This window comes from Clupea harengus, chromosome 23, assembly GCF_900700415.2.
Source record: "Clupea harengus chromosome 23, Ch_v2.0.2, whole genome shotgun sequence".
Lineage (NCBI taxonomy): Eukaryota > Metazoa > Chordata > Actinopteri > Clupeiformes > Clupeidae > Clupea > Clupea harengus.
In genome coordinates, this window is record NC_045174.1 from 7,547,107 (window position 1) to 7,615,965 (window position 68,859).

A 68,859-nucleotide genomic window follows, 5' to 3' on the forward strand; every position below is an offset into this window, starting at 1 on the left:
TCTCAAGAACATTTATTTATTTATGAATGTGTTTATTTATTTGTTTCCTATCTAACTAAAGCAGAAGCAAAAGACTAACAACTACCTGGCAACTATGCTAACATTTTCTTTGGTGTGTCAGAGTGGCTCTATAGGGTATTTGTGGTAAACTCAATGACACGGAACAGCAGAGACCATACATAGCGTTTAAGTGTTTTGGTGAATTCAGAAGCTGTTGCCGCAGGTATGGTGACCTTCAGCTAGGACTCAAAGGGTCCATCCGTAAGAGGAATGGAATCAGCGTGCTCTATTGATTTCATTCCCGTGATTGCTGTCATAATGTCCTTTTGTTTGGGAGGCCTTGGCTGTGTGTACGTGTGTCCTCTCTGCCTACTGCTCGCCCGTCTCACAACAGGAGACTTTCAGGCGGGGTTGATGAGGTCGTTGTCTGTGCCCGTGCTTTATCGCTTTTGGCCCACCTTCAGGAACCCTTCCCTCTAAGTCGTCCCCTCGAAAGATCACACGTGCGGGTGTTGTGAAAGCTTTCACAACACCCGCGGAGCCTGAAGGAGAAAGAGAGGGAGGAGATAAAGAGAAAGAAATAAGAATAAAGAGAGAGAGAGAGAGGGAGAGAGGAGGATGGAAGGGAGGGAAGAAGAAGGCTATAAGTCGTCCACTCCGAAGATCACGCGTGCGGGTGTGCTTTCACAACGCCCGGGGACTCTTAAAGAGAAAGAGAGGCGATGAGGAGAAAGAGAGAAGACAAAAGTGCTGAGAAAGAGAGCGAGGGAGAGAGGAGAAGGGGGTGGAGGGAGGGACAGTGAAGCCTCATTTAAGAAGCCAGGACATGATTCCCTTTGTGTTGGGATTTCCACTGTCTTTTTGTCTTCTTCTTTTGACAGCTCCTTAAAGCTGGGTGTTTTTTTTTTTTTAACCGGTGCGTGTGTGAACCTCCCCTCGCCCCGAGGGCCTTGCTTTAAAGTGTTCCTTCCCTCTGGATTTCCAACAAAGAAAGAAAGTCTTCACAACAGCCTCTGTACATAGTTGAATATTTTGGGACTTTCAGACAAAAACAAGCAAAAAATGAGTGGGGGAACCTCGTCTGAAACATATCTGCATCTTCATCCCTCATCATATGCTGGCATGATCTGAAACATGAAAAAAATTGAATTCACAGGTATTCCACTCATACATGCTGGGGAAAAGACATACAAAACTGTATGCATTTATTGCATTGTGTGGGCGTGATGTGTGTGCGTGTGTGTATTTGTGTGCACACACCTCCCATAATGCACACACACAATTAAAAAGACACGTACAAAAACGCATCTGACAAAAATGGTAGAAAAAGCAAATGCCCGAGTCCCCAGTGTGACACTGCCAGCGAGAGAGATCATTAGAGCTTCCAAATGAAGTCAAACACACTGAGTTAAGAAACTTTGCCACGGGGGCGTCTTGTGTCAACCTCGGCTCAATGCGAATGTGTTTGTGTCTCAACTTATGATTGACAACAACGAGACAAACAAAGGAGATCACTTTGCAGGTGAAATTTAATGAGGTGCCAATAATAGCTATTCTTTTACTGCTGGCTTAAAACAAGTGTTCACCTTTGTCTCAATTTGAATTTGCATAGTGATCTACCTTAGTCCTTGGAAATGAAACATGAGTCCACATTCTTTTATTAATCAGATGAGAGACTAATCTATTCAAACAGTATTGCAAGTCTCTATGGCATGTAGGAATAGACTAGATGTCTCCCTCTGGCTACGCACTGGTGGGAGGCGCTTTCCAAGACCATAAGGCCTCTCAGCATGCTCTGTATCTCTGCATGTCTTCTTTCGCTGGGTAGCAATTTAAAAATGGCAGAACTGTTGTCAATCACTCACTGCGGTCTCTGATGTAGCACTGCTCACCTGTAAGATCCTCCTTTTCGTATCTCATGTGTGCAACCAGAGACAAGGTTCCTGTTTGCAAATGTTAGATCCGATCTATATAAAGCAAGGAGTTTGTCGCTGTCAATACCTGTCTGTTCCTATCTGAGGAAACAGCCCCTGTAGTACAGACACGTTCATATTGATGCCTACTTTCATTCTGTAAGTTAGAGCTGGATGTCACTGTGGCGCTTCAAGATGCTCCATACCATGTCGTGATGCCAGGGCACACTGAAATAAACTGTTCAAAGGAAGCCTGTTGATTCCCTGATGCTACGAGTTATCAAACAGAATATGTTTTGCTCCGCATAGCTGCACGAAGTCTCACATTCATTTGGTGAGTCAAGAAGCAGCTAGAGTCTTCCTTCGAGGGTGATTAATTATTCAGGAGACAAAGGGCTGGTATGTGATGTCGATGTTGTCACAAGGTGCCGACTTAAAGGTGATCATTTGCCATTTTGAATCAATTAGAATTCTCCCTCAAATGTCACCTGTCGCCCCTGGCTGAGGTGTGATTCAGATGAGGCCATCCCTTCCATACTGAAATTACATGCCTACCTGAGGAAGGAGTTATCGCTGTCTTGCTGTAACCCTCTCCCCACACATACACATACAGACAGACACACACACACACACACACACACACACACACACACACTCCAACCTCTCCAGCATAGGTGACATTTAAATGTTCATTGTAATTCAAAGGCGGACGAGCCAGAGAGCCTGACTCGGAAGGTGCTCCAGGTTGGATTAAGGGCTGAACAAAACGGAGCATGCTCCGGTGTGTAGCCCACTTCCTTTGATTTATTTACGTACTTGTCATTCGGCATGCACAGCGTCTGCTGTCTGGACTGCTGCATCAGAATAAAGGAGGTAGTGTGTGTGTGTGTGTGTGTGTGTGTGTGTGTGTGTGTGTGTGTGTGTGTGTGTGTGTGTGTGTGTGTGTGTGTGTTTATGGGAGGTGGGGTGGGGGGTGGGGGGATGCATCATAGTTGCAACAAGCATCAGATGACCAGTGTCATGAGGCGCTTTGACAAAAAAAAACGCTGTTTGATTGATGGTTTGCCGTTAAGTCTGGTGGTGAGATCTATACCAGATACAGGACATACAAGGGTTTTTCATGATCCCAGACTGAGTGGACATGTTTATTCTCATGCAAGAAATTAGGCTCCACAGGAGTGAGTGTTTTTGCTTAGAAAAGTCCTTGAACAAGAACCACGTAACACACGCTCCAATTACACTGTTATTAACAAGGCAGCAGCATTTTAAAGTCTGTCCTCAAGCAAACCTCCACAGGAGCCTGTGCCCTAATTCACAATGTGAAGGTACAAGAAGGCAAATATTACTGTGTATAACATAGTTACAGACTATGGACTTTGTTGAGACACAATAGAGAATTAGATAATTAAATAAAGTTTTAAAAATATAATATAATATATAAAATCTATAATAATGATTGGCTGTGAGGGGAGGTTTGCATTCCTGCCTTGTAGCAGAATCCTCAAGATCAGTGGTAGACTGGAGATCTGTTTGTGTAGATTTTTCAAGGCATCTCATACGATATGCGCATAAATAAAAATAATGTGCCGGAATACCCCCTCTCTTGCAATAATGTGCCGGAATATACCCCCTGCCCCCCCCCCCCCCCCCCCAAAAAAAAATTCGGCTTCCTATCTCCTTAAAAAAAAAGGCAACATTATGTAAGAGACACTCCACTCACATAACCAAGCAATATGCGTTTCCATTGGAATTGGAACAATTCATCCCTGTATGACATGATCTTCCCCCAATAAAGGACCTCAACTCAGAACTATCAATCACAGGTGGACATTGTATTTATTTATTTATTTATTTATTGTCATTTTCCTGTCACAGAGGATATAGGGGTGAGGGAGTCATAGAGGTAATTGTTTTCAAATGTGTGCATCTCTGGTGATGTCAGCATGTTTGGGGATTGCTTAGGGCTTGGCTCCACGATGTTTTGTCAGCGGAAGCACTTCCCAAGGAGTCATGTCAGCACGTCACCATGTCAGCCATTTCTTACTCTCACTAGTCATCTGAAGAAAAAGAAATATGCCAGTTTGGTTTTGGTGTTTGAAAATGCGATTATTTGCGATTAAAAGTTTTTTTTCTTCTTAAGACTAAATCACTTCAGTAATCACTTCAGACAGCGTGTATTTTAGACACTGTTGTTTAATTGTATTTTTTTAAACACAATGGTGCCCTTCAACGGTAAATCGTAAGAATTTTCCCCTGAAGCAATTCGAATCACCTCAATCAGCCCACTGTCCTCAACTATGTTGATGGGCCGACAGTCACCGGCAACCCAAATGGCAACCTTTTCACGGACTGGTCTAGTTTTTTCCTAGAGAAGTGGTGGAGTGTGGGTTGGCGATCATCTAACCTGGGACTGCTTTCTGTCGGGTGCTTTGCATTAAGGTGATAACTTAAAGACGAGCTGCTTCTGTGATAGCTAAATTCAGTTTGACAAATGCTACATACAACTTTAGTTTTGTCGATTGTTCCGTCATTTTGGCTCTTAAACAGAGACTTTCCGCCCAACAATCCCTCAGCTCTCTCCATCTTCAACTACTGCAGTGGTTCTCAAACTTTTTCTGTCATTCCCCACTTTGAACAAGGGGGGCTCTATAAGCCCCACCTGTCCCTCATCGCTCCCATAAAATGGCAGGCCAAGCTTAAAATGGTCAATTATTGGAATAATCTCAAGTCATAACAAATAGCATCTTATTTAGGTCAGCAAATGTATATTGCTTGGAGTGATTTAATGTTTCATGTCGTAGTGTATTGTTGCTATGGACCGCACACATGGACAGATTATGAAACCATTGGTCAGGACGTGTAACAAAATACACCGCTTCCAACCACAAATAAGAGATACATTTAAGCCACTTCTGATATTAACAAATACAAAGTCTAAAAACAATTGACAGCAAGCAAAGTTAATAACAGCGACTTCACGCAGAGGCTCTGGTTTAGGGCCCACCTGAGCTCAGGGGCCCTTGGGCCTGGGCCCGTTCAGCCCGTTCGGTAATCCATCCCTGCACGCACACAGTATTGTATTTCTTTCTGTTGACGGACTTTTACTTTGACAACTGTGACAGTTAGTAACGCACATGTCTAGTAAGCCTCTATTAAATGATGCTTTCCCTCGCAATGACTAAGTTATTTAGCTGTCTCACACTGTGATAAATATGTTTAAGTGACCTATGTTTAAATTCTATGAACTGTGTTAGTTCGTTGTAACGTAAAATGTAATTATTATTAATTTAGATACATTCTAATATGTGACCGTTAGCACACCATCCATTCATAACTCAGTTGGTGGCAGACGTTAGCACTTATTAGCCAGCTGTGTTGTAATCTGTTGTTGCTCTGATTCTTGGTGTAATGAATCTAATAGTTACTCGCTGTGTTTCGTTAGGTATTTTCCGTTTCTTGTGTATTATTGTTTCACTCATAAGTTTTCACCTGACATCAATAAAGGAGCAAGGTGAGTTAACCGTAGCCTACACAGCCCTAACTAAACTAAACTAAAGTGTAAAAAAAAAAAAATCGCGCCCGCATTAATCGCATAGATTAACGCGTTAACGCTGACAGCCCTAATAAAAACACACTCCTTTTTTTCTTATCCTATTAATTATTGGTTATTAACATGTATTCTCCTCAGTATGCAAGCACCTGTATTCTGACTACCGGTAGTGGAAATTCAGGAATGAAACAACAATCCATTATGAATTTCTCTACAGCCATTTTGATGGGTTAGACTTCACTTGGGCACAAAAAACACACCTTTTGAACATTCTTCAAGGAGAACACAGGAGACATGTGGACTGCACTGTAAAACGCTATTGATCTGCCATTAGAATCCCATGGTGTAGAGACCATGACAGAAACAGCTCTGATTCATCTCCATACAGCATATTGCCTTTGTAGATATTGTAATTCAAATCTGACTTAAAGGGACAGGGAAATTGTCCTCACAAATCTTTGAACTGTACTAAATTGCACGTAATATCCAATCAGCTGCACTCCCAATGTCCTTACCTCCTTCTGGGTCATTCTTCCACAAATGCGCCTAATGGAATCATGAATAGGCTCTCTGTCATACAAATTGCCCATTTTGTGCATAATCCACACTCTTTCTTCCCAGGCTCAGAGCCACTCATGTGTACCTGAAATGAGCCGTAAAAAGGCTTGATGCATCACCGCTTACAGTACAGTACGTCAGTGGGACTCATTATAAATATCTGTATTTGTAATTTTATGAATGTTTCAGTTTTTCCACTACAGCACTCCTACCTGTCACCATTGTTACCAATGTGTGTGAGGATAGAGAGAGAGAGAGAGAGAGAGAGAAACGTGTGGAATTGTGGTGACAATAAGCACACACAGTTGTACTCCAAGAGAGCCTGCAGTCGTGACAGGCAATATCTCTGTATATTAATCTGCCAGGCAGGTGCTATGCACCGGTTTATATCGCCCCTGTGACATTCATTCCAACTATGGTAGTCTTTTCACCCCCTTTATCAATATTTCATAAGACAATCTAATTCTGTTCTACGCCGTCATCCTCTCGGACGGACACACCAGCAATTGGACACAGGAAATTGGGGCGGGGGGGATTCTGGGGGGGGGGGGGGCTATTTTCATGCCTCCTGGACATGTGGAATGGAGGCGCTGGTCTCATTGTGGAATGGAATACGCTTGGTAGTCTCCTGTATGTGCATGTGTGTGTGTGCGAGGGTGTGTGTGTGTGTGTGTATGTGTGTGTGTGTGCAAGGGTGTGTGCGAGGGTGTGTGTGTGTGTTTGTGTGTGTGTGTGCGAGGGTGTGTATGTGTGTGTGTGTGTGTGTGTGTGTGTGTGTGTGTGTGCGTGTGTGCGAGGGTGTGTGCGAGGGTGTGTGCCGTGTGGTTCTTCAAATGGTGGTGGAGGCAATATCAAGGCTGGTGCATGGAGGCTTCGGCACCATGGTGAGGCAGTGAATTATTGATGCTCCTGAGTTTGGGGGGGGGGGGGGGGTGTTAAGCTGAAGTTACAAGGAAAAATAATCAAAGGCAAGATTGAACGCAGATCCCACCACCACAGCCCACCCCCCACCAACCCCTAAATGTCCTTTCTTCTAGATGAAGGTGGAAGAGATAAGCATAAAGGCCAGGCTGCCCATCAGTGCTCTGGGTAGTGGCATTAGCACACAAACAAGGATCAGGCAACGATTGATCAACGATTGATCAACGATTGATCCATGTCTCACTCACCTGTGTTAGAAATATGTGTCTGTTTGTGTTTCCACTGGGGTCTATGGTTTCACTTCAATGTTTCTCATGAGAAACAACACACAGTTGGTGGACGTGGCTCTGTTTCCACACTGGGGATTGGATGACGCAGGTTCTCCTAAAATAAAATAAAATAAAAATCACATCTGATCTTTTGATCCCTAAATGACTCACATTACCTTTTTCACTAGGGTCAGCCATTCTATCAGATCTCACCACTACTGAAATATGGGTATCGCTGCTCAACAGCGGTGGGTGGGGGAGGGGGGCACTGTGCGTGTCGCTTTAGAAGCGAGCTCAGCCTCTTTCAATTAATCAATAGCAGCGCAAATTGATGGAGGGGGGATTGAGTCATGCTGGATTCGTCTGTGCCTCCCTCATGAGGGCTGCAATTTACTGCTTGGATATGCTGCATGATTACAGATTACGGCACTGGCCCCAGGTGCAGAGATACAAGCATCCCAGCTGTAAGACTATTACCCTTTTTCTCCCTTCAGAAAATGACTCTGTTTTCTGGGGTACGTGTTCTGTGTGCTCTTGGTGTAGCAGTCTATAATGCAGCGGCTCCTCAGTTAAGAAGTTTCACTTTAGAGGAGTGTTAAGAATGATAATGGGTCCCGGGGAGTTAATGAGATTTTTTTCTTTCTCCCAAATTTGAACCTGCCTTTGCGTGGGATAGCGTACCTTTTTTAAATGTATTAGAGATATCATGACCTATTGTGGACCACATTCAGGGTTGACTGACAATGAGTTTTCCACCTGACTGCATAGGGTAGGCTTTCAAAACAAAGCAACAGGTTGGTTCTTTTATTACATTAAAGCATATCTGCTTTGTACTGGATTGGTCTGAAAGACGCCATGCTCTGGCTGCTATAGTTAGTTCTGTGTTACGTTACTGGGAAAGATTGCATACCCAGGCTGGCACAGCCAATATGTCTGCTTCAACCCCCAGCTTGTATAGTGTTATTTGTTATCTAGGGTCAAGTAAATCATTCCAGAAAATCGCTCCTACTGTCTCTGTGATGTCTGTAACTGCCACCTGAGATAATTGTCTCACTTAGGTGTGCTGTAACCTATAGCCCCTTGTTTTTTAAGGCAGTTTCACAATCCACCTCACAAACAAATCTTATGAATGACAAGTTAGGCAATTTTCTCTGTGCATTGCATTGTTATGTATGCTATGTTATGCATTGCACGTTGGACACACATAGCATTTTAAAAGACACAGAAGCTTTTTTTTTCACATTGCAACACCATCCTGTGAGGACCAGGTAACAGTCTGCCGTCAAAGATATTTTCAGTCTCAGTGACATGTCATCCTTTCAGGTTCATAGAAGTGGCACTGTATTGATTCCACTGAGGTGAGATTTTTACATCATGATGAGTCTGGACATGAACAGTGGAGAAACAACAAAAATCCTGGCGTTATCCGACTGACGAAAACCAGTCATGTCTGTGTGTCTGTGGTTGACGGCCTCAGTGACATGTCAGCCCTTCAGGTTCATAGAAGTGGCACTGTATTGATTCCACTGAGGTGAGATTTTTACATCATGATGAGTCTGGACATGAAGTGTGTATCATGGATCTGCCCTTGTTGAGATGTTTTCATAGATAGCTAGCAGTCCCAACAAACTTCAAGCTGAAATCTTTCACTTTTGTACTGATAATAAATACTATGCTAAGACTGCAATCAACGATGCATAGCAAGTATCAAGTTTTTGGAAGCAGACACAAACATGAATGTTGGTATCTCTGTCATGCTCTGTAAAGAGGTATGTACACCTCAGGACTTTCACAATATGCTAATAACATCATTAGTACATACCAAGAGGTGACAGTCGGTCAAGGACTGAGCGTGTGGATGCAACAGTGCCAAGTCTGCCAGCGAGAAATCATCACACGGCTCATTGGGCCGGACTAGCCTTTGGCTACACTCTGATCAAGAGGTTAATGCTAATAGCTAACAGGATTGATTTCCTCCCATCACTGTCCACCGTTTCATCATTAGTCTGAGTGTGAAGGGGGGCCTCGCCACCGAAGAACCCCTGGCTCATGCGACATCATCCCTGGGGGGTAATACGTGTGAACACATCCATCTTGGGTTGGAAGTGTGAAGTGGAAACAGGGTCAGTGGCTGAGTGAGCTCTGCCAAGACTATTGACTTGGACACAGGTGATGATGACCAAATAATTGAGGAAACAGGGCAGGGGGTTGAAACAGGAAAAAAATCACATTGCTTCAGCACTCCAAAATCTTTAACATCTACACCCATGAAGACACAAAAATGATTAAACAAAAGTAATTCCAGGTTTATGTAGGAAGAGGAACTGTGTTGGAATATATTGGAAATCAGGCGCACTTATTAATGTAACCCCTAGCAATCGGGTAGGTGCAAGTGTTTCCCAAACTGGTGAGTTTGAGGGGGATGGAGTGGGCTTTACAGGTTAGTGGGGTGGGTGTTTGGGACGTGACATGAAACAGACATGAAGGTTTAACTTGTGGAGGACAGGGCAGACAGACAGCGGTTGGTTTGATCTGTTGCACTTGAGGGCTTGGTGGAGTGCAGGGTAGATAATGGGCTCTGGGACGGCAGACTGCTGAAGCCCCCTGGCTAGGAGCAGGGCATTATTAGCTTCCTGGAACGGAGTGCTCAGGCGGGAGCTCCTTCTCACCCGCCAGTGGGCAGATGGGCAGACGAGCTCCACAGCGCACAAATTCTGACCTCCATCTTTTCATCCCATTAGCACCCTCAGCGTGAGAGGCAATCACACACACACACACACACACACGCAGACAAACACACACTCACACAAACACACACACACACACACAGACAAACACACACTCACAGAAACATACACACACACACACACACATGTACACATACAAGCACACACACATGCAGATAGACACACACTCACTCACACAAATATACACACACACACATTAACACACACATACACTTGCATACACCAGAGACGAGGCTTGAGGCGACCCAGGCTGCTCCCCGGTTAACATGCGCCCTGCATCTATGGTGACGGCAGACAGTCGGGTGATCGATGGGGAATAGAGACTGGCGTAATAAAGGCTTGATTAAGGATGCGGCACTTTAATGTGCCACTGTGTTCCACTTCACTCTCTCTCTCTCTTTCTCTCTCTCTCTCTTGCATTCTCTTATTCACCAACCTCTTCCCTCTCTCTGTCTTTCCATCTTATTCCTTTTCTCCTGCTCTGTTTGACTTTCTATCTCTTTTTCTTTTGTTTTCTGTCCCATTTCTTTGCCTCGCTTTCCTCTGGCAAACACAGTGCAGCCCTTGATTGATGTTTCGGGTGGATATGATAATGACCTTCGCGTAATAGAATTCTATTAAACCTTGATGAGTTTGATAAACCCGCTCTGCACCTCTCTCTCCTCACTCGGCCTCACACTCTCTCTCTCTCTATCCCTCACTCTTTGTTCACTCCCATTCTCTGTTGTTGACATTCTCTTTCTCTTCCCTTCCCCATTCACTACATCTTTCACTATTTGTCCTCATCACAAAAGGACATGGTGCTTTTGACAGATGCATCTTCAATGTCACAACATTGATGCCTGCTATTTGGAACCCCATTAGAAATCTATACACTTCAGATAAAATGGCGGAGAGTCAAAAGTCCCTCTCTGAGGGGGACCGTAAGAGCACAGTACCATTCTCTCAGAGCTGCTCCTCCATATGAAGAGTCTCAGAGCTGTTAGCTCTCCTCCACTTGGAAATGAGTCCAGGTGCTCTGATGAATTATTAACCTCGTTTTTCTGGGTGGACCTGCCAGGTTCCCTTCAGCGAGGCTGTCAAGTGCAGAGAAAACAGAGGAGCCGTGGTTGGAGGACTTCACACACACACTGGAGGAGAGCCTTTCCCGTGGCAGGGAGTAATTCTGGCTGTGCCGCGGTTTGCCAAGCACATTCTGACAGCAGTTGTGCTGTGTGCCTGGCAGAAGCTGTTCATTAACAGAGGCAGGATGTCAGGCGCATCTCCATGCATGGATACTCGCATTATTATATTTTTCCCCCTTCATGCACATTGAAGGTGTGAAACTCATACTCTACCACATCCCCCACAAGCTATTGAACATGCCCTGTTGATGCAGCTATGTTGCATGGACTTCGAAGTGTGTGTGTGTGTGTGTGTGTGTGTGTGTGTATTGACTATAGTACATGTATATGTGTTCCGTGGGTCCCTTGCTTCATGGTGGTAAACATGGGCAATTATTGCAGTCAGTTAAGCATCTCCCCTGTGATCTTTTCCCCTCCTCTGATCTGGCTGAAGCAGCCAGAATCCAGAAACACCAGAAGACCTCGTTTATGTTCCTTCTCTTTTTAATCTTCACTCCTCTCCATCCATGTCAGTTGTTTTTAGGGGAGGTGAGGGGGGGGGGGGTGTTATAGATGAGCCTCGTTCTCCTTCCGCATAAAAAATGCCCCCTCGTCTGGTGGAGGAAACGCGCCAGCTGCTTCCACAGCCAACCGCCATTAGGTTTGTTTACTAGCCGACGGGAGTTAATTGCTGGTGTGTCGCCGTCTTGTTTTAATGGGCTGAGGTGGTACTGGCTGGAGGCTGAGATGAAAAGAGCGGGACATCAAGAGGCAAATAGTGGCGAGCGGTTAACAAGTAGAAAGAGCAAATTAGAGCGCATTGCCGGATTGCTGTATCAACACATCGCACACACACACATAACACAACACGTACACACAACACAACATACACAAACACACACACAGAAACACTTAGAAGCCAGACAGACTTAAGTTTTCAGACATGGATAGAGGCCAACCAAGGAGGTTATCAGTATAAGAAGAAACTCTGGGGTTCAGATTGTGCTAAATGCTAATTCAGTTCCCTCAGTGAGTCACTTGATTTCAGAGGTTGTTGGGTTGAGTTAAACTGAGCTAAATTGATCATTCAAAAGGAACAGTCATTTTGACGCAATCAGAGATCATTGAGTTCAATTTTGTGTCACTGTGAACTCTTGCTCATTTTAGCCCCAATTTATAGCAGATTATCATCATTTGTTATCAGAATTGTGTCCATGGAACGATGACGGCTTTACTGGCAACTGTCAATTATTCTGGAGGATGGCATCAACCGCACCCTGGAACACCACCCAACCAGTCACTCTTGTGACACTATATAGACCCCCTGGCCCCTTCGTTGACTTTCTATCCACCCTGGTTGTTAACTCCTATAAAGTTCTTATAGTGGGAGATTCTAACATTCACATGGACAATGAAAACAGTTCTTACAATCTCATTCCAACCCCTGATAGACTCTGTCAGGTTTTCCCAACATGTCAACACTCCCATACATTACTTCAACCATATAATTGATCTTGTATTAGTACATGCCTTAGACCAGGGGTGGCGGGATGTCCAGCCTCCAGGCCACGTGCAGCCCGCAAGACAGTTTGATCCGACTAACAAGGCAATTCATCTATACAAAAAGAAACTCAGAAATAAAATAAAAAAACAGACCCAAACCCAGTGTCCGGATGATCCTGATAACCTGGCTAGAAGACTTCCAACCTGGCTTTAGAGCACATCGTAGCACTGAGACAACACTAGCCAAAGTTCTGAATGATCCACTCATTGCATCTGATGCATGGATGCATTTCAATACTGGTTAGCGCATAGCACTAGCGCAGACCTTAGCGCTGCTTTTAACACTATAGATCAGGGATGGGCAACTGGCTGCCCTCCTCACTCAGTGCACTTTACTGCACCGAATCAGTTCTAAATTGTAATGAAACAGTTCACCGATAGATGGCGCTTGCCATGCTAGTGCCGCTGTCGTAGCCGACCTCAAATCAAAAGTACACCAACAACAGCGACTTTTTACCAGAGCCACAACCACACAGGAGTGTTTACTCAATGCATCTTATGCTGTTGCACTTGAGCTTGCCAGATGGCGAAACTGTGAAGAGGTGTGCCGTAGAAATGGCCAAAGCTTTTGGTGACGATAACCTAGTTAAAAACTTTTAAACGGTCTACTTGTCCCGTCGCACGGTGACTCGCAGAATTTTTGACATTCACAATCATGTCGAGAGGAAGCTAAAACAATTCATGCATGACTGCAAGTACTTCTCCTTGGCCTTGGATGAGAGATCAACGCCGCTAATAGTTTTGCAAGTGCGTATTGTGGCTTTTTGGATGGCGCACCCACGATGCAGGGAGACACCGGTTTCACAGGGCTCCTCCACAGAGCGGAGTGAACTACCAGCGAGGCCACAAGTATCTCATTAAGAGAGAACCAGGTTCTACTGATTTATGCGTGAGGTAGAGCAGGTATGTGGGGGAAATGAGAATAAAATCTTAAAAGTGGAGTGGAAGTAAAAAAAAACAATGCACTACAAACATGATTATAAGTTGTTGCACTTAATGTTGGGTTGCTGTTTTGTGCCATCATTGAATGGTGATTTTGATTTATGAGAGCCCTTTGCACTGAAAAAAAAAATCACTAAGAAATTTGGTTATTTTTGTTTCCTTAAAACAATCGTTTTGTATTTGTCATTAAAGAAGAGTAGAAATGTTACAAATGCATTTGAGTATGAAACATATGAGTGTTACTGTACTGTATGTTAGTTAAATAAACATACAGAGATGTGTATACACGTATTTACTCTGGACAGCCAGTGGCATGCCATAGTATAATGAGATTTATGTTTAGATAATTGGGCAGTGGATCGTTTAGACACTGAGATGCGTGTGAAATCTTTTCTTGTGTGACTGATATTCTGTTTTCTAACCTGTGTTTGTTCTGTTTACTAGCCTGAGGACATCCACCTGCAAATGCTGATGGCTGTGATAACGTAGCTCCTCATCACCAGAACCTATAATTATATATATATATATATATATATATATATATATACGCAGATAAGGCAACCTAGTTCTGTCCACTCACTTTGTCTCTTTTTCCCCTTCCTGCTCTAGACTTCTCAGTGGGACGCTGCTGCAGTTTTTCCACCTGATCCACTTTCAGAAACCCTCTGCTTCCAGCTGCCCATTCCCACCAAACTGCTCTGCACAATTTCTACTCTGTTTATGATACATCTTATATACATATAATGTATATAATGTGCCAGCCTATTTACCCATGATGTAAACAAATATCGTCACTGACAGTTTTCTGCTTCATTGTTCTGCTTATCCTTATACAGTAACTGTAACTTTAATAGCCCACCAAACTCTTCTGTTCTACAACCAATACTTTAAATACTGGCTCTTTCCATGTATATGCATCAGTCATAGAGGTATACAGGGATGTCATTATCTGTATCTGTATCTGTATCTGTTCAACCAAAAACAAAATGATCTGTCTCTACATCTGTCTATACACAATTGGTGTGCCTTCAAAGCATCAAACTTATTTATTTGATTGATTTATTTGGCATATACTGTAGCGTGGCGCAGTGACAGTTAGAAGCTTACAGAAAAAAAATGGTGGTGTTTTATCAAAATTACACATACAAACAATACATATATTGAAGGAGACCTGTTGCTATTTCCAAGAAACAAATTCCCTAGTAAATATGCCGCAAGTATGATAATATATTTTATCCTGATGTATGTCTGAATTTATTTGCTGACCTCTCACTCTCTCTTCTCCTCCCCCTTTCCCTTCTGCCCGCCCCCTATCTCTCCACTCGGCCAGCCCCAAGCAGATGGGTCCCCCTTTATGAGCTGGGTTCTGCTTGAGACAATTATTATTGGCCATATATGAATAAAGAAAATGGGGTGGGGTAATTCACCAAACTATGTATTTGTTTGCAAATCATAAGATATCAAAAGGTCAAAAGTTGTTTTGCCCCCAGACACACACCAGTGTAACCCTAAAGACAGTGGGAAAATGGCAGATTTCTTCCACCTGCTGCCAAACATTTAAGTCAATAAGCATATGAAATACTTCATGGGCTTCCAGATATGTGCCATTTCAGATTGAACTGTCAATTATATAAGACACAAGGATAGAAACTGGCTATAAAGACAATAAGCAGGGATTCGGCAATCGGTTTTGAGTGTTTATATGAGTGCAGTTTTCATATTAGACAGTTGGCAGATTCTACCGAAGGTCATAAAAATGCTAATATGTAGTGTTCTATTTGCCTACTCAGTATATATCTGTATTACGCTACAATCTATTGGAGTGGAGTATTAAGCTAAAAATCCATACCTCCCCCACTCACCCTCACACACACACACACACATACACACAAACACGTACACAGACACACACACACACACACACACACACACACACACACAGAGAATACTCCCACCCATACATGGGTATCTGCAATCACTCTGGCTGTGCATGCATAAGTAAAAGTAAAAACTACAAAAGTACTCCATGACTAAACAAGATGTGCAGATGAAGTAGACCCTCTTGGCGATTCCTGTGTTCCGTGTATTTCTCCAACACTTAAACACTTAAAACCTTAATTTCCATTAACGAAATAAATAGTCAATATGGAAAACAACCACCCCCCTCCATAAAAACCCTTAAAAGTCTCTCAACCTGAAAAAAACCCAAATGAAAAGCTGTTTAAAAAGACAACTTTTTAATGAGCCCCTAACTTGGAAAAACAATTTGCGTTGTTTGCCACTTTCCATTTTTAATTAACAATGCGGGATATATTGCGGGGGAACAAAATGTAAGCATTTCAGCGGAACGGGTTCTTCCGGAATGATGAATGAGCTGTCAAATCCAATTGTGCATGGGCCTCTCTCTCCTTGACATCCAGCTACATCTCCAGAGTGGGGTGGCACATGGTCACAACAAAGGTCATTTGAATGTATTAATCAGTAGGACTGGGGAAGACCCTCCTCTTCAAGGCAAAGTGCTGTGTTTCTTTTAATTACTCCTTTTTGGGGGGGGGGGGGATTTCTGTCTATTTCATCACATTTTTTATTTCAATGTTCCTCTTAAAGTGATAATCTGTTTCCACCCGCAGGGCTTTTGTGACTCCCGGATTTAATGTACTTAAATATTCACAGCACGGGTCAGTGTGTCAGTTCAGCTCAAAACCTGCATCAGGATTCAATGCGCTCTTCAATGTGCTTTTCTGTAAATTAGCATTTATGGATAAATGTATGTATTAGCAGGGTACCCTCCACCTCACTATGTCAGTATAGCCTGAATGTATGCATTACAGAAATTGGAGACTAATCCTGTTTCGTTACATTTTATTGTATCTCTTTTAAGGTCAGGTGCTTACTCAACGACTAGGAATAGTGAAGCATCAAACCACACAAACAATGTTGTCATACCGCTTTACACAATCCGTGGTATTTGGCTTGGAACCAATTACAACACAGTGACAAATTGATTTGTCCTAAACAAACTACATTGTAAATTTGATTGCACATATTTGCATGAGGCCATCCAATCCAATCTCCCTGTTTATATAAAAACTTAACTTAAATTGCTTTTTCCTGGTAAATGATGGCACAGCCTTTGGGTTGGTGAAATTCATCGCCCAAGCCGAACATAAGCGTTTGAAGGGAACCTGAGAGTTGTTACTGGATAGCCCTTTTCGCTGTTTGTTGTTCAACTCCACTTCACGAGCCTCTCACCCAAATGAACGCTTCACTGAAACGTCCCCAGCGTCCCCTCTGGGTCCCCAGTGGTCCCCCTCAGGCGGAGCGGGAACAGCCTCTGGGGACAGGGTCAGGCACTTGGAGAATCTCAGTGGGGAGCAATTTTCACCCTGACTTTCAACTAGGCAGCCATGAGAATGAAATAGGCCAGAATTGAATGTGAGCCAACAGCACACCAGGGACTTAACCGTAAAGAGATTTATTAAAATACCATAGAGTACAGTGGGACCGTGTTAAGGTGAGGGGGAAAGGTTTAATGTAAACATGCTGACGTAAACAAACTTTAAGATGCCATTACTTCTACTAGCCATATGTGCATTTCGCAGAATACCTGAGGCGAATACACCTGTCCTTTACACCATTGTGCACCCTGTATCCTGGGAGGGCCATCAGGCTTTAACTTCCTTTCAGTGTGGCTTTATTGCAGCACAAGGGCTAGCCATAAAGGGAGTTATTTTCCGTCTTCAACTCTCAGTATGTGGGGAACAGGAGCTGGCCTATCAGCTGTGCAGTAGGGAAAGTGTTCCAATCATTGCAGTGAATTCACTAACAATGAATCAGTCAACACCAAGAGAGTTATTCAAGGCTTTGATACTAATGATGGGTGTCCTAATAAAATAGTGTAAATCATTCATCACTGTGTATTATTCATTTGCGGTTTCTCCTCCCTAATCTAGGATTCTTTTGTTGTTTTTATGTGTGCCTTGCTTGCTGAGACTTACATCTAGCTATTTTTTTGTACAAATATATTCTTCATTATTTTCTCTGAGTAATCAAAATGTAAATGTTAAAATGTTAATGTCAAAGCCATTGAACTTCATGAGCATTGTACATCTGTTTCCAGCACAGCAAAAAGCATTCAGTTCCATACATATATGTATGTGTGTGTGTGCGGTCAAAGAAAAATGCTAGGTTCATTAATAAAAATGAATAATGATCGAAACCTGATTGCATGTATTATTCTCTGTGGAACCCAGCTATTATTTCTCTCATATGGTTTAAAATCCTACCCCCTGGCTATACATTATTCCTCCAGGACATCCTCTATTCTACACAACTACAAACAAAACTCTGAGCATGGCGCGCCTGCATACATACAAACTCACATGTAATTACACAGTCACTGCTCCTCATAGGGATTTCTCATTATGATGCATGATCCACCATCATGAAGGCAACGTAGAGCAGGCAAAGCATTTTTATTGATGAGTCCATTTAAGATGGATTGTGAGAAGATTGCAAGAGTTCTATGAGTGTGAGTTCCAAGTGGCAAGTTCCACAGTTGCCGTCCAATCTATCGCCATGGCAGCAGAGGCGATGGCAAGCTGAACAAAAGCCAATGAATATTTAGCACAGCCTACAGTGACCTGCTTACTGAAGGGTCTGTGACTGACCGAAAGGGGATGACAGCACTGACAGATATGGCCACCTAAGAGAATGACAGGGAGACAGTTAAGGGCATCCTAAAGTGGGTTAGGAAAGGTGCTTATTTCACTGATAAAGAACACAGTGGGATGGCACCTCCCACTGTGACAGGTGTCTGAGGGGATTCTCTGATAGATGTTTTGGATTTTCAGTTTATTTATTTATTCATTTATTTATTTACTAAGTACCTCGCTGTTTGATTTGCATTTGTGTCTGTTTGGTGATAAGGAAACTAAACTTTTCAGGTCCTAAGACTCATCTTCACAATCCTCTTTCTTCAATCTGAGCAGCTTTTGACTCAAACCTCAATTTTCATTTTTGGGCATTCATTCATTCAAAGAGTTTAGCCTACCCCGATCTGTCGAATATGAATCGCTTTCACATGGGGAATGAGCATTTGGCTGTTTGAAATAGGCATGAAATGACTCCATATGCAGCGGTACCCAAAACATAACTCAAGTTTATGAAGACAGTTGTTTGTGTCCTTGTGGCAGAGACTTAATTAGAATTCAAATGATGATTCAATGATTCGCAGGGAAATGGATTTCTATAAGAACAAGTCAGACAGTTATGATGTGTTATGTGGAAGTTCATTTAAAAAAATGTCATGCAAACTGACACACAGATTCAGGTCCAGATAAAGTATGATCTAGCCATTTGCCCTAAGAGTTTGAGTTTGACACCTGGTAGATTAACACAGATAAGGTGCTCTTCAAGTATCCTTTGTCTTCAGCCACTTGACACAATACACATTCACCTCACATCTCGCCGAAGACCACAGCCACTGAAGTCTGACCCATTTTCCAGGCAGCCGCTCCCAAAGACACAGCAGACCTACATGAGTGTACAGATTAGTCTGCAGCTGGAAGCTTCTGGAAGGATTTATAATCAAATAACAGGCCGGTTCTTGTGCCGACAAATTTCACTGGTCTCGTGCAGAATGATAATGAGGGGTTAAGAAGGGTTTTAAAAATCTTCCTGTTGAGAGGACCGTCAGAAGGTGAAACGGAGACGTCTGTGTTTTCCCCTTGTCCTCGGTGAAACCTGCGCAGTGACAGGCAAGTCACGTATGCTATAAGGCCCAAGCTCCATCAAAGAATGTGGAACTCTGACAGAATAGCCAAAATATATCGAACTATATGGTAATCCGTAGAAAATATATTCTTGGAAGCTTCCTCATGTAACTTTTAGATTTTAAAGGATAATTGCACTCAGTATACCTTGAGGTGGTCACGGTAGTTTTAACTAACTCCTCTCCCCACTCTAGTTCTGTACTTTAAGAAGTCTGCTAAATTCAAAAGGTGATCTTTGATCTTTAATTAGCTTCTCACTAATACCCTGTCTACGTCTGACAGACATACCATTCGTTTATACCACAGGGAGAGAGAGAGAGTTTGGGGGAGCTGGACAAGATAGAAGAGCATACGATCTCCGCTGCCAGGCTGGCGCGTGACGGCTGAAATGACGCCAGCAGCGTTTGGCTCCCCAGGACCCCGAGCACTCCCTGTGGTATGGCCCTCCGGCCCCGGTGCCAGAAAGCGGCAAATTAAAGGTCCCAGGCAATCACCTCGCCTCTACACATGACCGCCGGCATGGGATTCCATTCCATTCTGGTGATTTAGAGCACAGGAGCGTTGGGCCCCATTCCCCCACTCACTGCTCACCAGTTCGGCGGCAGAACGGGGATGGACTGCGTTCCGGACGGAGGCAGTCTGATGGGGGGGTCTGTCTCCCTCTCTCCCGTCCAGAGTTCAAGCAACTCTGTCCAAACCCCTTGAGGAGACAACACACGATGAGGCAAAGTAAGGTGATGGCTGACACTTGACCGCCACCAGGCACTCTCTGGTGTAGATAGCTTTCTTTTTTTAAGGGTCCATTGATGTGTTGTCTCTCATTCTGGTCCCTTTCTTTTTTGTGTCTGATGTCCCTGACATTTTGAGTGTCTTTCTGTTCAGTTTCAAGTCCTCTGACATTTAGAGCTTTAGATCTTGACCCACATAAATTCCACCCTTTTGATTTTGTTTCTTGCCAACTCATGCCTGGCTTGGCTGCAGATGTGTACTAAAGGACAAAAGTGCTATCCCTCACATTAATATTCAAATGTCATTCTCACGCAAGGGCAGCAGTTCAGAGACTAGCAGTCTAGCCAGACGGTGCTCAACTTTAGTTCTGCCAAAGTAATTTCTGTCATTAATAAAGAACACTGTGGCATGCATCCTTCAACTGAGTCAGATGCCTAAGGTATCTCATGGAATAAAATGTCATCAATAAATGCGCTCCCCAGACTCCCACGGCTTTGCCTGGCAATCCTTTACGATTTGCCATAAATGGCAACTACACATGAGTGCTGCATTCATTGACACCATGAAAACAAGATGTGTGTGTGGCTGTTATGTTTTCATTTCTTCATGGTAGTTATGCAACTCTGTGTATCACTGTGCTGCTTGTGTTTTGGGGGGCTATACTGTTGGGTAGATTAATAGTGGAATGTCAATTAAATGAATTGGCTTTGTAAAACAATTTTGGAAGAATACTATTAAAAGATTATTTAAGTGCTTTGTCAAGTGTGTCTGTGTATGTTACATGCATAACTAAAATTCTAAGCTAAATATGTTCATTCAAAATGAAGCATTTACAAAACTGCCCACAATTCCATATTGGTATGCTGTCCATTTGGTGATCTACAAAATTGCTGTTCCGTTTTTGTTTTTCACCTATCTTGCTGTCAGCCTATCTCCTCTACAAGTGTCTCCAAAGCCTCACACCGACACGTTATCTCATCCACAATTGAATCTTGACTCATGCAGACAAAAATCAAATCTGTATTACCATCAGACTCCCCAGACAGAAGAAACAAGAAACAGAAGATTGGCGAGGAGGGTGGGGGGGGGGGGAGAAAATCAATCTCACACCCCCTTGCTTAAACAATCTGCGCGGGTGTGGGTTGTGTACAGGGTCTTAAGCAAGGTTTGCTTTTGATAATTTGCCCTGTTTAATCCCACCCTCCCCTGAGCCCCCCATTGCTCCGTACCCCTTACTCTGGCGAATGCTGAGCTTATCTCATCCCTGAGCGCTGTCACTCAATCTGCAGGTGGCTCTCGCTGCTGAGTCTGTGCCATCCACCCAATCCCCCTCTCTCTCAGCACGGCCGGTGCGATGCATTATTTATTCGCTTAGCCGAGGCACTAATCCGAGGCGACTTGCATAGCATAGCTTACACATCGGCCGACTCAGGCTGTGGCTTTCTCCTTCAGCCCTGGGTGGCCAAAGTCAAGTGGAACCGAATCACTCCCCGGCCCATGGTGAGGATATCTAGCATCGGCTTGAAACAAAGAAAGCCCTGGGCTGGTGTTGATGTGGCAAAACAGGTGTCTGTGGGATTTGAGCAAATGAGGAATGAAAATTCCTCCGTTTTGCAAATTCCTGGAGATGTTCTAGTTTTTACCTGTGCCACAACTGTTTTGACAGTTAGTCATAAGGTTGAAATGGTGAATGTAAAAACATATGGGTTCTTCTGAAATGCTGCAAAAAACATAATCACTTGCTGTTGGGTAGATAGAAATAACAGACACAGACTTGAGCCTGACTAAAGGAATGGTAAAGATGTTAGGGAAGTTGAGCAAGTATGGCCTATTTTTCCATCCAGTTCCACTGTTTGAATGATGCTCACGTCCTTTCAATATAACTTCTCAAAGGACCTAATTACAACTGGATTTCCCAGGAGACCAAGATTAAAGCAAGATGTCCTGGGTCTATACACTGGCACAACAGAGATTAGCACTAACATAGACAATAACTCTTTACCCCTTAAGGATTGCACATTTAAATATGATATAATGAAGGTCTATTTAGTATCTCCTGCTACTGCATACATGCTTGTCAAAAAGACTATACTAACAAGCTAGTCAAGCGGCCTATATATCAGCCTGATTATGAGACCATATAATTACTTCAAAACACTCAACATGTATGGAAGAATTAGGACAAAACTCCAACATGTACTCATGACCCAGGAAACAAAAGGAGAGTTGACTCCCTCATCTCCGTTGCAGTTATGTTAGCAGCGCATGGTGGTATTGTGTTTTTAAACCCCCATCTCGCTTTGATTGATCTCATGATTGCCAGAGATGGCAGAGTTCAGGTACACGTTTACGTTTCCAGACTTGGTAGAGGCAGCAGACCACACATTATGAAGTATCTTTGAGGATTTCATGCCCCCACCAGATCCCAGGCCTGCCATATTGGAGATCCAACCATATAACCACAGTTCTCCACTTTACATCCCGTGGACTGTGACTGAGTGCTTATTGAACCTCCAGCTCCAGCAATATTGGGCAGTTTCTCATCAGCTGTATGAAAAAATGTAAATAGGTTACTCAGTTCTGTACACCTAACCAGCATATAGCCACCCCACCGAACCTCAAGGAGCTCCCACTACGTACTGCACTGACATTCTGGTTTGCTGTTTCCATGGTGTACCCCTCACAAATTCTGTGATTTTCTCTTATCAGACTAAGAAGGTCTCTCCTACTAAGCAGCTAAATCCATTTTGGTTGAAATATCCTAAAATAAAAAATGTAAATGCCTTTATCCACTTCAGAACTCAAGGGGCCTAAATGGAGAAAGATTAGATTAAATAAGATACATTTAAAATTTGTTTTGGACACCAGTGCACTTAAATACACCTTGTCTGTCACTCAGAACACACATAATATGCACCCAATACATTTACATCTAACTGTTATATATATAAACAGGCAACGTGCATGCTGTGTAATTTCTTCTGTCAAATGCATCAGTCAACCTCAGAATTACCCGTTGTTTATAACATGCAGGTAGAGAAAATAGACATATAACCATCATGTTTCCATCATGAAATGACCATTGGGAGAAAAAGACTATTTATAATTTCCACAATACAAATGTACCTTTTATCTAGTTCCTCTAAGACACCTATGAACCTTTTAAAGGTGGGCGCGATATTAGAGCATGGCAAAATCTGAATGGTTATTTCATGTTTGGCGTTCCTCTTTTCTGATTGTACGTCAGGATGGAGCTTGTGCGTGGAAGGGGGGCGAAGCACTCGGCTGGTGTCTGCTTGCCGTGGAGCGGAAAACACGTTAGGATGAAACCAAATAGGATTTTGGAAAAGTCCAACCAAGCTATTAGCGGGTGACAACCCGATTGCTATTTAAAATGAGATGTCCTAGATATAGTCGGTTGTCACATTGGGTTTGTATCGCCTACACACCCTCACAGTGTCTATGGGGTAAGGCAGAATAGAACTCTATTTGGCAAAATGTATTAGAATCCGGCTCGTATTCTTGGATGATTATATTCATGGGATTTTATAGCATAATGTCAAGTCGAAGTAAAAGTTAAATAAGGATAAACACATTTAGGGATATAAATAACTATTTAAATAAATACAGCCTGATGCAGACATTTGCTCTTTTTTTTTTTTGCAATTCATAGATGTGCTTTTTTGTGTAATTTCCTTTTCACTTTTCAAAGTATTGATTACATTGCTGTATCCTGATACTTATACTGAGTTTGCCCTGCACCCATTCGGAAGTGCTTCTCATTCCCACTTGTGCATCAGCGGCATGATTGGGTGGTCTGTCCAGCCACCTGCGGCCCACTCTGTAATCACACAAGGCAAAAACAAAAGTTCCTCCAAACTGATCCTGTAATGGGAAACCTTACAGAGGAAAATGGGATAAGTCTACTTTTCAAATAAACAACCAACAACGCTCATAACAAAACATTCATAAAGTTGTATTGTGTTATTGCAAATATTTTCAGCTTTTTTAGGCATGGCTTGATAAATGGCTATGGAGTCATGTGCTGTATACTGTATATTCCCAAAGTCAAAACAACCGGCAATGGTAGAGGTATTATTCAAACAAACAGCCATTGAAATTATTATGTACATGCAAATGCTTTTCTCATTATTCCCGTCTTTTTTTTGTGTGTGTGTGTGCGTGTGTGTGTGTGTGCGTGTGTGTGTGTGTGTGTGTGTGTGTGGGGAGCTTGCAATCGCAGTAAGTAACCTGCTCTGGGTGTGATGGATGAAAATGCTCACAGTAATGAGCTTCTGCAATAAAAGGACCCACAGAATAGAGTAATGAGTCCTACAGCTTGCCATGGCCGAAAAAATCTCCCCGATTATGCACTGAGTTAACGAGTAAATGATGCACCTTCTCTGTCATGGGATTCAGTTCATCAGACCCAACCCAGCCAGATAGAGAGGCTAGCTAATTACACAGGGAGGCATCCTTTATCAGACTTTGTGGTCAGAAAAAGAAATCCGATTTCAGCTTTCCGGGAACTTTCCCCCATCCTAGATGTTGCTGGGCTCGGAGTCTGACTTACAGTTGGTACACTATAACCTAGCATCTCATCCTATCACGAGAAAATATGCTGAAATTACCCTTGAGGTAAATTATAGGTTTCTATTGTGTGACTGGTGGTGTTGGTGCAGTGTGTGTTATTAACAGACTCTGTACTTATGTCACGCGGGGGTGCTGGTGTGTTTCCTTTAGCTTCTCGACAAGGAGGAGGCGGTGTGTGTGTGTCTGTGTGTGTGTTTGTGTGTGTGTGTATGTGTGTATGAATGTGTCTGTGTGTGTGTAATAAGGTGACAGGGTGAGGAATAAGAATACTCATTAGTGAAGCCATGAATTATCTACTGGAGCTGTTATTCAGATAAACATAGTCTAAGTTTCGGACCACGTATCAGCAAAGTCACTCTGTTCCTTTGATGCATACTGTTTACAAGACTAAGAATCTGTTTCCCTCTCACTGGCCTCAACAACAATTACAGATGTCTGTTAACAACATTGCAAGGTTGACCAACCACAGAGGCAGTTTTAACTGTAAGAAGGCTCCATCCTTTGAAAGTAGTTAGGGGTCATCTATCTTTAGTTACAATCTACAATAATTCCATTCAAAGGTCAAATATGTTCCAGACCCTGAAGTTGAAGGTAAGATTGTGAGACATCCCAAATAATGAGATAGATGAGAGGAGAGCTGAAAAGAAACAGAAGCCAAAAGCAACAGTTGCTAAAGTTGCATAGGTTCACCCTGTCTGTTCCTGCTCTTTGAGTACGAGCACGATCCCTGTAGCGGATTTGAAATGCAGAAAGGTGTGCAGACCGCTCAGTGCCTCAGTGTCTCAATCACGCCACCTTGGTTTAGTTCATTTATTTCTCATCTTTGCAAATTGCATTTTGGATCACTTTCTTGGAAGCATAGATGATTTATAGACACTCAGGGGATATTTACACAGCACGTTTCAGTCTGAAACCCATGTAGTACATGATGATTGGTCTGATACTGTCTGACAGCAGAACCTTTTAGCTGTGCTGGATGTTGTTGTGTGGACTAAGAGTAATTATGTAAATACATCCAGGGAAGAAGGACCTGTCATCTCTCAACATCTGCCGTCCTCAAAGCATATTTCTCATAGCTATTCAGCTTTTATCACACACACACACACACACACACACACACACACACACACACACACGCACACACACACACCAGAAACAGGGCAGAGAGCCTGGATAACCTTGTCACCAAGCAACAACATTTGCATATCCTTTCTGCATTCACAAGCACTCAGAGGTTCAGATCTTCATCTGATAATATGGTCACGACTTAGGCCAGGCAAATGTATTTCAACACATCACTTCTGCTTTAACTAACTGCAAATGATGTTTGGATGTAGGATGATTAGGATGTTGTGGGGGAAAGAATGCACAACAATTGACCTACTAATCTAAGAGTATAATTACTAAGTGATTAAAAACAAAAAAGGTTGTTGATTGATGACTTGTCACTCATGATTTATCTCCACTGTACCCATGCAACACATTGTATCCCATGTACAAACAACAACATAGGTTGTTTTGTTGCATTATGGGTACCAGTGGTGGGGGCATATGGCCCCCAATATGGCAGAATTGTTCACAAGATGGATAGTGTGTTGGTTATCACTGGTCGTATGTGTACAGCCCAATATACTTCTTGTCAAGCCAAACGACATGTAGCTGTAAGCATCCGCCATCCCCTCAACCATGTCCTTGGAATACACCCAAGGTGAAGGGATGAGTAATGCTCCAGACTCAGCCATTCTTCGCCATGATATTGAGCATGCCAGTCAAACTGTGTTGACCTTCCCAACCAGCCTCTGGCCACCAGATATATTGAATTCAAGGAGAAATATCTCGGAAGGGGTGATTATTTCTTGAAGCTTACTGCAATATTGGTTGGAGGGCAACTTTTGCCACACAAACCACAATATATTAGTTGCAAGGGAAAAATAGGAATTTAATCAATGGAGGTCACATACAGACAATATTGTAGCCTTCACAACATTGATTTTTTTTCCGCCCATTGGTGGTATGTCAAAACAACACACACACAGACCGAGCTGGGGATTATTGGTTACCCTAAGGAGGTCCGGCATAGCTTTGCGCTTTTATAAATCATGACCCTGAATATCATTACAGACATTAATTTTGTTAATGAAACCGTCTAATGCAGCCTAGCGTGTGCAGTCTTGTTGCCATTAGTAACACATCAATATTCTTGTAGGGCTTCATTTTAACCCCCTGGGTGTTATTGGTAGGAGGTCCAAAGAAGAGGGGCTCTGCTAAAATAATGCTTACTTTAGCGTCAAGGGATCCCTGGCCAAGCGATGAGACAGGAGTTTGTCGGCCCCTTGTCGTTTGGATTGATGTGGCCATCCTCATGCAGTTACAGGGTACGTTACAAGTCACGGGGGGGGGGGGGGGTTACGTAGGAGCTGATTTGCTTCAGCAGTAAAGCTCATCTGATTCCTTCCTAGCGCTGTAAAATGGACGATCTTCGGCTGGGTCCTAAATATTTTATTGTTCCCATAACGATGCAACACAAAAATGTACATCGCCGTTACATTTTTAATGGTCTGGTCCACACTCTTGCGCTGGAGAAGTTTTACAGAGGGGTTTCATATTGACATACTCTCACAGGACAAAATCGAAATATATTTATCCAGTATCCTTTTAATCAATGATACCAAGAACGTGATTAAAATAATCAGCCTGCGGATCACATGGTTACAATGTCACATGGTTCAGCACTGGTGTAACTATCAATGGTGCAACTGATGCCGGGCCCCATTGAGCTATCAGGAGCCGCCCATGAAGGAAGGGGATTATTGACTGTTTTACTATTGTGGGTGGGCCCTCTTGCGTATTGACTATTTCACACAGTCTTTAAAGTAACCATTTAACAATATCATTAAAGTTACTTGTAATTGAGGTAGCCATAATTAACACCTTCCCCCCACACATATGTACCACATACATTTCTGAGTTGTAGAAGCTGTGAGTCATATTCAAGGAGTAGCATGGGAAACGAACGACTCAGCGGATTGGCTTTACTATCAATAGAGAACAACAGAGCTGAGAATTTGGGCTTGAGCAGTGTTGTTAATGACTTTGGTGAGTGTAAGGCCCATTGGATGAACTTTTAATAGGTGACTAGAGGGATCAGGGATTTAAAACTGTGGCAATGTAATTGTCACCTCTCATATGTTGGAAAATGCGCACCTACTGTAATCTGTGCCTGGTGATAACATTTGGCCGCTGTGCCATTGATGATGAAGGGTGAATTCTATAAATTAAATTAAATTAAATTAAATTAAATAAATTCACACTGTGTAGGCCTGTAATGAGTTGCTGTGTTTTTCTTGATGGGTGTTTGTTCTACACTTATCGACATACTGTGTAAGCTACCTTTGTGTTGATTTGTTTGTGTAGGCTGGCTAAAGCTATTTCAGATGTTTGATATTTGGAGAAATTAGACTGTGGTGGTTTGAGTCCAGGGCAGGCTGTTAGATTAGCGTTGATCAATTTGGTCAGCCTTTAATCAGCACCACCAACAGCAGCCGCTGGTTTGCAAGATGGGAGACGCATAGTGAGCAGGCCAGCTCTATGGTGACATAGCAATTATCTGCTTTGCAACTGTGTTTGTGTGTGTGTGTGTGTGTGTGTGTGTGTCCATGTCCATGTACGCACTATAGGGGCATAACAGTTTTTTACACTTTTTATAAGAATCTTATTAAAACATTATTCAAAGTATTTGCCTACAATCATTTATATACGTATATACATGGTTTCAACAGTTATGTACATTGTATCAATAGCAGGCCACTGGTTTTGTATACTGTTGCTTAGCAACATAGCCTCGAGAAATAAGGTGGCGGAGACGAGCTGCAACATTATTTCTTCATTTAATGCTACAGTGATTTCCTTAATAACACTATAGCACAACTGTTGCATAAAAACATTGTCAAACCTAGAGTTGTGGCGACTGAAATGGTCCACTCACTGAACATCTGCAGCATGTAACATGCAACTACATCACATCAGATTTTCTAATAGCAATGGTAACCACACAACCATAAGACGCCGTTAAACCTAGACGGCTCTTTTCTGACAGCTGTCTGTTCATCTTTTCTCGAAGCTGCATGGAGTCAGAGACCCTGACTCAGAGAGCTTTCTTTTGACACCGTTGCAGTTTTAATTTAATCTCTAGCTAGTTAGCTTGCCGTGTTCTGTCACTGACTGTCAATTGAGTAGCACTTACTTTCATTTTCTTCAACAACATTCATTACAAGTGACAGGAAGTCTCTCCGTCCATTCGTCAATTTTTTCCTGTTTTGATAGTGTAAGAAATAATGGAACAAAGCATTAAAAGTTTATTTTTTTTGTATTTTCTTGTGCAGTCAATATATATATATATATTTGTATCTATGCTTGGTGCAGGAAATGGACCTTTAGGTTACTACTCGAAAATCTTTCTTCTGAGCATGGACCCCCTGACCCTATCCCTACCACATGACCACCGCTGTCTACACATCTACAAAGTGTATCTGTTCAAGCAAACCTTTTAAGTGCAGAATAAATACGAAAATCTATAATTATTTATTATTTGTAATCATTCAAAATGACTGCGTGTGGACAATTTATACAGACTAATTTAAGAGGATATTTTGGAAGGCAAGTCACTCATCTTCACATTGGGATAAACCGATCCTATCCTCTTTAGTAAGCCTATCTATGGAGACATTTATGAAATTCCTAAACCCACAGCATTGGCTACATCCTAGGATAAACTAAAGCTTTGTACACTGTCAGACCTGAACGACAATATTACACACAATATCTGCCGTTAACGCATTAATCTGCAGGGGCAAATTAAACTGTTGCTATACCTACTTCACTAGATGTACACAAGACTCTAACTAACCACCGTTTAGGTTTTTCTTCTTATCTTCGCCCGCGCGACTGTTTCGAATAGTATGACAGCTGGTTGGGTTTCACGGTGTTGCCTATAGCCTCATGGTAAGCTAATGTTGTGGGCACCCCGAAGGACAAGTAATTGTAGTCTCCTGCACGAAATCAGAGATTCCAAGGTGGTTCTCACGGAGTTGCCGTTGGAGTGGACCAACGTAATCAGCCGTCCTCTGGCCCATTTCCAGCTCGGGCCTGTCACGACGCCCCTGGCTGGGTGTGCCAGCTTTAGATTTAGGTGGCACAGACACCCGGGCACATCCGTGGCTGCGCTAGTGGTGTTTTGGGACAGGGGGCATGAAAACATATTTGCAACGGGACCAATCACAATTATATTATGCTACTGGGGTTCGGGCTTTGCACCCTTCGCAATGCACCTCATGATCGTCCTTCACTAAGAGGTCGTGCATTTGACAGTAAGCATAATTTAAATTAACAGTGCATTATACCGGGTCTAATTAATCTGTAATGAATTGCATTCATTCCATACATGAGCACTTGCATGATTGAAACCAATCCCTTTCTCTCTTTCAGTGACGGGAACACATTTATCCCGTTTTAAGTATCCTTTCTCCAAAGACAGCTCTAGTTGATATATGCCCCTTTGCGCGAGGTGTGGAGAGGTGAGTAGGGTGTTGTGCATGCGCTCAGCTGAATGACGGAGCTATCACCGGGAGTGAGCACGGGCGGGGGGGGGCGATGGGTGAGGGACAAAAATGAGAGTAGTGTATCAGTGGAGGCAGGGAGGGAACACATCTCCGCGCTGAGCGTGAAAACCAAGACGCACCGATACAAAAACACAGAGGATTTTAATGGCGCTGTATGATGTGGATTTGAAACGAGGTTTGACAGCATCACAATTTGGAATCTGAAATTTTGTTTGTGTTTGGTTCAGTAATATGGGGATGGACAGACGGAGGCGAGCTTCTCTTGCACTCACTTTGAACTTCATTGCGCTTCTGTTCGCCGTGTCCGCACTCACTTCCAGTTACTGGTGCGAAGGAACCCGGAAAGTTGTGAAGCCGTTTTGCACGGGGCCAGTAACTACGAAACAGACCTACTGCATCAGGTTTAACAGCTCGAACCTAAACGATACCCGTCTGGTCCAGTATATCTGGGAAACTGGAGAGGATAAGTTTGTCATGAGGAAATTTCATTCTGGAATCTGGTTCTCCTGCGAGCAAAATGTCAACATGATCGGTGAGAACTTAATTAACCTTGTATTGTTGACAACCTACCTCCGTCAATACTTGCGGACCCAAAGAATAGAAGACGATTAACATTGCACCACCCTATTGTAATTATCAACTTGACTTGTTCTTTACGCCTTAACTTGTCTTATTTTGGTAGCTAGGTGAACTATAGCTTGACATATAACAATAATACATTTAGTGTTCTATAGTCTCTATAGTTTTATAGTTTAACATTAATATTAACTTACTTAAAGCAGAAGACTATTGTGTTTGCTTGCTTTAGATAAACATTAATTGACACATTTGTGGGAAGGTCGTCTCCCTGTGCAGAGTGTCAGTAACACAAGCATCCAAGCTTATTGCTGATTTCTTTTTTTCTGATAGGAATAATTTTTCATTCACAAGAAATTATGTAATGCAACATTCCACCAGGCATTTATGATTGGGTCTTTTCAATTATAATTTCATTGGAACAGCAAAATTAACACATTTTAACCATATAAGTTATCTACATTGCACTGAAGCTATAATCAAGGAGCTACTCATGTACTGTATATGCGTCAGTAGGCTTGAAATTAATTAGTGACTTGATTGACTTGTTGACAATGAGTTTTTATGTTATTTCCAGGTGAAAAATGCCGAGTTTTTCTCAACATTGCACCGCCTCATGAAAGAGGTAGGTTTTAATTATGTTATTAAAAGGTCTGGTTATATTGATGCTGTAAATCTTTCCCTCTAGTGCTCACATAGGTATTCATCACCTCATAAAAATCGTACTGTAGGTTATATTCCATAGGATACCAACAAACCCAGGGACATTACAGGCTCACGCGGTGAATGCACAGTGTATTAAATATGGGTCATGCGGTCACATATCAGACAGCTGAGGATTATGATACGTCAACTCAAAGGGATTTGCAGATGAACATAGCAACACCACCAAAAGACGTTAATATGTACCGTCCTGAGAATGAACTTATAGCGGCATCAGAAATTGCTGTTGGTGTGTCATTTTGTTAAGTATTTTGCAATAGCGTGTCCTCAGTGCGAATGTAACTTTGAGGCAAAACTGCCCAATCTGCCCTTGTTGTCATTTTCGGTATTGCTTTGCAATGCTGGAAAATGCACGTTAGCAGTCTTTTTCTCACAATGTCTATTCATAGAACCAGAGATGACTGGGGGATAGTTTTTAAACATGACACAGCTGCATTCGGCAGAAATGCCATTACACTTCCAGGCGAAACCTCAATGACCCTCTAGTGTGCTAAAATGGGCTTGTGAAGTCTGGCTTCAAGACGAGTTACATTCTTCTACTGGGCCTCTGCACTGGGTTAATTAGAACTCACTCGCAGTGAGCAGAACTATGCTCTCATACAGCTCTGAGCCTAACACCTGTACAAATGGGCTTTGCCTCTGACTGTCAATGTTACTATAATGGCCTTGTCGTTTTGAACCCCCCCTTTTTAATCCACTTTAAATCCACTCAGAGTTCTTGCTATCTCTGGTCTCTGCTGTTGTAGCTACTCACTCATCTGCCCCTGTTATACTCTGTACCATACTCTCTTTCAGTCACCCACGACGACAGCAAAAACCTGCCTGAATTACATTGAAAAACTGTTTGGTCATTAAATGTTTTACCTGAGTGCATTCTGTCCTGCCTTCTATTTTAGGCCTACCTGTAATGTTTACCTGTAATTGCCAAATGCATTACTGGGGTTGTGGATTGACTCGATGGGGCACTACAGGTGATTGATCTACCCTGAGCACCCAAAGCATAACACTGAGAGTGCCATTGTACATCATATCATATATTAGATGGAGTGAAGAAGTGTGTGGTTGGGAGAGGATCTGTGTAGAGAATCTCCAAGTGAGGCTCCATCTTTGTATAATCACCAACCTGAGATTTGGTTGTGAACTGGATGGCCAGCAGAGCAGACAGCGGCTTCTGTTTGTACTTGTCCAGATCTTATATATATCGGTTTGTTTTTCCTCCGTCACACTCATCACTCCTTGGAGAGCATTAAGCTGCCAGAGGACCGGCCAGTGTCCTAATGGGCCCAGGATAAGGTTATCAGACCCTTGATCGGAACGTCTATAACTTTTTAGCATCTCTTGATAAAGCACACAGACTTCTAAAAAAAAAACATGGCAGATCGATACCCATTTTCCCACCCCTTTATCTCTCCATCTCCGCCTCTCCGTAGGTGTCCTGTGGTTGTGTATCGTGGCCGAGTGCCTTTACATTATTCTGCTGGCCACGGGAGGCATTCTCATGTCTATGGAGGTGTGTCGTTTTGGCAACGTCATCGATGGCCTCAAGCTGAACGCCTTCGCCGCCATATTCACCGTCCTATCAGGTAACATCGTCGTTTTCCTGCTTTTTTTTTTTTTGGTGCCCTTGGTGAAGTAGAATTAAAAGTTAACTTACTTTGAACACAGCAGCAGGTGAGTTCACCTCATGATGAGAACCAGAGCTTATTTATGGGTCATGTGTTTGTGCGTCTGCGCTCCTGAACATTTAAGTGTGCCACAGAAATGTGTTTTTCACCAGCAACAACCTCTCTTAACTTCTCTGTTCTTGCACATTTATATTCCATTGTATTGAACGAGAACAGAGGCTCAGACTCAGACACACAAGTAGATCAGGTTCTGTTTGTAGAGATAGTGGTGTTTGGGCTGTCAAGGGGAAAGTATGAAGCAGCTATCTACGAAGCTGCAGGCTTGACTTTGACATTCCATTTTTTTTCCTCCTTGAGCCACGGTGGCATCAATATTAGATCACACACTTTGAGACTCTGAGGATGATATCCCTGAAGAAACAAAAGGCAATGATCTTGGTGCCTTTAACATATAGGTCATCCTCATAAGTGTCTGCCTGCAGGTCAAGCAAGCCAGGCAGGAGAGGCAACAACAAAAGAGGTCTGGTTGGAACAAACACCAGAGCTCTCACACATAGCCTTAGCTCTGTTATGGAAGTATGCGGTATGTTTGAATTCACATGGTACAGAAATCATTATGTAATGTTATAGCCAGCATTGCTGATACCATGGGATGTTAAGACAACTGACAGTACATCCTCATAACCAGTACAAACAGACCATCAATACTGACTCCAAAAGGTCCTCATGCTTAATAATGAAGAGCGACCTGTGAGTGCACTTAAAGCAACCAAGCAGTGTTTTGTATGGAGGTAGGCCTACAGCATGCTACTAGATATATAGATGTATAGTTGGACAACTTTCATTTTAAAACCATAATTGATGTCATACGTTGTACCAGTACATTGCTGTGTTGGGAATAAATGCTGCAGTTTTTATAGTACAGTGTATTGTATACAGTATTAATTCTTTAGTACCATATTATGACGGCTTAGAAAAGCCAACCAATACATCTTCTTTCAACTCTCCAGCCACTGGCTATAATGGACCAGTAGCCTCTCAGCTTTATTAGACTAATGTTCCTGCAGCCTGAGCATATAGCCTCCAGTATTTCCCGTTACTACATATCGAGTGGAATTAAATTCGTGTTTCTTGCATGCAGTCAGCCATAGCAGGTGGATTAGGTTGTTTTGAAAAGGTTTAATATGGGTTTAGCTGAATGTAGTTGACTATGTCACATAGGAATATATTTAGAAAACAACTGGTTGTTGTACATTTCCAACAAGAGAGTGTCACTGAATCCAGTCTAGTTGCTCTTGTCTGGACGGTGCCTGTGCAATCCAGGGATTTTGACGGTTTATGAAGTAATTGGATTGTCATGGAGATTTGTCTCAATCTCTCTCTCTTTTTCTCCCCCCCTTCCCCCCTCCCCCTCTTTCTCTATCTCCCTCTCTCACTCTCTGTGACTCATTTTCCCTCTCATTCATGTTCTATTTTGTGATGAATTCTGCTAAAATGAGATCCCCCCTCAGCCTAGATGCAGATAGCTCTCAGCAGTAATGTACTACAAAGATAAGTGTAGGTAACTCTTTTTTTTGTACCAGTCCACAGCACAGTCTCTGATGCAGACGTTCTCCCCTCAAGGCTCCTTCTTCCCCTCGAGCATTTGATGGCACCCATTTTACAAAATATGGGTCATATTTTTCAGCCCTGCTAATATTCCTCTGCAGATCAATCTGAGTGTTTACTGAAGTGAGGCAGCACTTTGGTGTCATCGGGCCCAGTGACTCAGACACTGAGGGGAGAGTTTGACACATTGAATGGGACGGGCTGTAAATACCGGATCTTTAATCTGTCCAGAATTTCCTCTTCAACTTTTTTTCTTCTTCGCTTTTTTTTTTTTTTTTTCAATCCACTGTGGTGTGACATTGGCTCTCTTCCCCTCAAGGTCTGCCTGGTTGATGTTGTGTGATGAGAATAAGTTTGCCATCTGGACGGAAGGCAAAGGCACTCACTCATTCTCTTTCTCTCTCTCTCTCTCTCTTTCTCTCTCTCTCTCACACACATTCAAACACACACCCACTCTCATACACACACACACAATCACACTGACACGGCACAGTGACCCTGACACATATACTCCCTCTGTGTGTTTATGCCCTGCGGTCCTGACTGATATTAATTACTTCCACTCCTGGGACCTTTGCTAGCATGGGTTAATGTAGTTCACCTTGGCAGCGTTACCCTGTTCTACCACTGTGAATAGTCAGTGAAGTATTACATATTGTACACTTAAATCTAGATAAGTTGAGTTGTGATATCATGGGTGTGTTATCTGCTTGGTTTAAAAACATGAGAATCTCTTGTCTGATAATCTTATTGCCCGTGTCACTCTCTGCCTCGTCTGCTGGTGCAGGTCTCCCCCTTGTGGTGATAACTGGAAAAACACAGATTTCAGATGCTGTTAAATTCCTGAAATGACTTAAAAACACTCCAGATCGAACTACTCTTTACTTAATCCCCTTTATGAACTTCTAATGAATCTGTTAACCAATCTGATGTTTGAAGAGTATTTATAAATGTATTTCCTCTCGATATGTTTGACTCTGGGATGACTGTGCTTGTAGGCCTCCTTGGTATGGTAGCCCATATGATGTATACCACAGCATTCCAGTTAACAGTGAGTTTGGGTCCAGAAGACTGGAAACCACAGACCTGGGACTACAGCTGGTCATACATGTAAGATTACCATCAGTTTCTCAATGTCTGATTAGTATGTAGAAGAGTGATCTAAAACCCTCTCACTTTAAAATGATAAATTATGTTCACGTTATAAAATTGTTGCATTTCCATTATGGATACATTTTACATCTATTGAGAGTTTTTACCAGTAGTCAATAGCCAGACATACGGAAGCTTTTCATCAATATGTAAAATCCCATAATCCCACTCTTTGTTTTGGTGTACAGATTAGCGTGGAGCTCTTTCACTGCCTGTATGGCCTCGTCAGTGACCACCATCAACCGCTACACAAAGACTATCCTAGAGTTCAAGCACAAGCGCAAGAACATCGAGAAGAACCTGAAGATCAAGCAGAAGCTGCTGGACCTGGAGTCCCCGGACCAGGTGTGGGACATGTACATCAGCTCTGTCCCCAGCACCACGGCCGAGGAGCTCATGGACCTATCCAGCTCGGGCCGCAAGCTCTCCCACAACTCCGTCTTCTTGGACCTCAATGACCTGCCGGACCACCGCCAGGTGGAGGAGTACTGCTGAGGTTTCACACCGCGAGCAGGAGAGAGGGGCGTGAGCTGGCCGTCCAGGGCTGCCGTTTACCCCCGACCAACCTCCGCCCTCCTGATCTTACTACTGCTGCCTGCTAGCAGTGCCCTGCTCTCTCACAGTAAACAAATGTGGTCTCTCTCTCTCTCTCTCTGTCTCTCTCTTTCTCTCTCTCTCTCTGTCTCTCTCTCTCTCTCTCTCAACACTGGGCTATGTTGTGACCAAAAAAGACTAACTGTCTTGTTAGTGAGTTTCTATCATTTTTGTCTATTTGTTATTGTTTTTCAGCATGTGCATACATGCAAAGTGCACAGCTTGGAATTAGAGTATTTGATCTTGGTGAACATTAATGTGTTCGTTTGTTTGTTTTTCATATTACATCAGACCACAGATCAAATCAGATCAACATATGGATGGTTTCAAGAATATCTTGAGAATTGACTGCCTATCCATTAAAGAACACATTTCACATGCAGATAGATATGATCCCGTATTAAGTGTAAAAGGATGACTGGCTGCTCAGTCATTTGCTAACTGCTTATTGGGACTAAACCAGACATTCCGACATGGATGCCATTGTGTGTCCTGTTCAAAAGACATGGATTCCCTTCTAAGTAATCTTACAGCGTCCTCAGCTTCTGTCTGCAAGTGTCCTGCTGTGTGTACAATGTATTTAGTTACAGACCACATGCTGAGTGCCTTTGCGTGTTGTATCGATCTACTTTTCACAGTCGTTTTAAACTGCATGATGAATATTACCAATAGCTTTAGTTTGAGCATGTTTTGTAATATGTAAATGTAACGGTCATTCTAATTCCTCTTTTGAATTTTGTCTAATTTGAATTTAGAGAACATTTCTATCTCGGGTATAACTGACAAAATACATGCTAATCGGTTCTTGATAATCGTTTCTTCATACTGCGCGGTTTTGTTTCTCTTGTGTTATCTAATTGTGTCATTCATGACGTGAATGACTTGACAGCTTTTGGTCAGTATGATTATATTTGTCTAATGCTTTTAGACTTAAAACACAAATATGTAACCTAAGAGGGTATATTAAAGTGTATATTGAAATATGTATTAATAAGCTCTAATGGTAAGCCCTCACTTTTCATGATTAGCCTTCAAGGTATCATGTCATTTGAAATATTTTGCGAACTCAAACTCGTTTGCCCCTTGTGATTATATTGTTTGGTCACTTATTTGGATAAAAATAGGTCCACAATAGAAATACATTATTTTTGCTCACATGCTGTAATGTTTATTGTACCTCTACTTTAATTTCAGTGGTAGATGTTATGAAGCTATAGATGTTGCTATGGAAGCCAGACTTGCATGGACAGTTGAGTCTTTTGAGCATGTTGATTTGACATATTTGGGGACCATTTTTGACAAGAATTAAACTTGACCTTTATTATAAGCTATGTAGCCATTCAATAAAACACATAATTTGTTCACAAATGCATCTTTATGTGAACCATTACAAATAATGTGTGACTGACCGAGAATGCATCCTGCTCGTTCATCAAAGTGTGCACACACAATATGCTCAGTTATGTGTCTGTAATTCAGTATCTCTGTTTATTTTGGGTGTCATATTCTGGTTTACTCGTAATGAGTTGTACTGTGCACTAGTGCCCTCTAGTGCCTGCTATTGAAAATGACATCATATGAAATGATAATTAAATGCTTAACTGAGGATAGACTAGACATACTTTCAAAAGGGATGCTTTATTCCAGTTTCTTCAGTCAAACGAGTATGACTCATTTAGTTTGTATTAGTTGTTAATGCATATATCCTTTCATTTTATCTGTGTTTTTTTTTTTTTACATATAGGCCTACTGATTCAAAAGCTGGACTTTGACTTAGAAGAGTTTTGGAGCTGAAAACCCATTGTAAACTTGCTGGCCTAAATGTTACAATTATGTATTTGGTTTCAGGTGATATCATGTGACAAGTTCTGTATCTGTAACCTCATTTGAACACGTGTGCATTTGTGAATCTGAACGCGTTTAGCTTTGATCGCTGACTAGTATGACGTTTGTTTTTAGCCTACGTAATTGAGCTCAACTTATGTACATGGGTAATACTTTGAGATATGGACCCCATATGTTGGGTGGAGATGAAAAATATTGATTTTTGTATCGACTGTATGATTCTGTTAGAGAATCGGATCCCTTTCTTGTAGCTGACATGAGAACACATTCGCACCGCCATACCGCTGAATCATGGGGCTTAGTACAATTTTTAATGTTTTGTGTAGCCTACCAGAATATTTTCATTATTCATTTTATGGAAACTGGATTAATGAGGATTTACACCGTTTTGCCAAATGCATTGTTTACAGGGAGTTGTCCTGCTATGGCAGGTGAGGTGATACCATTTAAGATGTAGGAAATGTATAATTGTTAAAACTATGATAATATATAATGCTAATTTATTTGTAAACACTGTTCTGTAAAGCAGATAATAAACCTGCCGTTGCTTCAACTGTGTTTGCGTCTTTATCATTGTGGGACAGCAAATCCTTTATTCAAGGGAGTTCTAGAGAAATGGTATGGGAACATGAACACTATATTTCTCTAACGGGTTGCATTTACTTGATTACCTGCAAGGGTCACCCCCTCTTCCCTGTTTTTATGTCATATGACACAGTGATTATACCGGCTCCAGATCATTGATTTCATGCATACAGACAAATACGCCTACTTTAATTCACTTAATTAATGAATGAATCTTGTTTTGCCGTGTTTTTTTTTTTTTTTTTTTTTGTCTTATTCTAAACTGCTGCCAAATTAAAGCTAAATTGGCATTCCTATTTCCTGCATCAAACTATGTGATTCATCAAATTAACTGGTGTAATGATGACAACAGTTGTAGTGTATGGTTTGCTCACTGCCACCCCAGTTCTGACGATGGCTTAACAGTCCTCGACGTCAAACGGTCTTGTATGTCAATCTGTTAGACTTTTCAATGATTTATTAATTTACAAACTGCATACACTTCCTATTGCCAAACCGCTCCAACTGTGAACATTGTGATTACAGGGTAATTCCACAGGGTGGCGCACTTACACAAACTCCACATCATCAAGACCAAGCATGCATACACTATGGACTCTCATTCACACAGACAACGCACACAAACAGCTAAAACACAACTGATTGTTTCAAAATAATTTAATTGCTTCCTTGGAGGTTACATTTCAAAGCTAGTGCAAATATCATGCAGGCAAATGGCTCTAGAGCTTGTCAGGTTCATTTGTAGATCTATAGAAGTTTGTGAAGAAACATTATACTGGACAGTAATTACACCATCCATAGAGATTTAAGTTTCCACCCTCTTAGCTTCAAAGTATATGTAGGCTCTATTGTCTTCCATTGTCATTTTTTGATTGATTTACTTCCATTGGTTCATTGTTCTCTTTCCAAACAATAAACAGTCCAGAAAAAAATATTATCTGAACAGGACTTAAACTAAATTTTGAACTGTGGGTGCTGGGTGTATTTGGTGTGGTGCTTCCAGGAATTGGCTGATGACGATGAAGTCTTGGCTGGATGATTTTAGGACCAACGTATGACTTAAACATGACCTGATGATGTCATTGTACATTACTGTAGCATAGCCATAGCACGTGTGCAGACTGGTTTCACTTCCATGTTTATGCAGCTGTACATAAGGAACCTAAAAAAATACATCTGAATCTGAACCTACTACGACTGACAGAATGAAATGCTAAAGAGTTTGGAGGGGGAAAAAATGCTCTAAACTGTTAAGGTATGTTAAATGCAAACGTTTCACTCCCATTGCAGAACACTAGGCTACTGGCACATACTCTTAGTGGTCCGGATCACCACAACAAATTATGATATAGCTTAGTAGATCCTGGTCATTGTTTTATTTTATTTTTTTCTTCTTCTTCTTTTTTTGTTATCTTTTTTGCAGTCGTTTAGCTAGTGCCAAACAACAGGAAGTGGAGTGAGAACGCCATCCATCAGCAAACGAAAGTACCGCCGCTGATGAGTTTCTGTTAGTGACAGCTTTGGTGCCAGCACCGGTCTCTGGTGAAAAATAAAATGATAATCTTTCAGCCAACCGCTATTTGTCACCGCTCGGAAACAATGTGCTGTCTCAGGATATTACACTTGACTCACTTTAGCCCAGCATCCAAAACATATTAAAAATCATAAAATTCAGTTTTCATCTCGAGGCCCGGACTCAAGTGGCATTGAATTATCCATTATCCCCCCCGTCTAATAACAGTTTATAGTCACACAGTCGCTGCTGCCGGGGGCCACAAATGCAGCCGAGAAATTAGATGAATATTCCGGAGAAGCGGGTTCCATTCCAGGATATTAAAGAATCAGTCACTGCCAGCCGAAGTCCTGCCCCGCCATTTGGTAAAACCGCAGGTTGTGCGGCTGGTAGAACTCCCTCAGTTTCTGGATGACCGTCGGGTCGATCCTGGGGTGGATTCGGCCCTTGGTCTTGCCCAGGCAGTGGGGCTTGCTGCTTCCCTCCGGCTTCTTCAGGCAGGGGAAGCCCTTAGTCTTGTTGAAGTAAAAGTGCTTGTCGGTGACGATGCGCTGCAGGCCCAGGAAGTCCTGCACGCGGCCCAGCTCGCCGGCCGGGTCGCTGATGAGCCGCTCGCCGTGGACGAAGTGGATCTGCGAGGGCGGGAAGTAGGCCAGCCAGCGCTCCAGGTGCTTGGCATACAGGCCGATCCACAGCGGGCTCCACAGGGCGTCGATCGTGCCCACTGAGCCGTTCTTGAAGGTGAGCGCCTCGAAGCTGGGCACGTCGGGCGTCTTGGAGATGATCTGCGTGTAGTCGGAGATGGCGCGCGTGATGGGGTCCCGCACCACCACGATCAGCTTGATGTCGTGGGACATTGCATAGATGCGGGCCGGCGTCTCCTCGGTGACAAAGTAACGGGGAGTCTTCTCCATGACGATTTGCCCGTCCAGGGCCTTAGGCATCATACTCCTATAACAAAAGCAAAACAAAAGCTCACATAAGAAACACAGGCACATGTCACCATGATGGACCATCTAATATGATCACCAGGGTTCATATCCCCTAGTGAAGCCATCATTTATCCCATTAATGGATCACAAACTGAGAGAGAGCCTGTGGTCATAACTACCCCCTAAGGAGGCTCAAATCATAGACCCCTCTGCAGTACCAGTACCAGTGGAGGGGGAAGGGTGGTTAAAGACAGGATCAGGTCTGCTTAAGATGGACAGGTCAGATGGCGCCTCAGATCTGCTTAAGGTGGACAGGTCAGATGGCGCCTCAGATCTGCTTAAGGTGGACAGGTCAGATGGCGCCTCAGATCTGCTTAAGGTGGACTGGTCAGATGGCGCCTCAGATCTGCTTAAGGTGGACAGGTCAGATGGCGCCTCAGATCTGCTTAAGGTGGACAGGTCAGATGGCTCCAAGGGCCAACAGCATGGCATGTTTCCTGTGGCGTCTCACTTATTGGCCGCCCAAATGAGGCGGGGGATTCCTCCTCCTGCGCTCACTCTAAGTATGTCTCTAAATGTGCATCGGTAATGGAGAGGCCCGTGCAGATGCGCAGACCACATCAATCACAGCGGGTGACTGACACTCAAGTCACACAACCAAATGGTAAAGCCTTTATCTCTCTCGCTCTTTTGTTCCTCAATCTCTCTCTGTCTCTCACTGTCTCTCTCTCTATCTCTCATCCTCGTCCACTCACAACACAGGACACCAGATGGGACTCATTTATATCAGTGGTTAGTCTGCGGGGTCCAGCCTGCCTAATGGCCCACCTGCACCCCAACCTGCCTCACACACACACACACACACACTACACACACTACACACACACACTACACACACTACACACACTACACACACACACACACACACTACACACACGCGCTGTGTCCTCTGGCTGCCACGAACAGTGTGCTTAAAGGGGACATATTTTCAAAATACTACCCAGTCAGTTTGTTTTGGGCTGTCTAGGTCAGAAAAAGTGTGATTAAGCAAACCATGCAGATTTGGTTTCCGGCTAGAACGTCACAAGTAGCTCTCACTAGAATTATACCACCCCGTATCTGACTATCTCCACCCATGGCTTGAGAATTTACCTTTGAGAAGGTCCACAATTCACACAGTTGTTGTGCAGTACATCAAGTTCTGCTCAACCATCGAGAAACAGCTCAATCTACTCACTCAGATAATATAGGCACGAGTAATCATTAAAAATAGATAGTGGACTAGTGATAGTGTTGTTTAGTGCTACCATTGCTGACTATCACGGCGAAAAAATGCCTTTTTGATATTCACAAGAGTGCCTTTAAGTGAGGTGAAAGTCCCTGAAAAACATAACATTTCTACCTGAGCAGAGAGACAAACAACATATGTATTTGGCCAGCCCATCCCCGGGAACAGGAAATACAAAACAGACCATCATTGTCATTCCAGTGGTGTAGTGGTGAGAAATGCTGACTGGAGATTGTCTTGTTATGGGCTGGAGTTGTAAGGTTGAACCCTGGCCAGGCGGAGATTTTAGCTGTCGCGTCCATTAAAATTCATGTTGAGTTTTAGCAAGCAAAGACATCTTTCAGGAGCCGGTGGTCCGGTTTGTGGTGCTGTTTTAATCTTCTTCAGGTTTGGAAGTGGTGATAGCATTTAGCCGCTAACCTCAGAGAACCTCAGGATTTTCACATTAGGCTATATGAACACGTAAGCTGCCGCTTTGCCCTACAATTACACCACCAATGGAATGTGGTTCTATTTCATAAATACCTTCCTTCTTTTGAGAGGTAAGCCTGTCACAACCTTTGTAGTGCAAAGACATTACAGTTAACTGTTAATTGGTAGTGTAGGCAGCAGAGCTGAACTGCACTTTAATACTTGAGTTAGATATATTTGAATATAGCTGATAAAATACACCGATACAAAGCGCTTCCCAGCAGCAACTGGATCTTAGTGAAACATTAAAGGGCACCATTTTTACCAGTATCTGGAACCAGCAGCCATTGCCTTGTTCAAAATAAAGAACATGATAAGGAATATGAGATGCACACAAAACTAACATCTCCAGAGTCAAGTGGAGGATCCAAGTCTGAACAAAACCAGGGACAAAATGGTGAAACACTGGTCTAAGCTTACACACTGGGACCTTTAATAAGTCCTCTAAATGTTGCAGCGTGCTCATCCTCCATCTTGACATTTTACTTATCATCACACTGCTATTAGACACACCACTTCAAAGGCTATAGAAAGTGAAAGCTATTAACCACATCAGTTATTTTCACAGTCAATTTAGAAGTGCATAGCTAAACAGCATTAAAGGGCAATCTAATATTGTTTATGTCCTTTATATAGCCCAATAGTACTGATGTTAAGGACATTAGAGTGTCAAAGTGAACTTTATTTTGTTAAGTTTTCCATATAACTTCAGTGCTGATTCTGTTTTAATGACTAATGAATCACTAATGACTTAGACCGGTTGGTTAGTCGGTTTTAATAAATGTGAATTAATTTCACAACATGTACAATCTGTAATAATCTATAATGAATACACCTTACGTTGTTACGTTTGAGTTAAAACTCTTTAGGAAAGGAATCCAAAAGTCAGAACAGGTGCAGATTTATCTGGTTCCTGTATGCCTGAAATAACCTTTTGTCTCTTTACCGTAAATGTCAGTGCATGCAGAAGATTGAAAATTTAGAATGTTGAAAAATAGAAGAGTATCAGATTCAGCAATAACAAAAAGTACCAATGTAAGTCAAGCCGGAAGGACAAAAAAACGTAACGATAATCATTTCTGAAATTATATACTGCTCAATCTGAGTTCAGTAAGCAGTCTGACAAAACTGCTAAGAGGTCAGGAACAACAGGGGATAGACATGAGGCTCTTTGTGACCCCTATCTGGCAAAGATCTCCATTTCCAACACGGGCCCTGTAAACCTCACGTCAATAGTGCCGCAGAGAGGCTGCGTCAATTCCCCGACCACCGCTGCATTATCCATGACTTCATCTGAGAAAAGTACTTAGCCTAAAGACTTCCCTGTTTACCTATGGCCATAATGGGTCCAGCCAGTCTATTAGAAAAAGGCCATCAATTATTCACATTCGGCCATTTCTAAAGCAGTGACCTGAGTGTGTGTGTGTGTGTGTGTGTGTGTGTGTGTGTGTGTGTGTGTGTGTGTGTGTGTGTGTGTGTGTGTGTGTGTGGGTGTGTGAGTGTGTGTGTGTGTGTGTCTGTGTGTGTGTACAAATGTGTGTGTGTGTGTGTGTGTGTGTGTGTGTGTGTATTTGTGTGTGTGTGTGTGTTTGCACAGCCAACCAAAAACTCTTTCCAAATGACATCTGACCTAATGCACTGTACAGCGCTAACTCTCGCAGTCACTCTCGATTTGGGTAATCTCTATAGCTCACATTCATCTGATCCAAATAGGTGGAAAAGATGAAAGCCTGAAATCAAAGGAGAGGAGGGCAAGGCAGAGAACGGTGATCAAAAGAAAAGTCCATTAGCAATCTCCCCTCAGATTAACTCTCGAGACAGACTCGTTTAGGCAAGATCCATCAGGGCACTCGTCTAGCCGCTAACACATATAGCAGCGCTAATACCGAGACCGTCGAAGGCTTTTGCCATATTAGGCAGAAATCCTGTTTTATGATGGCCATTTACACAAGGTCTACAAGTAGGGTTGTGAATTGCCAAAGAGGCGACGATGCGATACTATCACAATATTGATGTATTGTTATTCGATTCTGCGATACTTTGCTATTGTAATTAGGGATGCACCGATACCGATACCAGTATCGGTATCGGTGCCGATACTTCGTTAAAATACTCGTACTCGTACTCGTTTTGAATTGCCGATACCAAGCACCGATACCACTCATCAGTATTTCACTGCATCAAACTGGCCGGGCTATGCTGACACAAAATGTGATTTATTGTCCTACCTGTCCTACCACTCTCTGCCAGACTAGTAAGTAGCTTATTTGCCGTCTTGTGTTGCATTTGCTTGATGTTTGACTGTGTTAGGAAAGTTTGTCATAGTGTCAAAGTATTTCAGTATACACGTTTCGCTAAATTTAGCTGCTAGCATCTCGTTAGCGATTAGCAATTCCGTTATGCTGCCTTAACGGCGATTTGGGCTCATTTTAAGATAAATGACGACGACAGGAGTAAGGCACAGTGTAAGATCTGCACTGCTACGGTGTCGAGGGGCGGAAAGGAAAGTACTTTGTTTAACACAAGCAATTTGATTAAACTCCTGAAGACACACCATAGTGCTAAGTACACAGAGTTCACTGATGCTAGTGGCGCAAGACCGAAGTAACCAATCTTAACTGACGTCTTGCAAAAGAAAAAAACGCGCACGCACACACAGAGAGAGAGAGGTAGAGAGAAAGACTGTGCCACATAGGTTAAGTGATTGTTTGTGTACTTGAGCAGGAGATTCTTCTGATACTTTTGTAACTGAAATGTGCTCTTGTGCTAATCCAGTAATAGTTCTGTTCACTTTTTGTTAAGCAGACTGTGTTGTTAACTATGCAGCAAATTGAATTGCCTTTATCTGGTTATATTTGCATTTTGTCTAATGTGATGATATTGTCTGTTTGAAGGCTTTTTTTGTGTGTTAAAACCAGAAAGCTCTGTTTATTTTTGGCTTGGGATAGCCTTCTGTTAATTTTGTACAATAGGCTTGACATAATCTGCAGAGGATAAAATCAAATCTGCCTCCAAATTAATTGCACTTTCATGGAGACCAAATCTAAGAAGTATCGGTATCGGTACTCGGTATCGGCAAGTACACAAATAAAAATACTCGTACTCGTATCGGTTTGTAAAAAAGTGGTATCGGTGCATCCCTAATTGTAATACTTCAATACTATTGAAATACATACAAGTCATAAGGAAAATAACACATGACTCAATTCATCTCACTAGAATCTTCCCATTTAATTCTGTGAAGAAATGCATTCACTACACTGTGAGTGTATGGACTACTGTACTTTTTGTAAATAGTACAAAATACACACACACATAGCAGCAGTGATTGTGGAGGATAACTTGAACACACACTGATCAGTAAGTGTGGCAGAACAGTACTGTAACTTTTATGAATAAAATAAAATGACTCCTGTCCTGCATTGAGCATTTTAAATTTGAACACAAAAAATATGTTGAGGACTACTTTAGGATACTTTGAATGTGGAGCAGGCGATTCAGACTCAATCCTTCATTAAATGTAACTTTGTTCCTGACTCTGACTTCCTGTCCAATTGCTGCTGTGACGCAAGAGAAGAACAAGATCACGCGCCATCCTGTGGACTTCAGAAGCAATATTATCAGAGCAGATGTATGTGCCAAAATTAAAATCATAATATTTTAATGTAACTTCACCCGCAGCTCTAAACCACTGCAATTTTGAAAAAAGAGAAGTGTGTGGGGGGAGGTGAAGTGGAGCTGAGGGTGGGGGGGAGTAAACTCTTGTGAATAATGAGTCTCGATTAGCAAATTACAAATGAGACACACTCACGGGGAGGTGGGCTGCACATTTCATGACATATATAACTCCCAAACGGTTGACTCTACATCGGAATCAGCCTTGCAAGGTTCAAGATGAGACATTTTCAACCCATAAAATGCTGATTTTTATAAAATTATATACCAGCATTGATGTGTTTCGTCACATTATGATATGATATGATATGATATGATATTATATTATATTATATTATTATATATTATATGTCTGCTCAGAATACTACACTGTATCGTTTTTTTCTCCCACCTCTATCTAAAAGGTAAGTCAGGCCTACAAGGAAACTCTTAATGATCAGTTCACAGTACCTCTAAAAGTCCTACATTTCATGCGAATGCATGACAAAATCAATTCACTTTTAATGGTTTAAGTACATCAACAGGATCACAAAATGTAAATATTCAACTAAGGTTGCGCCTAAACAGTTCTGCTAGATGACATCGCTTTCATTTGATGTGCAAACATTTCACTGGAGAGTAGTCTTAATTTATGCCTCCATCAAAACATGCTTTCACTCTTGTCCCTCTTACAACCTCCATTGTCTTCTCCCCCTTTTCATGGAGGTTCCACTTAGCTTCCTAAGAGGATAGCCTTGCAAGTTAGCCCCTAATTGAGCTCGCTTTTTTTTTTTTCTTTTTTTTTTTGGCTAGGCCCCTCCGAGCAAACCAAATGGTGCCCAGGGTATTGATTATGATGGGGGTATGGTAATGCAGGCCTCAGCTGGTCTGGGCGGTGGCAGGTGGAGGTTTTAGATAGGCTGCACTGGAGCCTCATCAGTGGCTTGCTGTGCACAAACAGATGTGAGGCAATTACCCTGTCTTCTGCTCGGGCCGGCCAACATTGAAGACTGATGAGATTTTACAGGGAAAGAGAGAGATACATATTTGCTTATATAAAGTCTATTTCTAGTTTATCATATGTAGAAATGTATGACATTGCTATGGCGTATTTTTATATCTGGATATTTACCTGGATATTTTTTAATGTAATTTTTTTTTTATTTTATTTTTTTTGTTTGTTAGAAAATTAATATATCTTTCTGATGAACCTATTTTGAACTGAAAATGCAATTAGATTAGATTACCATCTAATCGTAGAACTATTGATATGACAATATATTTGTATTGTTTTAGTTTGAAATTTGAGAGACACATGATCAAAAGACAGGGTAAGTGTTATATCTTATAGCATGCAGTTAAACAATGGTCAATGGACAATAGCACTGTACTGGTAAGTATATCTGTGTGTGTGTGTGTGTGTATGTGTGTGGGGGGGGGGTGTTGAACCCAGTCATCCATTTTTTGGCATGGCTGTCATTAATGGCCTAGTCAATTGTAACTGTGCCCTGTTCACTTCCTGGACACATCCATCACTGGGCAGCCCCAAAGACGCCACCTCCCCCCCGGCTCCCCAGGGCGTCTTAATGAGGACTGAATTACAAACAAACCGTCTAGGCCTTATGGTGATTTCACAGAATACAGTGCAGACAGCGCCACCACCATCGCATTACACACCTGGCCTGGGACGAAACCATCTTTAGAAAAACACCCTACAGGAAACAACGCTCTGAACCGTGACGGGGAGAGGGGGAAATAAGTTATTGGACACGTCACATCATGTTTAAACTTCCAGTTACAGCAGTCAGGCCTGTTTTAGTCAGCAACGAGCTCCAATTAAATTGAGTGCATTTCAGTCCAGACAATCACAACAACATATGGATTTGTTCATGTGATGGTATAATATAAACTGTGTATTTCTGTGGTACGTGTAAATGTTCATATCTCCATTAGAGATACAATCTAAAACTTCTGCATGGTAAGCTTTAGCCTACATCATGAAAAACACAGTATTAGGAAACTAGGAATTATCATTGGAATTCTACACTTCAGTCCTAATTCTAAAAACAGTGTACTCGAACAGCTAGTTGAATTGTCATCACTGTAGTACTGGCCTTAGAAACAATCATCACATTAAAGTTAATCAACTATTGAGTCCCATTCCTTTCCATTCTGCTCTGTATTTATTCATAGGTGAAGAGCACGTGTTTTTTGCAACCACAACTAATTCATTTGCATGCTAATTATAACATTGTGTTTATACATATACACACTCCATGTAAATGCCAACCCCCCAACCTCTGCAGCCTAGAAAAGAAGAACAGCTTCAATAAGCATGAATTTAAACACCAGGTTTTCTTTTTTTAAGACGTCCTCATGAATTGCAAATGCTGTGCTCGCTATGTTTTGACATCCGATGCAACATCGACTGACCACATTGCAGCTTCCTTCGAGAAGTGACCTTGAAGTATTTATAGGAAAGACGGCTGGCAGGGGGAGAAAAACGCTAAGGTACACTATCACATCACAAAGCAAAGGCTCAAAGAAACCTGAATCTCTTCTCTTTTTTCCTATGTTAGTCTCCTCAGCACCACCGGTAGTTCAGGATCAATATATTGACGCTTTTAATGTGCCATACCAATGGACAAAACGCACCTTAGGCTAGGAGACGCTATTTAGTCGCTATACCTCCCGCTGAAGGTGAAACAAATAATGGTTAAAGAAAAATGTTGTCAAGTATTTCTCCTCTAGTGTTCCACACAGCCCTTTCTTCATCTCCATGTCGCCGGCATAGCTGCGGAATCCCAGTGGGATATTGATGGAAAGGCACAATATCATGCTCTGCTAAGGGCGGATTTATGCCGAGCGGACGCCTCTCGAGAAAGTGACAGTAGTCGGAGCAGAAACATGACCTCAAAGCCTCGACGCGGATTATGCCACGGCAGGATAAAGCCTCTTGCTAATTGTAACTGAATCTGCACTGACCTAAGATAACTGGTTTAATGCTTGCATCAACTCAAGGTCAAGCTTAGGGCCAATCAATTGCAGAAACACTATCGGGATAAAACTTTCCATCGCACACACGCACACACACACACACACACACACACACACACACATGCACACACCCCTCCCTAACACACACAGACCAAACACATACTTACACACACACACACAGACCACCCCCTCCACTATCTTGTTTGCGGTGTAAAATCCCTTCTAAGCTTCCCTTCAAAGTTGACACTCTGAAATTAAACAGCATGGGGAGGAACATGCATTTGTCTTCATAGGGCCACACCGCAACATCGGCCTAAGCTACCACTGGCCATGACGTCCGTGACAGGCACCTGGACCTCCCTGTGCTTAGCATCTGGATGCTCTATCCGAGACGCTCATGATATGAAGTCCCCACAACACATCATTATCTCCCATGGAAGAGGAGGCCTGGGTTAAAGATCAATTGACAGGTCTCACAGCCATGTCAAGAGCCTGGGCTGTCATGCTGTGTCGTCCATCTGGCCCTGGAGTGTTAACAGTCTGCTCACACCCAACGCACCACAGAGAGGGACATCAGGGAGACTGGTGCTGGCCTGATATTGCAAAACATACCATTTGATTTTTTTTTGGGGGGGGGGGGGGGGGGGGGGGGTTGAAGCTGTGCAAAGATTGACATTCTCCTCAAACAGCATCCCATCAGGAGGAAAATGGCATTAAATAGATAGATGCACATTTTGCTGTTTCGATAGGGCAGACAAATAAACAATACATTAAACAGGAGTGTAGTGTGTGTCTGTGTGTGTCCCTCTCTCTCTCTCTCTCTCTCTCTCTCTCTCTCACTCTCTTCTTTGTATGTGTGTCTGTGTGTGTGTATGTGTGTCTGTGTCTGTGTGTCCCTCTCTCTCTCTCTCTCTCTCTCTCTCTCTCTCTCTCTGTGTATCTGTATCTGTGTCTGTGTGTGTGTGTGTGTGTGTGTGTGTGTGTCTCTGCATCTGTGTCTGTGTGTGTGTGTGTGTGTGTGTGTGTGTGTGTGTGTGTGTGTGTGTGTGTGTGTGTGTGTGTGTGTGTGTGTGTGTGTGTGTGTGTGTGTGTGTGTGTGTGTGTGTGTGTGTGTGTGTGTGTGTGTGTGTGCGTGTCTCTGTATCTGTGTCTAAGCATATGCTGTGATTTAGGATGTTCCTCTTTCATCTGGTTGGAATATAACTAAGTGTGAATTGACCAAACAATCAATCAAGCTTAAAAGGTAAATAATTGGATTCCGCCTATAGCCTCAGGATCGTTCTCCAGGCAGTACTGGCAAATGAGGCATAAAATCTATTGAAATGGCTTTATTTGAACAGCTGATGGCTTCTCAGATAATTTTGTGATTTATCTTGCCAATGAAAATATCAAAAATCCTTAGGATATGAGAATCATTTCTACTGACAGCACATTGTATAAATAGCTAAGGGGATCAGAGCAGCTTTGATAGTGCCATACCAATTTAGGAACGAGAGGAACTATTCAAAAAAATTGTTTAGTGAGCATGGCACAAATGCTTATTCAATTATTTTGCCTACAGTTGTGGTTTGTTGCCTTCATATGATGGAAAAGTATTCATCTAACTTCCAATCTGATATTGATACATCACTTGCCCCCCTTCCCTTGAAGCTTAAGACAAGCATTGTCGTGCTGTGACAATGTAACTAAAAGAGAGAGAGAGTGTAAAGAATGATAGTCTCTCTATCAATTAAATATGGTCGAAGCACAACCCAAGCTTTGTGAAACAGCAGTGGATGTCAAGAGTGTGGGCCGACTCCTCTAGTTGTCAAACATCTGGCGGCAGCTCCAAAGATGATTAACACGCCTTACACAGATTGTGGGGGCCAGATGGCTATCTCGCCCACAATGAAACGTAGCCTACTTGCGCTGTGCTTAAGACTACATAGCTACAGAAACGCATTTGGAATATTGAAGTTTTGATTAACACAGACAGTCACCCTAAGCCCCTTTTAATAATAATCCAGACGACACACAATGCAATACATTTAGTCATTTACATACATTTGTGTATAATGTTATAGTGATGTAATGTAATGTAATCAGTTAGACTGAGTTCTATGGTGACCTCGCGTGCAGTACATACAACTGTCATTACCTGTACCAGTCCAATCCGCGCGCGTAATGTCTGTCGAAGAAATGTGGCTCCGATCCAAGAGCGCGAATGTCCGGGTGCAGCCTCAGAAATTCCAAGAGAGCCCTTGTGCCTCCTTTCTTGACTCCTATGATGAGGGCATGTGGAAGTCTCCGGGTCGCTGTCCAGTCCTTCGCTGAGCTATTCGTTTCCAGCCCCGGCAAGCCTCTGGCGTCCTCCATCGTCCCATAGGAAGACGTTGTTACTTGAGGAAATGTTCCATTTCTCTCGTTGTACCATCCTGTCAGAAGCAATTTGTTCACACCGTTCAAGTCTGAATTTTCTACCAAGTCCGAATTACAGCAACCGTTAAGAAAGTAGAAGAGATAGACGCACACTACAGTGAAAGAGAACATGACTGCGAGTTTTTGTACAAGTCTCCGAATGTCTTGTTTGTGGTTATGAAAAGTTGCCATTCCTTTGATTGCTCGCCTGAGCTGGCCATAATATTCAGGAAAAACATCGCGGGGTATAATGTAGCAAATGACCGACAAATTCTGAGAGGGGTCCGTGCAGCAGAGGTGCTGCCAACTCCGCAGAAGTCGCCGGTGAGCGGTTTCCCCTCTCTGAGCGCATCATTACGAGTTTCTGAGGTCCGCCAGGCGCTCGGCAGTCTCATTCCATGGTCAGAAAATCCGTTTCCATCTGCGCGTTATACTCCCACACACTCGCTCTCGCACATCCTACAGATACCGGGTTTTTAATATCCCCTTGCATCCGTGAAGTGATGTTTCTCTCTGAGATTACCCGCTGTCGCCGCATGGGTCCCGGGAGAATTCCTGTCCTGGAACTGCTCCTGCTCATTCATGAAAGAGCGCTCAGCATCCATGCCTTCCAAACTGCCTATGATTGGAGGGTCATGGCCGAAGGCGGGTTTAATTTCACTGTACTTATTGGGATGGGAGATGGATTTGGTTTGGTACTCGGTGCACACTGCACACTCAAGCACTTTTCTGCGTTCAAGACAGACCCAGACCTGAGTGTGTTTATAATGTAATTGGATCCGTTTATTGTCTGTTTGTCGAGACATACATAAAAGACTGTCAGAGGCCACATAAGGTCTACCATTTAAAACATATAGCACCCATGGAATTTGCTCAAAAGGCCATACTTGACTGAATATCTTTATATATATATATATATATATATATATATATATATATATATATATATATAATTATTTGAATATTAACTTTTTTTTTTTTTTTCTATTCAGTTATATTCTAGTAGTAATAGAAAAGAGAAAACATAGGTAAGAGTTTAGAAAAGATACAATACGGTTATATGGTCAACAGAGCATAGCGGCAACCACTTTGACCATTTCAGAGTCCAGTTTCAGACTGGACACCATGAAACTCAAGCTTCCTTAACTCCAGCCAATGAGATTAAAGCAAAAGCCCCCTTATCACATAATTGGTTTATGGCAATGAATTAGCCCACATACCCTACTTTTGTCAAGAAAACAGCCATCACCCCCTTTGACATTACAGGGAGTGACTTCTATTCACCACCACCAAAGACTGTTCTAGATATATCCAGTAGCACATAATAGATGGAATATATAATTATGTCCTGTTCTCATAACAGTCAGCCATGATGTAAGAGGCATTGGGTTTCATTTTCATTCTTCAGATATGTTCAGGTGCTGCAGGTTGATGACAAATTGGAGAAAGTAAATAAGAACACAGAATGACAAGGTGTTTGAACTCAACGTCAAATCGCCCCATAAAAAGCAAAATGGATTCTTAAGTGTATACAGTTGCGTTGGAGTCTATTTTATTTATGGCAGCATTGAATGGTTTATAGGTACGCAGCAGAGAATCAGTTGCAATGATCTGTGCTGGCATTATGTTTCACTAGATTTATCCCTGCAGCTCTGCTGGACCAGATGTGACCGGTGTCAAAAGGTCAGATATGCCTTCTCCTCCGTAATAAGAATGACATTAACGGTGAGCAGCAGCTCCCTCAAACATCTCGACAGCAGTTCATCAATGGAAAAGGTTGAGGGTTGTGTCTGTGGCATTTCGGTTTAAATTGAATTGAAGAAATGATATTGATATTCAGTGGGAACTCTGATCTGCCAATAGTTTGTATCCCTTCCATTTTAATTGTTTCACCTTTTTTATTTTTTTTTTATTGTTGAGACAGTTACTCAGCAGACCTTCTCGCAGGCCTCCAATTATAACGTCAGTGAAGGAAGTACAAAGCACATTTCATCCATCTTAAACTTTATTTCCCCCATTTATACTTCAGTTCTCTGAATCTTTCCTCGGAGATTTCTCAGATTATTTAATGGATCATAGGCCTACATCATTTTTTAATAGAGTAATGTCAGCAGATTATTATAATTTTTTTATGTAACCGCACTCAGGCTCCATTCCAATAAAATGTAATGAGTAATCAGATTGCGGTTAATACCTGAACCACAATCGTGCCATTTGGTAATGACGTATTTATCTGAATGCAAAGAGGCCTTGCTGTGGAGCCGACTTCAAGATGTCTCCCCTAATCTCAGACAAAGCCAGGCTATCTTGTGATTAACAAAGCTGTGTTTTGTTTCTACACTGCACAGATTCATCCTTCTAATGTTGGTATAAAGAGGGCGCTACAGGATGGTTAACCATTTCCTGTTTATTTAATCAATTGCACTTGTTTCTAGGGATCAGGAAGCAAGGTCAGCCAAATCATCCCGAGTTATTGCATGCCTTTTGTGAACGGCCCAAGAGCAGATTGTTTGATGATGAAGTAGCCATCTATAAAAATGTGACCCTGAGGTCAGGGACTGCGAGAGGCACAAATGATTTATTATCCAACTGGGGCAAAAACAATGTTTTCATGAAACTGTAATGAGTGCTAAGGTAAAAATTAAGTGCCCACCAGCAATCCTGCAGTGGCATGCTCAGGAAATAGCGATGAACACTGTTGGTGGCAAGAGTAGCCTGGTCTTAATAACCTTTTCTTTTGGCATGGGCCACCAGTTTTATTTTTTTATTTTTTTTCCTTGTTAATGCTAATATGGTAACGTCAATAGTCATTAAGATCAGTGACTGAGTGGAAGTTAGTGGGATACTGAGGGTTAAGCTGTATTGTGTTCCTCTTAGGAATCCTGGGGCATAGTATTTCTGTTCCAATTATAATTGCAATGCCTTTATGTCATGCATTAAAATCAATACATTAAAAAAAGCATGATAATGAATTGTGTATCAAGAGATAATCAGCAACCGCCACAGATTAATTTCTTTGAGTTCTGTTTTATACAGATATCAGAACATACTGACAAAAGCCTAGTATCATTGCAGTGAAACCTGAAGAAATCCTTACAAGAATCAAAAGGGTGAGTTGATAATCAGATAAGCTTACTGTTAGACTCGCTCTCTCCCTCACGCGCACACACACACACACACACACACACACACACACACACACACACACACACACGCACACAAACCTCTTGTGTGACACCATAATGAGGCGGCTGAATAATCGGGGTTGCGGTCGGATCTAAATCATAGCAATCAGTCGACCTGCCATCAAATCAGGAGGAATGCAAAATGAGCAGGTCCAGGTATGCTAATCTATATAAAAAAAACTATTATGCTGCTAATATAATGGACAAAAAAAGTCTAACATTCTTTTCCCCAGACCGAAATATACAATATAAAGGCTTGATCATCATCAAGCATTATTATGACTTTGAATGCCAGAGAGAGAGAAAGAGTAGCCTTGTGAAATATCCTTTTGGGGTATGCAGTGAGGTACCAGATCGATAAAAGAGCACATTAGCGTATCCAGTCTTTCCCTAAGAGGGGATCAAATTCACAATTTCAGCATTTGGAGTCAGACACCTTAACAATTAATCTAAATGGTCTGGAAGCTTGCTTGACTGCCAGTTTGATCTTTTACGAGTGAATTTTACTGTGGAGCTGCTCTAAAGCACTCAAACATTGCTTTAACTACAATGCTGCTGTGATTTTTTATGTGATCCTCACTAAAGTGGAGTTTAAATAAAGTTATATGTCAAATTAGAGGTGGATATATATTCAGTCTACACACATATGCAAACCCCTACTAATCATAATGTTTACTGTACATGGAGCAAGGTCTTGAACATCCAATCAGCAATTACCGGGCTATGGTGGCAGCTGGACAAGTTCCAACCCAATCATCCCTTACCCTCTGCACTCAGATGCTCTCTCTCACACACGAACACCCCACACATACGCACACACGCACGCACACACGCATACACACACACACACACACACACACACACACACACACACACACACACACACACAAAAAAACATACAAATACGAACACACACACACACATACCTGCCCTGACACCTCCCTAGTGTGGAATAATCTGGTCAGGGTTAGACTGGGCAGACGGCTCGCCAGATGACCCCAGTATGAGGTTGGGTCAGAGGTGAGAGTCAGATCAGAGCAGACACTTAAAAGGATAAGCCACGCTTGCTCAACATGTTGTGTGTGTGGAACTAAGTGATGATACGCCAGGACCTCTGAAGAACAAGGAACACCCCTTCACTGACCAATTTTAACTGCGCTTCCTCTTTTCTGTGGTTTTCACTTGGTATTAGTTATGAGGGTCTCTTAAGCTGCATCATAAGTACTTACTTTCATCATTGCAAGAGAGAGCATTACTAAATGTAGCTCTACCTGTGGTGTGCCTGGAACTAAGTGAACATACATTCCTGGAGCTTTTGCAGAACATGAACAGAATTCTGCATAATCTCTCCATTGACCATTCTTTCTGTGCTCTGTGATTTTGTACGCAATGATTTCTGAAGCCTCTTCCTTTAAAGTTCTTTGTAGCAAGAGAGACCATAAAGAGAACTCTTAGAAAAGTTGAGATATTAAAGTGGGTTGCACCACATGCAGAAAAACCCTGTCCCAAACCCCAAAGTTCATCCGAGTGTCAAAACACGGGCTCCCAGAAAGTGTGCCTCTCGAGTTCCCTTCTCTTTCCTAAGCCTCTTTGGCCTGATATAAATACCTTGTGACATTCTAGTCCCGGCTTTTGGCTCCAGCCAGCCGGGAAGACAGACCGAGCGCTAATTGCTAATGCCGACTCTGATCACCCCTAATGCTGCTGTGGCATTAAGCTAGCGTGGCATGCTAGCGGGAAGCGTAATCAGCCTGCTTATCCGCAGTTCTGTGAAGTGCGATAACACCCCAGGTTAAAAAGACCACGTTTGGTGAGAGGAGGTCACGACTAATTAAGCCGAGTGTACATTACACACAGGTGGATCCCACTTCTCACTGTTGCACCACCTTGTGAGGTCCAGTCAATCAGACACAAAGCTTCCCCCTGCATTGCTATGCTCTACACCTGTCCTCTCCTCTGCAGTGCATCAACATCAATCTGATATCAGCACAAATTCCTCCATGCTTCTCAAGCTTCCCAGCCTGGATGATTGGCCACTATTGGAGGACTTCCGTTGCTAATTATTCATTTGCACACAGCGTTATAACGATTAATGATTAATGATTAATGATCCCCCACATCTCCCAACCTCTTCATCACACTGAACTGGCTCACTGTGGCTGTTCCTTCCAGAGCAGTTGTAGGAGCTTCTAGGTAAGGCATTTATCAGGAAGTCAATTATCAGGACCTGTGTGTTCCAACCTGCTTAGTGACCGGCACCTGGTAACCTGAAAAAGCTCTAAGTTTCAACCCACACCCCTTTGATGCATGACTTTCATGCATCAGCTCCATCCTCTCTGCTGTGTCTCTGACCTTTCAGAAAACCCTTCACAGTCTGCGCTTTCACAAACGAGTGAATGTCTGAGCATGAGCAGCCTCAGGAGTTTCTCCTTTGCTGTGCTGCTTTTGATTCTCGCTCAGCCTCTGGATAAAGCTTTGTCTTCCGCCATGAACAACATATCATACTTATCGGAAACTTTAGTTTGTTTGTTTCTTGTAATTATGTGTAATTTCTTTTTCAGCACAAATGCAAATCGGTATGCCTGGGTTCCATTCTGCCTCACTTGTTGTGTGAGTCAAGCAGCCTTCACTAACTCTCCTGCAAAAATGAATCCACTGCGGCTAAGAGTGTCTACTGAGGAATTTCAACTCATACAAGTTTTACAAGAGTAATGACGTAAGAGTCCAAGCCAGAGGCAGATGGCTATACTTGTCAATTATTTCAAGGCACTAAATTTAGATATGGTTACCACCACTGTGGCGTGATGACAACGACGACGGCTTTGTCCTTGATTTATTGTGTGAAGGTCGACCAGTGGTCGGGTGGTGTTGCATGATAGGTAACAGGAGCCTTGCATGGGCCACGCGGGCAGCATCCACCTCCTCCTCCTCCCCCTGGTCCATCTCAATAGGCTGTGTCAGCCCCTATAACGGAAAGCCACAAAAACAGGTTCTGGCGCTTGGCTCAGAGGGGGGATTACTACCTGCTGAATGGCTGACCTGATTTCCTCTGAGCCCCAACACATCTGGTATCGCGGTTTAATAAGACTGTTGTAAATAGCGAGGATTACAGATCCTCACATTAGGATGGGTGGGTGGGTGGGTTGAGTTGAGTAGGGTGGGGCAGTGATGACAACATATCTGTTATCCCTGCTAAATCCTATAGTTGTTTGTTGAAAGAAAAAAAAATTCCCTGTGTGGGATTAATGATTGAGATATGGGTGCTCGCTGTGCGGTGTGCAACGCTGTCAGATTCCCCTCCCTGGTGTCTCAGCATTATGTGACCCCACTCCCACTCACAGCACTTCCTCTCTGGCGCTCTCTGATTGAGCTCCTCTGTGGCGTTGCACTTAAAGCACTCAGTGCAGCCATGTTAGGACTCCATCTGCAACATGGATGATGCTTTACTTATTCATCCCCTGGTGCCTTTAGCTGTATAGGTAGAGTTCTGCGGTTACAAAAAGTATGTATGTACAGCTATGCATTTGGTTTGCCACCATTGGCTTACTCACAATAACAGGGTATTTTAGGACTGTGTTCCTCCCCACAAACAAAGGTCGTTTCAAACAGGGGAGTACAGAAGAACATGACAGCACAGAATAAGGGCTATTATAAATGTATTACAGGAGCTGCTCTCTTGATACCTCAGTCTGTAGAAATGCTCCGTACAAGTTAGTAAAACAAGGCAGAAATGTCAATTGTTTTTATTAGTTCTAGGCATTGCAGTGGGAAATTGATGCACGTGAATCTTGCAGAACACTAATATGCCCATGAGGAAAGTTTACCCAATACTTTTTGGCAGAAGAAAATGCATTTCTACCTGTATAGTAGCTAGCTGAGGTTAGCAAAATGGGCACAATTGCGATTATATTTTGAATTTTATATTGTGCATTTGTGTCACTTGGATAGGAGGAGGTTTTGTTCATTTAAAAGATCCAAAATTAAACCAGACAGTGAATTATTTAGCCATGCTTTTTTCAGTCAGAGCCAGAAAACCTTGCATAAATCATTACGAAATGACAGAATGCATCACACCATTAGATTTTAAGTCTAGCCAGGATTGTAGGGGGTCATTAATCTGTCAATGCATTGTATGAGGGGGAAAAGGGATTACGGCTGCGGCCTCCTCCCGCATACCTCTGGATTAGCACACCCTTTGCCCTTTACTGTGGTTTAATAAGGGTGTGAACTAATTCTGGGTAATATCTTTTTAAGCACTCGTCTGTTACTTTGTGCCTTTTTATTGAGGGAGGGTCTGGTGGGGACCTTTGTTTAAGGGCCCCAATGCAGCAGTTAAAAAATAGGATGTCCGAACACTGATTTGTTGTTTTATTTCAGTTTCCCTTCGATTTGACCTTTTAATTGCGTATGTCTACACATATTGTCTCTGTGTATGTCATGTGTGTACCTCTATTTCAAAATCCATTATATTTACTGATCCAGAAGGATGACATATAACCAGTATTTTGTGTGAACAGTATTTTGTTGGATTATTGTTCTTACCAAGTGTGAGGGACAGAGTCTCACGCTAGGAAAATGTTTTGGGAGGTTGGTTTTAGTATAGTTTAGCATGTTTCAGCAAGTTTATTTACATAGCACAATCCATACACAATGGCAATTCAAAGTGCTTTACAAATGAGTAGATAAAAGAACATCTAGAAATAATAGATTGAAAGAAAGGGCATGAAAAGAAAATTAAAAGGTAAAGTGCATTAAAAGAACATAAAAAAGTCTAATTTGGCTGCAGTTGGATATCTTTGATGTCATCCTAAAGTTGGATGTTCTGACAGTATCTCTGTAGGGATCATTTTCATTCATTCAGACACAATTACATTAGGAGCCTGTCAGCAGCGGAAAAAAGCGGTTTACTCTGACGCAGATGCATGCCCTATGGGATTACATTGTATAGCCGGTTTGTGGTTGCCAGTTCAAGTGTAATAGTGCTCAGTACTGGACCAATTTTCATTGTTTATTGTCCTTAGTAGAAGCTTGGACACAAAAAATATTTTGGATCTCCTCTAGCAAACTGGTCAATGATGGATATTCAGCTTTATCTTTAACACATCAAAAACTTAAAACTTAAACAAATCTAAACGGATAACTAATTAATTATGACATGCTCATGCTTATGGTGAAAAAGCACTTGATCAACTATTGGTCCATTAGGGCAGCAATGGACCCTCTTGTAGGGTCAATGATGGATATTCAGCTTTATCTTTAACACATAAAAAAACCTAAAACTTAAAAAAATCTAAACGGATAACTAATCATGACATGCTCATGCTTATGGTGAAAAAGCACTTGATCAACTATTGGACCATTAGGGCAGCAGTGGACCCTCTTGTAGGGCAGCTCTCTATTCTATATTTGTAAAGAGAAACTGAATAGGCCTTCTACATTATGTGAAAAGAAAACAAAGCCTAGATTAAGTTGCAAGTTGTAGTGAAGCCCAGGCTAGTGCCCAAGTAGGTCATCCATAATCATGGCAATGTTTTAATTGTTGCCCCCCTCACACACTCTCACACACACACACACACACACACACACACACACACACACACACACACACACACACACACACACACACCAGACCCCACCCCACCCCACCCCACACACCCACACACACACACACACACACAAACCCCACCCCATCCCACACACACACACACACACACACACACACACACACACACACACACACACACACACACACACACACACTGTAGTATCCTGACAACAGTAAGTAGCTGAAGACTGATGACCCTTTTCATTGGTGCTGTCCCTGGGGCATCCGGCTCATTGTTCTACAGAGGATCTGATCAAAATGGGGTCACTCAGCTGCAGACACCCACGACTCACTCGCCATACTTTTCTCAAAATAACGATGGCAGGAAAACAAAAGCACCTGCCTTTCCCCACAGAATGTGTTTTTCAAATCACTGTCTACTGTGACTATGGGCCGGTATTGTTTTCATTCTCGGTGGATATTTAGCTTTAAACCCCGGTGAGTGAGTAATATTCAAACATATGATGTCAGATTTATTCAGTCAGTATGCTTTGTATTTATTATAGTGCAGGAAAGTTAAACATTGCAGAATGTATAATGCCTGAGAATGACGCCTATGACCTTGCTGTACCAGTTGACCTACAGTTGATTGGCTGATGTGTTAATTGTGTGTCCATGAGGTCTGTTCAGTTACATTCACTTATGTGCATAAAGTTGTCCTTCTCCGACATTTTTTATATAAGAAATGTTATACCAGCCTCCAAGTTTATTACACTCTTTAAACAATCAATGGGATTGTGTTCATCTTTCTATAGTTACTCATACCAATCAACAAAGAGTACTATTTATACTCATGTACTGTTTAAAACTGGCCCACCTCATCTGCTGTTTATTTGTGTTGCTAGATGGTCGATTGACCTCAACCACAACCACTTCTACTGAAGAGTTTCTTCAAGTGTGCATTTGGCACCACACAATACATACTTCCTCACCTCCCTTGTTGAGAGTGGGCATTAAAAATGGACCTAAGGCTCCCCAGTGCAACCATGCGTCTCCCAATAGAGACCAGATGCAGAAGGTATATCCCCTTGGAGACCATAGCCCCCATCTGACTGAACTGTGGCATATGCTCCCCAGCCCTAATGGGCAAAAGACTGCTGGCCATTACCTCGGTATTGATAGAATAAACCTAGGGCGGTGATTTGATCCTCCCATGAGTTTCGTGTTTTATTTCCCCTTTGATAAACACTGTTTATCCTCTAATCTGTTCGCTTAGTCCCAGACGTGATGGATAGATCACACTGGGTCTCTGTTTTACATGGGATAGGGAGACAGAGATAAACAGCTCAAGAGAGAGAGAAAGAGAGACAGATAGACAAAGGAATTAAAAAATGAAAGGGAAAAGGAAATACTGTACAAAAGCATCACTCAGCAAGCACTAAGCATGTCCAGAACCCAAACATGGCCCACATCTTTCTCTTAGTCATCTCGTCTGTTGAACACAGACCCAGCAAAGACTCCATCACAGTGCAGGAAAGTACAGTATAAACCTTGTTAACCCTATAAACAGATTTGGAACCTACGCCCCAAAACTTGCTCCCATTTTTTAACCTCATTTGACCCCCCTCCATCCACTCCCCATTAACGTCCATATGCCTCTTTTTTTAACCCCTCAGTATTCAGCACTGTCTAAAACCATTCCAAACACAGACTAGTGAGAGATGACAGCTTGTGTACTCAGGCCAGTGGGGAACCAGCGCTGGCAATGGGTAGGCGGCTTTTTGTTCTCCTGTGCCATGCCCAAATCTGGTTCTTTATGCAACCACTAACAGGTTGCGGATCAGTGATCCTGAAAAGGGTGCCGGGCAACTGCCATGTTTCTACTGTCAAACAGCGGTATTTGATATGCCGGCGTGTACGCCCCCCTGCATATTGTAGGATTTCTTCTTCTTTTTTTTTTTTAATCTTCCGCCGTTCGAATGAAAGAGTTTTTTGTGTTTTGTTTTGCTTTGTTTTCTCTTACTCAAAGAGGTAAATGGGATCTGTAGCCCAAAGGTAAGCATTCACCAGCATATGGCCTTTTACAAAACCTCACTTTTACAAAGCAGCGCGCCATGGAAGCTGATTTATGCTAACCACAGATTTACATCATTCTCCATGCCTTTTGAGGGGCTGTTTTGTTTTGGCTTGACATCCACCTGCCAGCTCCTACGCATAAAGGCATAAAGGCATAAAGGCATAAAGGCAGCTGCATGTTGCCCAACCGACATTCAAATAGGGAACAAGTCACCTAATATTCTGTGGCACAAAAACTGCAACTGACAACAGTGTGCTGAGATTAAATTCTCCAGGTGTTTGTGTGTGTGTGGGAGAGAGAAAGAGGGAGATAAACAGAGAGGGAGGGGGAAAGAGATAAAGAGAGAGAGTTCTTGTTTTAAAGAAATAACCAGGTTACAGGAGATTGATTCTTGAAAGCTACTTCTAATGCAAGTTTGGAAATCACGCCTGACAAGGCTTACGTTTGGGGGCCTAAGCTGTGGAACACCATGAAATGTTCCCATTCTGTGTCACCGGCGTCCTCTTTTGCTGTCTATCATATAACTTTAGCTGTTAATTACCAGAGACCGGATTACGGATGGATTGTTTTTCCTTCAGAAATACCAAATCTCTTTGAAATTGCATGCTTGAATTCTGTCATCCCTGGTATATATGCTTAAAGACCCATGATTAAACCATACATTGTCCTATAAGTATTTATTGTATTGCTTTTATTATGATCAGAAACACTGTACGTGTACATATTCAACATCTCCGATTATTTATTGAAAAGATAATCTGATGTGTTTTATTCTTCAAATGATATTACATTTATCTAATATCAAACTAGATTAGGGGCAAGAACTGTATAATAATAAATATAAACAACCTATTCAATTGCAAGTAAGTGAACTCCTCATTCTCCCATACAGTGTCTCCCACGCATGCACCATGTAGAAACATAAACAATCCATACGGTGAACTCCTCATCCCCTATACTGTACCTTCTCTGCTGTGCCTGTGGTCTGAGCGCCTGTGTGGGCAGCAGCTGCCTCACCGGAGGAGTTTGCTCTCGGCCATCAATAGGTTAACAGAGTTGATGAACACACGGGGCAAATGAAGACAACACTCCGGCCCAGGGTGGAAGGTTCAGGGTCTTTTGGGGGGGTGGGGGGTGGGTTATCAAACACCCTCACAGGAGGAGGGGGATGGGGAGGGGGAGGGGGAGGGGAGGGAGGGGATTGGATCAATAAGAGCCGTGGAGGGACTAGAGGGCAGGGGTGACACGGTGTCTTCAGCTGTAAACTAGGGCTTTATGGTGCTGTGAAGAAAGATGTGACATGGCTTACCTAAAGGCTTTTTTTTCTGAGATTGTTCATCCTTGAGGAAGAGCAGGACAAATTCTTCTCTGGAAAGGTTTTTAGAGATGAGTTTAGTATTTTCAGGAAAAAAAGGGTGCAAATGTTTAATTATAGCATCAATGAAGTATCATTGTCTCTTCTTTGTTATCTTTATCACAAGAAACCACGATGCAATATTCTATTATCATTGCCTATAATTGGATTTTGTTCAATTCGTAAAACAGGCATATTTTGTAAATACCATTCATTGCTAAATACCATAACAACTTCATTATTGACTCAGTGGCACAATGTGTATGTGTACACTGGAGAGTAGACCTCTTTATTTATTGTTACCAAGGAGATCCTGCTCGCTTTTGTTTTCCCCTTTTTTCCACCGGGGTTTTAATTTGCTCTGTAATTACCCAGCATATGGGACATGGGCCCCTCTCATATCCAATGGCGGCCATTTTTTGTGCATTCCAGCAGGCTGGTTATGATAGCGACTGTGAGCGGCCATCTGCCCCAGTGCTTACAGTGAGAGGAAGTCTTCTTAGAGACGGTATTTTCTGTAGTGTCCCCATAATTGAATCGGCTTTATGTGTACATAAAAAGCCGTTGTTAAGTCAAGCAAAATTCAGTGGGTGCTGACTTGACAAGAAACAAAAGTCCACATTGCTGCAGAAACAATTGCATGGACATCATCATGGATTACTTTGATCATCTCTGCTAGAGTAACTGTCGTTTAACCTAAACTGCCTATCCAGCTATTGAGTTCTACTTGGAAAAAATTATTTTAATTTGCCATAGAAACTAACAACTGCCTCATTGTGTGTATCTCTATGCTATAGAGACTTTAACACTACACTAGGTTTTTATCATGGGATTCTTTCATCTTAATATGCATTCAGTAAATAACATGAAATCAATTTTGTCCAAGGAAAGTTCATACTTATTATCAGTTCTTCAGCAGTTTTTAGCATGTAAGCAAAGTAACATTCAGTATAGATATATACAGTATATATATATATATACTGTATATTAATGACATTTTTGTCACCAGCTAATATACTTTACATATCTACATTATTCAAGTAAATAGGTGGACTATTATAAGTCTGATCTCAGACTACACGTGCTCAGTCAAAAATCCTCAAATTTCAAATTTAGTCTTAGACCTAACTCAGTCTCAGCCCTCCAGAGGTGCAAAGCCTGACAGAGCTGAGAAAATATGTTCGTCCATCACCGATCATGAGGGGAGATAACAGGGTCGGCAAAGGGTCACCGGAATAATCACTTCTCGCAGCGTCAATAGTCCCCTCTCCAACCAGACCGTGCACATATTTCAGCCATCTATTGAGGAGAGACCACTCTTGAGGGAAAAGGAAGAAAAAAAAACATATTTGGCCATTGTGGCCTTTTGCTGATGAAATTCAAATCTTTGACCAACCATTGCAATCAGATCAGGAGCCCTTCCTCGCTCTCTCTCTCTCTCTCTCTCTCTCTCTCTCTCTCTCTCTCACACAAACACGCACATGCACACACAAGGTTTTAGATTTCTTCAGAGGCTGAGTGTAAGGGGAAAAAGGGGGAAGGGGTGTGTGTGTAAGGGGAGTGTGTGTAAGGGTGTGTGTGTAAGGGTGTGTGAGTGGGGGGGGGGAGGCTGTCGTGGCATCAGCAGAGAATAATTGCTGCCCAGGACCTCTGCATCCCAGCAGCTCCATCGCTCGATCCCCCTGCCTGTACCCTGCCCCTTCTGTTTCATTAACCCGGCCCCCCATTCCACATAACCATTCCCAGTTTAATTTGAGCACCGTGCAGAACGATCTGCCAACAAGGCAACATTCCAGGAATGAAACTCGTTTTTTTTTTCTTCCTTTTTTTTTTACGACCTTAAATAGCCGCAGACCTAATAACCACCCAACCAACCACCCGACCGCCCCCACCCCACCTTTTCCTAGTAATTACAGAGAGTCAATATTGTTGCATTCTAATCCTTCACCAAACACAAGATACACTGGGCCATTTCTCTGGAGGACTTGACACGTACAGGACCAGGGTGGCATGTGTGCTCTGATGCACTGCCGTTAGGAAAATCACAGCTTTTGTGGGGATTGTAATGAGGATTTTCCCATAAACGTTCATTTTCAACCTATAACCTACCATAAAATAAGCCTCGCAAAAATTGACTGTCGTTTTTTCCCCCGGCCTCAGCTCATGCAGCTGCTACTTCGCTGCCACCACAACCAGCGCTAGAAGACACTTTATACAAATAGTGCGGTTATAGAGGCCCTCGATTTAATATTTCATCAGCCCTGCTCCCAGAGTACTCATGTTTCTGTTGGCACCGGCGCCCTCATAACCAATAAAAAGAGCTTCCGCAAAGAAATCCACACACAAAAAAAAAAATATGGGTTGCAAATCAATATCACAAAGCACTGTTTCGTGAAGTCAAGCTGAAAAGCTGGAAATTTGGGCACGAAAAAAAACAATGAAGACTTTAATCAGTCATCAGCCATTTCGTCCCAATCTGTTTGACCTTCTTGCTTGATACTGAGGAGTATCACACACCGGATGACACTGAGAACCGTGTTGCCATCCAATACATTGATTGATAATGAGTAGGCCAATCAATGGGCAGAGACACAAACTTTATTACCATCTCCAATTAGACAGAGGAGATCAATACGCTCTGTGACACTCTGACAGGAGGGATCATCCTCTTCAATGTCAAACTGTCAACCACTGATGCACCGTTAGCCAAGTCTGCTAACACACATAGACATGCAACATGTCTATAAGCCAATAAAAGTAAACAGCCTTGGCAAAAAAAGTCTTTGGTATGTTATTGCAGAGATCTGTTATGTGGAAATGGGTGATGAATTTGGTCAGGTCACAGCATTGTTTGTGGATGAATGAGTCCTGGTCAGAAAGATGAGAATGGGAAGAGGTCATGTTTTGCTTTCACACGCACACCATATTTCATCTATGGACGGGTTCAGTAAATCTGTTCACATACGTCAAGTGTACATCTCTCATGACTCAGTGACGAGTCACGGATGGAGAATATTTAGCTTGATCCCCATCTTAGCGGTCGGTTGCCAGGGCAGGTTTTGATCCATGGTTGTATTCATGCCAGGCAAAGATAAACATCTAAAACACATATCCCTCCAATTTTGTTATCCTCCCCTGACCTGTCATAATAACAATCGGATATACTGCTGTACTGGATTATTGGACTGTTACACAGAAACTAATCTCCTTTTCCATGCTCTCATCGGATTTGCAAAGGATCCCCTGGAATAGGGGCAGAGGGGCTGAAATGTAGAAGTCACGATGGTAAGCACCTGTTCGTGCAGGTTGCAATGTAGTTGTATGGCTAACTAAAGCCTGCTCAGAAGATGAAACGCAGAGCTATGCTTCACTGAATCAGACCAAGTATCCGTCGGATCAAAAAATGTTGTTTCTTGTGTTCCATATGTGGATATTTTGGGAAGGTTATGACAGTTGTGGGTACTAAATGTGCCTGAATTATGAACAGTGAAGGTGGCCTAACTTTGGTCTTAACTTACTTACAGCAGAGCAAAAATAAATCATTGCAAGGCTTCATTTGAAAGGCTGATGCCTCAGTCACCCTCAGGTCACAAAACACATGCAGCGAAGTATTACCTTCCCCCTGATAACTGTAGAAGAAACCGGCAATCAGCTTAGATAACAGCAATGTTACAAGAGATGATGACATAATAATTCATACCCATTATTATGGAGAAAAACATTCCCTCACAGACAAGGGACTCCATCGAAGCCATTTACAGGCATTATGCTAAACCAGCTACATTCTAACCTCTCGTCTATGGCTGCATGGGCTGCTCTTGCTGGTATTCATTGGCTATGATGGAATGTGAGCAGATGGCCTCTGTGCTGTGGGCCAGGCATGGCAAGGAGAAGAGGTGATCTGGCTAGTGGCTACACAAACCAGGATGGTTGCTACTCCATGGCCAAGAACATGCGATATCAAAAGGCAACCCGATCATTCTCAGTCGTTCATTTATGTCATTTTTGTGTTGTTATTTTTTTTTTGCCTGGTTAGGATAAATCAAATGTAGAAATATTGGCTGACTAATATTTTTGATGGAATAATGTAATGCTCTACACTGAGTAGCTAGCCTGACGATGTCATACTCATAATTCTAGTCAGAATATGAGTCTGATACCGCTCCAATGGGCTGTGATTATGGGGCGTGTTTCAACCGAACCAGGAAAAAAAATGCCTCTTCGCTCAATTGGATATATCTAGAACCAATCAGAGCAACGTAGTATGACCATAACGTAGACCATGGGGCCAGCTGATACATTAAACTTTTACCGGATCCTGTAGGAAGGATGGCAAAAACATCTTTTCGATCGACAAATGCCTTGATCGCGTTTCTCTGTTCCTCTTTCAAAATAAATGTGCTGTCAATGTCTTCTAAAACAGACTCGAATCACCACATTTCAGCTCTCCAACGGCAG

At 42.4% G+C, this 68,859-nt stretch overlaps 2 protein-coding genes across 2 annotated transcripts; one reads left to right on the forward strand and one right to left on the reverse strand.

Annotated features, from left to right (window-relative positions):
• The first annotated feature begins 30,325 nt into the window (after nucleotides 1-30,325).
• LOC105888775 (germ cell-specific gene 1-like protein) lies at nucleotides 30,326-39,545 on the forward strand. The gene is made up of 5 exons (XM_012814516.3): nucleotides 30,326-30,812; nucleotides 31,434-31,481; nucleotides 33,010-33,162; nucleotides 35,811-35,922; nucleotides 36,153-39,545. Exons 1-5 carry the CDS (start codon nucleotides 30,512-30,514, stop codon nucleotides 36,457-36,459), a joined length of 921 nt encoding a protein of 306 aa, XP_012669970.1. The 5' UTR covers nucleotides 30,326-30,511; the 3' UTR covers nucleotides 36,460-39,545.
• An 82-nt stretch (nucleotides 39,546-39,627) lies between these two features.
• Nucleotides 39,628-52,879, reverse strand: hs3st3l (heparan sulfate (glucosamine) 3-O-sulfotransferase 3-like). The gene is made up of 2 exons (XM_012814515.3): nucleotides 51,981-52,879; nucleotides 39,628-41,452 (listed from the first exon to the last, which is right to left on the reverse strand). The coding sequence occupies exons 1-2, from the start codon at nucleotides 52,430-52,432 to the stop codon at nucleotides 40,834-40,836; spliced, it is 1,071 nt and encodes a 356-aa protein (XP_012669969.2). The 5' UTR covers nucleotides 52,433-52,879; the 3' UTR covers nucleotides 39,628-40,833.
• Nucleotides 52,880-68,859: the final 15,980 nt, after the last annotated feature.

Coding starts and splice junctions, on each gene's coding strand:
- hs3st3l (XM_012814515.3), bottom strand. CDS start 52,432: ATGGCAACTTTTCATAACCACAAACAAGACATTCGGAGACTTGTACAA. Junction 41,453..51,980: donor CGCGGATTGGACTGGTACAG/GTAATGACAGTT, acceptor CTTTTGTTATAG/GAGTATGATGCCTAAGGCCC.
- LOC105888775 (XM_012814516.3), top strand. CDS start 30,512: ATGGGGATGGACAGACGGAGGCGAGCTTCTCTTGCACTCACTTTGAAC. Junction 31,482..33,009: donor TGCACCGCCTCATGAAAGAG/GTAGGTTTTAAT, acceptor GCCTCTCCGTAG/GTGTCCTGTGGTTGTGTATC. Junction 33,163..35,810: donor CATATTCACCGTCCTATCAG/GTAACATCGTCG, acceptor CTGTGCTTGTAG/GCCTCCTTGGTATGGTAGCC.